Source organism: Cherax quadricarinatus, unplaced genomic scaffold, assembly GCF_038502225.1.
Source record: "Cherax quadricarinatus isolate ZL_2023a unplaced genomic scaffold, ASM3850222v1 Contig40, whole genome shotgun sequence".
NCBI classification, from domain to species: Eukaryota; Metazoa; Arthropoda; class Malacostraca; order Decapoda; family Parastacidae; genus Cherax; species Cherax quadricarinatus.
Genome location: NW_027195066.1, coordinates 24,374 through 96,462, shown reverse-complemented (window position 1 = coordinate 96,462; position 72,089 = coordinate 24,374). Strand labels below are relative to the sequence as shown.

General features: G+C 43.1%; 1 protein-coding gene across 1 annotated transcript; it reads right to left on the bottom strand.

Moving 5' to 3' along the window:
- Nucleotides 1–13,180: 13,180 nt before the first annotated feature.
- Nucleotides 13,181–42,230, bottom strand: LOC128700663 (uncharacterized). Its single transcript, XM_053793946.2, has 3 exons — nt 42,055–42,230; nt 31,168–31,255; nt 13,181–20,292 (listed from the first exon to the last, which is right to left on the bottom strand). Exons 1-3 carry the CDS (start codon nt 42,228–42,230, stop codon nt 19,156–19,158), a joined length of 1,401 nt encoding a protein of 466 aa, XP_053649921.2. The 3' UTR covers nt 13,181–19,155.
- Nucleotides 42,231–72,089: the final 29,859 nt, after the last annotated feature.

Sequence of the window (72,089 nt, the reverse complement as noted above, 5' to 3'; positions counted from 1 at the left end):
ATATATATATATATATATATATATATATATATATATATATATATATATATATATATAGTGTCACGCTTCAAGAGGCCAAACAATGTACATGTCACCTTATCCACTCTGCCATCGATCCTAAAAACAACATGATCCTAGCGAACTAGGCTTGTTTCGTGTTGCGAGGACACTTGTTCAAGGATTAATTTCAGCCTCTTCCTGTTTGAATACCCGCCTCCACAAGCAGCTTTGTCAAGCTCCTGCAGAGCGAAACATTGCCACAATAAAATGTCACATTAGTTGCACCTGTGTCATTTTACTTAACATTTTGTCGGTAATTCTACCAATATTAATACATTCTCATTTTTGCGTGGTACCCATATGCTGCAGCAGTTATTTGCTTGATTCGCCTCAGGTGATGTGTTCGGTGATACTCACCCCAGGATCCTTTTACATGAGTGTGTGTGTATGTACTCACCTAACTGTACGCACCTAGTTGTGGTTGCAGGGGCCGAGACATAGCTCCTGGCCTTTCCTCTTCGCTGGCAGCTACTAGATCAACTCCGTCTGTTTTCCATGAGCTTTGTCGAGCCTCTTCTAAAAGCTATGTATGCGTCCAACTCTATGACTGAGGGAATACTGCTTGAAACCCTATGACTCATTTGAGGTGTCACCTTCCATCTGTGACCCCTTGTTGCTGTGTCCCATCTCTGAAACATTCCGTCTCTTGACGATTCCTCTCAGTATTTTATATGTAGTTATCATATCCCCCTTCTCTTTCATGTCTTCCAGTGTCTTCAGGTTGATTTCCCTTAGCCCTTTGCCCCTTAGCTCCTCGACTAGTCTTGTTGTAAACTTTTGCTTGGCTAGGTGTGGGTTTCAAACTGGTGCCGCATACTCCAATATGGGCTTAACGTACAGTGTACAGGGTCCTGAACGATTCCTTATTAAGATGTCGGAACGCTGTTCTTAGGTTTGCTAGGCGCCCATATGTTGCAGCAGTTATTTGGTTGATGTGCGCCTCGGGATATGTGCCTGGTGTTACACTCACACCAAGATTCTTTTCTTTGAGTGATGTTTGTAGTCTCTGGCCCCTTAGATTGTACTCCGTCTGCGGTGTTCCACCACTCTTCTTATAATCTTCTCTATGACTCTGCATACTATACATGTTAGTGACACTGGTTTGTAGTTTAATGCTTCATGTCTGTCTGATTTTTAGAAAATTGGGACTACATTTGTCTTCAATCCCTCAGGTAGTCGCCCTATTTTGATAGATGTGTCGAAGATTGTTGTTAGTGGTAAACATAGCTCCTCTGCTCCCTCTCTCAGGACCCATGGAGAGATGTTATCTAGCCCCATTGCCTTTGAGGTATCTAGCTCACTCAGAAGCCTCTCTTCACTTCTTCCTCGCTTGTGTGTACTGTGTCCAGCACTTGATGGTGCACCCCACCTCTCCATCTTTCTGGAGCCCCTTCTGTCTCCTCTGTGAACACTTCTTTGAATCTCTTCTTGAGTTCCTCAGATACTTCATGGTCGTTTCTTGTTGTCTCTCCTCCTTCCTTCCTTAGCCTGATTACCTGGTCCTTGACTGTTGTTTTCCTCCTGATGTGGCTGTATAACAGTTTCGGGTCAGATTTGGCTGCGACTCAGGAGGACACTTCTCGACTGGTACTGTCGCTGGGCTGTCACTGCCGGCGAGCGTGGAGTGAGTTGTGGAGCGAGTCGTGGCAGAGACGACTGGGCGAAACATCTGGGAGTCGTAACATCATACACCAGACTGCAGTGAGAGAGCTATCAGTCAAAGTGACATCATCTTTGTGCAGGCTGCTCACTGAAGCTTGTGACACGAGGCTGACACAGCGCTTGCCGACAGGGCTAACTGCGGCTTGGCGAGTATCATTCTCTCGGCAGTTGGAGTTATAGCAGAGGTTAGTTTAAGCTTCCCCAGACTTGTTTCTCTACATATAACTGCACTCTGAAGGTTTGGAGGTGAAGTGAAACAAATCTCGATGGGAATCATAGCAGGTATGATTCTGCAGAACATCACGAGTGATGAGCATAAAAGCTTTCTGTACAAGAGGGCTCGGTCACTCGGAGGCTGAGTAAATCAGCTGTCAAACGCACTGGTCACACGGGTGACTTTGCACAGTGGTGCTACTCAGGTCTGGCTCAGACCTCACTGGACACACGGAAACTTTACACACACCCGCGGTACATGCTGTACACTAACATGTGAGAACACTGACTGAGAGGAATTAATTAACACACGACATATATCTTCTCTCAATCTTCTCGACAATACTGAAATAATTACTAGAAACACTCGACAGACATCTCGAGGTGACGTCAGGCAGACATCGTGAGGTCATGAAGTCAGGCAGCATCGTGGGTGAGGTCAATATGATGCGGGCAGCAGACCACAGCATGTGGCCTGGGACATATGGCTCGGTAACTCACGTGGTTTGTAGATCCACGTGACATCCCCCACACCCACGTGGCGTCGTGATCCACGTGGCATGCTGATCCATGTAGCTTCGAGTGGCTTCGGGCACTCGGATACACAGTTCTGGCAATGAATTCACACGAAAAACAGCAGAAAACGCAGCAGAGGGAGTGAGCAGTGGTGAGTGGTGTATGGTAGGCTGGTGAGGTGAGAGTACAGCAGGGCGAGGCAAGGAGTGGCCACTTCCTCCTCCCACAAACACGTGGAGAACTCACACTGGACGCAGAAATCGCCACAAAACTCTGGCTTGCTGAAACAGCTGTGCTGAGCTGAACAACAACAGCAGCAACATACGAGTGATGCTGTACACATGACTTGGGAAACAGTGTGGGATGCTTTAGCGTCACTGGGACACCACTTACAACTCTCGGAGAAATTCAGCAAATTTCGGCTGGATCCTGTTTGTACCTGTGTTTGGATGCTCAAACATGCAGACACGACGTCAGGATAACTCGCTGAGAGACGGATGCTTGTTGTGTAGGGTGATGAAGTGAAGATGACTTCATACCTCTTCCTTCCTCTCTCAGGGCAAACCACTGCTGCGACCACTGCTGCCACCATTTATAACGAGATTATTTGGTGTTCTGGTAGCGGGGAGTAAATGATACGTCTTCGGAGGCTTCTTACTTCATTGTTAAGTCGTGGTGGGTACACAGGCTTGTGTGTTGTGCCCATGGCCCGGGAGGGCCATCCCACGAGAGAGAGCTAGGAGTAGGCCTTGTGTCTTCCTGCTAGGCTGCTGTGTGAGTGAGAGCGGGGCAAGGGCAGGCAGGCTGAAGTGGCAACGCCTATAGGTGGCAGCACCAGCATGGCACAAAATATGAACTAAGCTGGCAGACAGCATGGGCTGTCTGTGCAGACAGTACAGGCTGTTGAAGATTGAGACACTTATGTAGCATATGGGAATCTTTATTCAGGAAACGTTTCGCCACACAGTGGCTTCATCAGTCCAATACAAAGAGGAAGGCGTAAGGAGAGGAGGAGTATGAGGTAATCAGTCCCTCAGCCTGGAGTCGATGTATTCAGTCCATCAGTCTTGTAGAATGTACAGTATAGGGCCGTAGACGTGGCTTATATACTGTAGTGAGGTGAAGTGAAGCAGGCGGAGGCGGGGTCACAGTGATATCATCCACTAGTCGAAGTAGGTCTTCGTCCAAAGGTTGAACAAGTGTGGATGGATGGTACCACTATGACCCCGCCTCTGCCTGCTTCACCTCACCTCACTACAGTATATAAGCCACGTCTACAGCCCTATGCTGTACATTCTACAAGATTGATGGACTGAACACATCGACTCCAGGCTGAGGGACTGATTACCTCATACTCCTCTCCTTACGCCTTCCTCTTTGTTGAAGATTGAGACACTTATGCAGCATATGGGAATCTTTATTCAGGAAACGTTTCGCCACACAGTGGCTTCATCAGTCCAATACAAAGAGGAAGGCGTAAGGAGAGGAGGAGAATGAGGTAATCAGTCCCTCAACCTGGAGTCGATGTGTTCAGTCCATCAACCTTGTAGAATGTGATGGACTGAACACATGGACTGAACACATCGACTCCAGGTTGAAGGACTGATTACCTCATTCTCCTCCTCTCCTTACGCCTTCCTCTTTGTATTGGACTGATGAAGCCACTGTGTGGCGAAACGTTTCCTGAATAAAGATTCCCATATGCTGCATAAGTGTCTCAATCTTCAACTTGTCGGTTTTTCAAACCATTCATCAGTACAGGCTGTCTACAGTGTGTGTGTGTGTGTGTGTGTACTCACCTAGTTGTACTCACCTAGTTGAGGTTGCGGGGGTCGAGTCCGAGCTCCTGGCCCCGCCTCTTCACTGATCGCTACTAGGTCACTCTCCCTGAGCCGTGAGCTTTGTCATACCTCTGCTTAAAGCTATGTATGGATCCTGCCTCCTCTACATCGCTTCCCAAACTATTCCACTTACTGACTACTCTGTGGCTGAAGAAATACTTCCTAACATCCCTGTGATTCATCTGTGTCTTCAGCTTCCAACTGTGTCCCCTTGTTACTGTGTCCAATCTCTGGAACATCCTGTCTTTGTCCACCTTGTCAATTCCTCTCAGTATTTTGTATGTCGTTATCATGTCCCCCCTATCTCTCCTGTCCTCCAGTGTCGTCAGGTTGATTTCCCTTAACCTCTCCTCGTAGGACATACCTCTTAGCTCTGGGACTAGTCTTGTTGCAAACCTTTGCACTTTCTCTAGTTTCTTCACGTGCTTGGCTAGGTGTGGGTTCCAAACTGGTGCCGCATACTCCAATATGGGCCTAACATACACGGTGTACAGGGTCCTGAATGATTCCTTATTAAGATGTCGGAATGCTGTTCTGAGGTTTGCTAGGCGCCCATATGCTGCAGCAGTTATTTGGTTGATGTGCGCTTCAGGAGATGTGCCTGGTGTTATACTCACCCCAAGATCTTTTTCCTTGAGTGAGGTTTGTAGTCTCTGACCCCCTAGACTGTACTCCGTCTGCGGCCTTCTTTGCCCTTCCCCAATCTTCATGACTTTGCACTTGGTGGGATTGAATTCCAGGAGCCAATTGCTGGACCAGGTCTGCAGCCTGTCCAGATCCCTTTGTAGTTCTGCCTGGTCTTCGATCGAGTGAATTCTCATCAACTTCACGTCATCTGCAAACAGGGACACCTCAGAGTCTATTCCTTCCGTCATGTCGTTCACAAATACCAGAAACAGCACTGGTCCTAGGACTGACCCCTGCGGGACCCCGCTGGTCACAGGTGCCCACTCTGACACCTCGCCACGTACCATGACTCGCTGCTGTCTTCCTGACAAGTATTCCCTGATCCATTGTAGTGCCTTCCCTGTTATCCCTGCTTGGTCCTCCAGTTTTTGCACCAATCTCTTGTGTGGAACTGTGTCAAACGCCTTCTTGCAGTCCTTGTGTGTGTGTGTGTGTGTGTGTGTGTGTGTGTGTACTCACCTAATTGTGGTTGCAGGGGTCGAGATTCAGCTCCTGGCCCCTCCTCTTCACTGATCGCTACTAGGTCCTCTCCCTCTGTGCTTCCTGAGCTTTGTCGTACCTCTTCTTAAAACTATGTATGGTTCCTGTCTCCACTACTTCACTTGCTAGGCTATTCCACTTCCTGACGACTCTATGACTGAAGAAATACTTCCTAAGGTCCCTGTGACTCGTCTGAGTCTTCAACTTCCAATTGTGACCCCTTGTTTCTGTCCCCTCTCTGGAACATCCTGTCTCTGTCCACTTTGTCTATTCCCTGCAGTATCTTGTATGTCGTTATCATGTCTCCCCTGACCATTCTGTCCTCCAGTGTCGTCAGTCCGATTTCCCTCAACCTTTCCTCGTACGACATTCCCCTGAGCTCTGGAACTAGCCTTGTTGCAAACCTTTGTACTTTCTCTAACTTCTTGACGTGCTTGAACAGGTGTGGGATCCAGACTGGTGCTGCATGCTCCAGTATGGGCCTAACATACACAGTGTACAGCGTCTTGAACGATTTCTTTTAAGGTGTCGAAACGCTATTCTTAGGTTTGTCAGGCGCCCATATGCTGCAGCAGCTATTTGGTTGATGTGTGCCTCTGGTGACGTGCTCGATGTTATGGCGACCCCAAGATCTTTCTCCCTGAGTGAGGTCTGTAGTCTTTGTCCACCTAGCCTATACTCTGTCTCCGGTCTTCTTTGCCCCTCCCCAATCTTCATGACTTTGCATTTGGCAGGGTTGAATTCGAGAAGCCAGTTTCTGGGCCACGTGTCCAGCCTGTCCAGGTCTCTTTGCAGTCCTGCCTCATCCTTATCCGATTTAATTCTTCTCATCAACTTCACATCATCTGTGAATAGGGACACTTCGGAGTCTATTCCTTCCATCATGTCGTTCGCATATTTCAAAAATAGCACTTTTCCTAGAACTGACCCCTGTGGGACCCCACTCGTCACAGTCGCCCAATGTGATACCTCTTCACGTACCATGACTCGTTGCTGCCTCCCTGTCATGTATTCCCTGATCCGTTGCAGTGCCCTCCATGTTATATGCGCCAGATCCTCCAGCTTCTGCACTAATCTCTTGTGTCAAAGGCCTTCCTACAGTCTAGGAAAATGCAATCAACCCACCCCTCTCTCTCGTGTCTTATTTCTGTTACCTTGTCATAAAACTCCAGGAGGTTTGTGACAAAGGATTTGCCTTCCATGTGTGTGTGTGTGTGTGTGTGTGTGTGTGTGTGTGTGTGTGTGTGTGTGTGTGTGTGGTTCTGCATGGCATCGTAATGTACATATAGAACATAAGAACATAAGAAAGAAGGAACACTGCAACAGGCCTACTGACCCATGCAGAGCAGGTCAATGTCCCCCCCGGATTAGACCAATGACCCCCCCCCCAGGATTAGCCCAATGACCCACCCAGTCTGATCATCTCCGCTCAAAGATGGAGCACTGCACCAGACCCAGCAGCACAAGCTAGTCAGGTCCAACTCACACCCACCCACACCCACTCATAAGAACATAGGAACATAAGAACTAAGGAACACTGCAGCAGACCTACTGGCCCATGCGAGGCAGGTCCAAGTCTCCTACCGGCTTAAGCTAATGCACCCAACCTAGTCAGGTCAGGTCACATTGGCTTAAGGGAGGAACACGGCAACCGACCTGGTAGCACAAGCTAGTCAGGTCCAACTCACACCCACCCACATCCACTCATGTATTTATCTAACTTATTTTTAAAACTACACAACGTTTTAGCCTCAATAACTGTACTCGGGAGTTTGTTCCACTCATCCACAACTCTATTACCAAACCAGTGCTTTCCTATATCCTTCCTGAATCTGAATTTTTCCAACTTGAAACCATTGCTGCGAGTCCTGTCTTGGCTGGAAATTTTCAGCACGCTATTTACATACCCTTTATTTATTCCTGTTTTCCATCTATACACCTAGAAGATATCTGCCGTAATTCTACGCCTCTCGAGAGAGTGCAGATTCAGGGCCTTCAGCTTTCCTCATAGGGAAGATTTCTGATACATGGGATCATCTTTGTCATCCTCCTTTGTACGTTTTCCAGAGCATTCACATCCATTCTGTAATACGGTGACCAGAACTGAGCAGCATAGTCTAAATGAGGCCTAACCAAGGATATATAGAGTTGAAGAACAACCTGAGGACTTCTATTATTTATACTTCTAGATATGAAGCCAAGAATTCTGTTAGCTTTATTGCGAACACTAATGCACTGTTGTCTTGGTTTTAAATTACTGCTAACCAGAACTCCTAAATCCTTTTTGCAATCAGTAGTATTAAGATCTACATTATTTAGTTTATATGTGGCATGGTTATTTAACTGTCCAACATTTAGAACTTTGCATTTATCAATATTAAACTGCATCTGCCACTTCTCCAACCATTGCATCAGTCTACTCAAATCATCCTGGAGTGCTCTAGTGTCCTCATTAGAATGAATTGGACGGCCTATTTTGGTGTCATCAACAAATTTGCTTATGTCGCTATTTATTCCCTCATCTATGTCGTTTAAGTAAATTGTGAACAACAACGGGCCCAACACTGACCCCTGAGGAACACCGCTTGTGACGTGCACCCATTCTGATTTCTCCCCATTTATGCAAACTCTCTGCTGTCTATTTGTCAGCCATGCCTCTGCCCAGGAAAAAATTTCTCCTCCTATTCCGTGTGCCTTAAGTTTCCTCAATAGCCTCTGGTGTGAAACTCTATCGAAAGCCTTACTGAAGTCCATATACACAATATCATATTCATTACCATGATCTACCTCCTCAAACACCTTAGTGAAAAAAGTTAGTAAATTCGTAAGACAGGAACGCCCCTTTGTAAAACCGTGTTGAGATTCATTAATCAATCTGTGCCTATCAAGATGGCTACGAATTGCTTCGGCAATTATTGATTCAATAAATTTTCCCACTATGGAGGTAAGGCTTATTGGTCTATAGTTCGAAGTCAAGGACCTGTCACCTGCCTTGTAAATAGGTATTACATTTGCCATTTTCCACTTATCAGGCACTATGCCAGTTTGTAGTGATATGTTAAAAAGATTAGCCAAAGGTATGCTAAGTTCCTCTTTACATTCCTTTAACACCCTTGCAAACAGTTCATCAGGACCTGGGGATTTGTTAGGTTTTAGTTTCTCTATTTGTCTGAGGACCATGTCACTAGTTACCACAATCGTGCATAGTTTATTATCATCCTGTTCTACATAATCTATTATTTCAGGAATAGTGGAGAAGTGTGCCGTAATAGTATGAATGTTATAATTGTAAAGAATAATTTTATAATTCATAATGTGCTTTTGGGGGCAGTGTAAAGTACTCTAACTGTAATTATAAAGAAATCCTTCTAGGTAGTTATTTTCCAACTGTTTGGGTACGCTGGGTAAACGTGGCTGGGAGGGAGTCACGTGGGGTGAGCATGGTGTGGAGGCTGGCGTCGGAGATGCTGTGTATTTAAGCTAAGTTTGTAGTTGTGTACTCCTTTTGTTTAGCTAACTCAAGCCATAGGCCCTTCTTTGGCTTACCTGTATGTTCACCTAGGCTCTGACATGGTCAGAGGGCTGTGGGATGAGTGAGAAAAAAAGAAATGGGGTTGGTATTGGAGTAGAGACGACCTGGCGCTGACTAGGCCTAGTGGTTATTTATGGTGGCTGGACCTCCAGCCAGCTGTTTCTTGTGTACCCTAATTTGGGCATCTGGGATTAAAGTGTTTCAAGAGTGTGTATATAGTGTTATGTTTAATAGATATATTTTCCTAACTGGGATTTTTGCCTAACCCTAAGTTAACCAACCCACTTAAGTAACACATTCTGGTTTAGCGCTTTCTGTTTTGACTGGGATAGGCCTGGGTTGCCAGTTTATGCTTGAGATGTGTGTAACTTTTACCTTGGCCCACACTGCGTAGCAGTGTGTGTGTGTGTGTGTGTGGGTGTGTGTGTGTGTGTGTGTACTCACCTATTTGTGGTTGCAGGGGTCGAGTCCTAGCTCCTGTGTGTGTGTGTGTGTGTGTGTGTGTGTGTGTGTGTGTATGTGTGTGTGTGTGTGTGTGTGTGTGTGTGTGTGTGTGTGTGTGTGTGTGTGTGTGTGAGTGTATGTGTGTGTGTATGTGTGTGTGTGTGTGTGTGTGTGTGTGTGTGTGTGTGTGAGTTTGTGTTTGTGTGTGTGTGTGTATGTGTGTGTGTGTGTGTGTGTGTACTCACCTAGTTGAGGTTGCGGGGGTCGAGTCCAAGCTCCTGGCCCCTGTGTGTGTGTGTTTGTGTGTATGTGTTTGTGTGTGTTTGTGTGTGTGTTTGTGTGTGTGTTGTGTGTGTGTGTGTGTGTGTGTTGTGTGAGTGAGTGTGTGATGTGTGTGTTTGTGTGTGTTTGTGTTTGTGTGTGTGTGTGTGTGTGTGCGTGTGTGTGTGTGTTTGTGTGTGCGTGTGTTTGTGTGTGTGTGTGTGTGTGTGTGTGTGTGTGTGTGTGTGTGTGTGTGTGCTTGTGTGTGTATGTGTGTGTTTGTGTGTGTGTTTGTGTGTGTGTTGTGTGTGTGTGTGTGTGTTTGTGTGTGGGAGTGCGTGTGTGTGTGTGTCTTGTACTCACCTAGTTGTACTCACCTAGTTCAGGTTGCAGGGGTCGAGTCCAAGCTCCTGGCCCCGCCTATTCACTGATCGCTACTAGGTCACTCTCCCTGAACCATGAGCTTCATCGTACCTCTGCTTAAAACTATGTATGTATCCTGCCTCCACTACATCTCTTCCCAAACTATTCCACTTACTGACTACTCTGTGGCTAAAGAAATACTTCCTAACATCCCTGTGATTCATCTGTGTCTTCAACTTCCAACTGTATCGCCTTGTTACTGTGTCCAGTCTCTGGAGTTAGTGTTCACAGCATCACGATGCTGTGAACACTAACTCCAAGGCCGAGGGACTGATTACCTCATCTTTTGTATATAGTTCTACTGTCTTCCTATTATGTCCTAGAATCTGTATTGATAAAGCCACTGGATGGCGAAACGTCTACTACAATAAAGATATCCAGATGTTGCACATGTGTCTTAACTTTCATATTGTCGGTATTTTATACCTTTCTTGCACAACTAGCCTCTCCTCGTAGGACATACCTCCTAGCTCTGGGACTAGTCTTGTTGCAAACCTTTGCACTTTCTCTAGTTTCTTTAAGTGCCTGGCTAGGTGTGGGTTCCAAACTGGTGCCGCATACTCCAATATGGGCCTAACGTTCACGGTGTACAGGGTCCTGAACGACTCCTTATTAAGATGTCGGAATGCTGTTCTGAGGTTTGCTAGGCGCCCATATGCTGCAGCAGTTATTTGGTTGATGTGCTCTTCAGGAGATGTGGCTGGTGTTATACTCACCCCAAGATCTTTTTCCTTGAGTGAGGTTTGTAGTCTCTGGCCCCCTAGACTGTATTCCGTCTGCGGTCTTCTTTGCCCTTCCCCAATCCTCATGACTTTGCACTTGGTGGGATTGAACTCCAGGAGCCAATTGCTGGACCAGGTCTGCAGCCTGTCCAGATCCCTTTGTAGTTCTGCCTGGTCTTCGATCGAATGAATTCTTTTCATCAACTTCACGTCATCTGCAAACAGGGACACCTCAGAGTTTATTCCTTCTGTCATGTCATTCACAAATACCAGAAACAGCACTGGTCCTAGGACTGACCCCTGTGGGACCCCGCTGGTCACAGGTGCCCACTCTGACACCTCGCCACGTACCATTACTCGCTGCTGCCTTCCTGAAAAATATTCCCTAATCCATTGTAGTGCCTTCCCTGTTATCCCTGCTTGGTACTCCAGTTTTTGCACTAATCTCTTGTGTGGAACTGTGTCAAACGCCTTCTTGCAGTCCAAGAAAATGCAATCCACCCACCCCTCTCTCTCTTGTTTTACTGTTGTCACCTTGTCATAGAACTCCAGTAGGTTTGTGACACAGGATTTCCCGTCCCTGAAACCATGTTGGGTGCTGTTGATGAGATCATTCCTTTCTAGGTGTTCCACCACTCTTCTCATGACAATCTTCTCCATGACTTTGCATACTATACATGTCAGTGACACTGTTCTGTAGTTTAGTGCTTCATGTCTGTCTCCTTTTTTAAAGATTGGGACTACATTTGCTGTCTTCCATGCCTCAGGCAATCTCCCTGTTTCGATAGATGTGTTGAATATTGTTGTTAGGGGTACACATAGCGCCTCTGCTTCCTCTCTCAGGACCCATGGAGAGATGTTATCTGGCCCCATTGCCTTTGATGTGTCTAGCTCACTCAGAAGCCTCTTCACTTCTTCCTCGGTTGTGTGTACCGTGTCCAGCACCTGGTGATGTGACACCTCTCCGTCCGTCTGGAGCCCTTTCTGTCTCCTCTGTGAACACTTCTTTGGATCTCTTGTTGAGTTCCTCACATACTTCCCGATCATTTCTTGTTGTCTCTCCTCCTTCCTTCCTTAGCCTGATTACCTGGTCCTTAACTGTTGTTTTCCTCCTGATGTGGCTGTATAACAGCTTCGGGCCAGATTTGGCTTTCGCTGCTATGTCGTTTTCATATTGTCGTTGGGCCTCTCTTCTTATCTGTGCATATTCGTTTCTGGCTCTACGACTGCTCTCCTTATTCTCCTGGGTCCTTTGCCTTCTATATTTCTTCCATTCCCTAGCACACTTGGGTTTTGCCTCCTTGCACCTTTGGGTGAACCATGGGCTCATCCTGGCTTTTTCATTATTCCTGTTTCCCATGTGTGTGTGTGCGTGTGTGTGTGTGTGTGTGTGTGTGTGTGTGTGTGTGTGTGTGTGTGTGTGTGTGTGTGTGTTAGAAAATTGTAAATCAAGGTAATAAGACAGTTTTTTCTGAAGTATTTTATTAAAGTCAATTCTTGGGTCACCCATCACCATCTTGGGTCACCCATCACCATCTTGGGTCACCCATCACCATCTTGGGTCACCCATCACCATCTTGGGTCACCCATCACCATCTTGGGTCACCCATCACCATCTTGGGTCACTCATCACCATCTTGGGTCACCCATCACCATCTTGGGTTACCCATCACCATCTTGGGTTACCCATCACCATCTTGGGTTACCCATCACCATCTTGGGTTACCATCTCCATCTTGGGTTACCCATCACCATCTTGGGTCACCCATCATCATCTTGAGTCACCCATCACCATCTTGGGTCACCCATCTCCATCTTGGGTTACCCATCACCATCTTGGGTCACCCATCACCATCTTGGGTTACCCATCACCATCTTGGGTCACCCATCACCATCTTGGGTTACCCATCACCATCTTGGGTCCCCCATCACCATCTTGGGTCACCCATCACCATCTTGGGTTACCCATCACCATCTTGGGTTACCCATCACCATCTTGGGTCACCCATCACCATCTTGGGTTACCCTTCACCATCTTGGGTCACCCATCACCATCTTGGGTTACCCATCACCATCTTGGGTCACCCATCACCATCTTGGGTCAACTATCACCATCTTGGGTCACCCATCACCATCTTGGGTCACCCATCACCATCTTGGATTACCCATCAGCATCTTGGGCCACCCATCACCATCACTGCCCACAGGATGGGTATGGTGGGGTACATAATAAACTAACTAACCATCACCATCACCGCCCACAGGATGGGTATGGTGGGGTACATAATAAACTAACTAACCATCAGCATCACCGCCCACAGGATGGGTATGGTGGGGTACATAATAAACTAACTAACTAACCATCACCATCACCGCCCACAGGATGGGTATGGTGGGGTACATAATAAACTAACTAACTAACCATCACCATCACCGCCCACAGGATGAGTATGGTGGGGTACGTAATAAACTAACTAACTAACCATCACCATCACCGCCCACAGGATGGGTATGGTGGGGTACATAATAAACTAACTAACCATCACCATCACTGCCCACAGGATGGGTATGGTGGGGTACATAATAAACTAACTAACCATCACCATCACTGCCCACAGGATGGGTATGGTGGGGTACATAATAAACTAACTAACCATCACCATCACCGCCCACAGGATGGGTATGGTGGGGTACATAATAAACTAACTAACTAACCATCACCATCACCGCCCACAGGATGGGTATGGTGGGGTACATAATAAACTAACTAACTAACCATCACCATCACCGCCCACAGGATGGGTATGGTGGGGTACATAATAAACTAACTAACCATCACCATCACCGCCCACAGGATGGGTATGGTGGGGTACGTAATAAACTAACTAACTAACCATCACCATCACCGCCCACAGGATGGGTATGGTGGGGTACATAATAAACTAACCATCACCATCACTGCCCACAGGATGGGTATGGTGGGGTACATAATAAACTAACTAACCATCACCATCACTGCCCACAGGATGGGTATGGTGGGGTACATAATAAACTAACTAACCATCACCATCACCGCCCACAGGATGGGTATGGTGGGGTACATAATAAACTAACTAACTAACCATCACCATCACCGCCCACAGGATGGGTATGGTGGGGTACATAATAAACTAACTAACCATCACCATCACCGCCCACAGGATGGGTATGGTGGGGTACATAATAAACTAACTAACCATCACCATCACCGCCCACAGGATGGGTATGGTGGGGTACATAATAAACTAACTAACCATCACCATCACCACCCACAGGATGGGTATGGTGGGGTACATAATAAACTAACTAACTAACCATCACCATCACTGCCCACAGGATGGGCATGGTGGGGTACTAACTAACCATCACCATCACTGCCCACAGGATGGGCATGGTGGGGTACTAACTAACCATCACCATCACTGCCCACAGGAGGGGCATGGTGGGGTACTAAGTAACCATCACCATCACTGCCCACAGGGTGGGCATGGTGGGGTACTAACTAACCATCACCATCACTGCCCACCGGGTGGGCATGGTGGGGTACTAACTAACCATCACCATCACTGCCCACAGGATGGGCATGGTGGGGTACTAACTAACCATCACCATCACTGCCCACAGGATGGGCATGGTGGGGTACTAACTAACCATCACCATCACTGCCCACAGGATGGGCATGGTGGGGTACTAACTAACCATCACCATCACTGCCCACAGGATGGGCATGGTGGGGTACTAACTAACCATCACCATCACTGCCCACAGGATGGGCATGGTGGGGTACTAACTAACCATCACCATCACTGCCCACAGGGTGGGCATGGTGGGGTAGTAACTAACCATCACCATCACTGCCCACAGGATGGGCATGGTGGGGTACTAACTAACCATCACCATCACTGCCCACAGGATGGGCATGGTGGGGTACTAACTAACCATCACCATCACTGCCCACAGGGTGGGCATGGTGGGGTACTAACTAACCATCACCATCACTGCCCACAGGATGGGCATGGTGGGGTACTAACTAACCATCACCATCACTGCCCACAGGGTGGGCATGGTGGGGTACTAACTAACCATCACCATCACTGCCCACAGGATGGGCATGGTGGGGTACTAACTAACCATCACCATCACTGCCCACAGGATGGGCATGGTGGGGTACTAACTAACCATCACCATCACTGCCCACAGGATGGGCATGGTGGGGTACTAACTAACCATCACTATCACCGCCCACAGGATGGGCATGGTGGGGTACTAACTAACCATCACCATCACTGCCCACAGGATGGGCATGGTGGGGTACTAACTAACCATCACCATCACTGCCCACAGGGTGGGCATGGTGGGGTACTAACCATCACCATCACTAAGATTATCAAGTATGGTAAACTATACAAAATTCATCATATATAATAAAATTTGCTACTTTGTATAAAATTAAAATTAGAGACTAAAAACTTCTAAATCATAACAGTAGAAATAATATTTGCACGACCAAACCAGATTATTATATTCATGGGAGAGCGCTAAACCTGTAGGATTATACAGCGCACGTTGGGGGGGGAGAGTACTGAGGCACCGAGGACAGAGACTAACTAACCTCACACCACCAGTCAAGGTCACCTAATGATGGACTGATTACCTTATTGTTATTTCCCTGCATCTGCTTCTTCTGTAATTGACTGAAGAAGCCACTTGTGTAGGCGATACCTTATAAAGATCTCCAACTACTGCATATCTGTCTTAATCTTCAGTTTGTCGTTATTATGTTAGATTTTCAATATATTATTATTTGCGCTAAACCCTTAAGTGTACATCAGTAACTTGGGGAGCTAGAGACAATCATGTTGTTTCCAAGAAAGGAAGGAAGGAAGGAAGGAAGGAAGGAAGGAAGGAAGGAAGGAAGGAAAGAAGGAAGGAAGGAAGGAAGGAAGGAAGGAAGGAAGGAAGGAAAGAAGGAAGGAAGGAAGGAAGGTAGGAAGGAAGGAAGGTAGGAAGGAAGGAAGGTAGGAAGGAAGGTAGGAAGAGATAATATTCCAGCATCAGGACCCTGTCAGAGAGATTAACAAGGCTCCTTTGAAAACTCTCATCTAATGAGAAAAACTCTCAGTATGATAATAAAAATAACTATTTTAAAGTAACCCGTGTAACAATTATCATATATCCGGGTTTAATAAACTCTCTCATAAATCAGCTCTACGAGTCATCAAAATGACTTCATTTTCTTACTCGCGAATAACTGTCAAGTACTATAAATTAATATAGAATTATTTATCCTGGAAAACAGTCTAATTATTGAAAAGCAAAGTTTAGATAGTCCAGAATGGGTTTGTATGATGCTTAACTGTGCTCAAAAATTCGGAACAATGCAGAACCACCAATATGAAATAATAGTGAAATTCCCAGCGCTTTCGTGACTTTTCACATTATCAAGAAACTATAAAAATAAAAGGTTAACAGGAAGACATATAAGCACGAGACTACACCTCACTGCCACGAACACCTGACTTTATGATGATGTCACTGATCCGTGAAACACAGCTTATATTCTACTCAAAAATTTGTCTAATATTAATTAAATACTTCCAAAATTTTATTAATTATAAATTAATCCAATTTATATATACCAAAAGCAATATTCAAATTAATTTCAAAACTACTTTATATGAAACGTGATTCTATTATATTCCTGTCGACCATGGACTTGTAAGTCTATTACCTGGAGTTCATTACCTTTGTAACTAGTTCACCTGTCATACCTTTGGGATCCAGTCCCTGGACCCATTATGTACCTTTGTAATCTTTTGACTACCGCCCACAGGATGGGTATGGGTGTATATTAAACTAACTAACTAACCATGGACTTGATTAATACAACTTTCTCACCTTTTTGAAAATCAACGGGATAGTTAAAATCTCTCACATGAATAAATAGAGCATTAGAATCTTGTCCAGTTCTAATGTTATATTTATGTTGTCTTTATCTTACTTCGAGACTTTTACCAGTTTGATCGTAATAAACTTTATCACAAATTTGTCAAGAAATCTTACAGACACATCCTTCAGCATTTTGGGGAAAACTTTTTATGAAATGCTTTTTAACTGTATCAAGATTTTTAAATACAACTTTAATATTAAAAGTCTTAAGAAGAGAAGGCATATCAACCAAGTTTTCATGGTAAGGGAGAACCAACATATTTTTAGTTGAATAAGGTTGGTTGTCCTCTTTTGAATTGTAAATAGTATTTCTAGCAATTTTAAAAGATTTATCAATTAAGTCTCTTGGATATTTTAGATTATTAGCTATTTCATAAAATTTTTATATTTCTTCATCTATGAACTCTGGACTACAAATTCGTAAAGTTCTCAAAAACATTGATGAGAACACAGACAGTTTAACTTTATCTTGATGTCAAGAATAATAGTGTACATAGGAACAGTTATTTGTTGGTTCTCTGTAAATTTTAAATTTAAAATCAATGTTATCCTTAATAATTAAAACATCTAGGAAAGGCAATGTGTTATTTCTTCGAACTCAACAATAAAATTTATAGAATGAGCTAAACTATTTAATTTAACAAGGAAATGGTTTATATCTGTATTTTTAGGCATAAGAAACAAAATATCACCAATATATCTATACCACTTACCTCTATTAGCAGGATTGTCTCAAGCAACCTTGTTTCAAAAAAAATCCATGTATAAATTATTAAGAACAGGTGAGAGAGGATTTCCTATTGCCATACCAAACTTCTAAGTGTAAAACTCGTCATTAAACACAAATTTGGCATCAACTATTCGAAGTTTAATAAGTCTAATAATAGTAGGAACTGGTAATGGTAAATCATAATTAACAAATTCTTCAGATAATAAATCATCAACTGGAACTTTTGTAAACAAGGATGTAACATCAAAATTAACCATGTTGAAATCATTTAAGTCAGTCAAGGTGCTTAATTTACCAACTAAATCTATATTGTTTTAACATTAAAGTTAGAAATTTTTCCAACAATAGGGCTTAAAATATCTAAAAGCCATTTAGATAATTTATAGAAAGTTGAAACTATAGTGCTAATAATTGGTTGTTCTGCATATTGTGATATCATCTGTTTAACGATAGTAGGAACTGGCAATGGTAAATCATAATTAACGAGTTCTTCAGATAAGAAACTTAATAAATCATCAACAGGAACTATCGTAAACAAGGAAGGAACATTAAAACTAACCATGTTAAAATCATTTAAGACACTCAAGGAGCTTAATTTATCAACTAAATCTATGTTGTTTTTAACATTAAAGTTAGAAATTTTACTAACAATAGGGCTCAAAATGTCAACAAGCCATTTGGATAATTTATATGAAATATAATATCAAAGTTGTATTTAAAAATCTTAATACAGTAAAAAAAAACTTTTGATAAAGAATTACCCTCAAAATGCTGATGGATGTGTCTATGAGATTCCTTGTAAAATTTGCGATGAAGTTTATTACGGTAAAACTGGTAAAAGTCTCGAACTAAGATTAAAACAGCATAAATATAGCATTAGAACTGGACAAGATTCCAATGCTCTATTTATTCATGTGAGAGATTTTAACCATCCAAATGATTTTCAAAAAGTTGAGAAAGTTGTATCAAGCAAGTCCATGGATGACAGGAATATAATTGAATTTTGTTTCATAAAAGGGAGTTTTGACATTAACATGAATATTTCCTTTGGTTTATATAAATTAGATCATTTATAATTAATAGAATTTGAGAAGAATTGGACAAATAATAAATCTTAATTCTTGGGTTGAAGAGCTTGTTCGTGGGTTGCGTGAAGGACCTGTCTAGTTGGTCCAGTGGGTCTGCTGCAGTGTTCTCTTTCTTATGAGTCGCGCATCAGGTGTTGCTTTATTGTGGGATGTGATAGTGAGGTGTGGTCTAGACCCTTTATATGCCTTCCTTTGATGCATTACTTTTATTGATCCATGATAATGTGAGTACTCACGAAAACGCTTGGAATTTCATAATTCTTTCACAGTGGTTGTTTTGCATATATATATATATATATATATATATATATATATATATATATATATATATATATATATATATATATATATATATATATATATATATATATATATATATATATATATATATATTGATTGATTAGTCACCCTAAATTACCAGGTCATCCTGTTATAAACTCATCTTGACATGGTGGACCATCGTAAACTTACACTTCGTTGGTGGGTCAGCAGTATTTCAATCTCATTCCTATATAACCTTTAACAAATTACTGAAAACTTTATTACAGAAGTTGTCTGCAATCTCTGTGCTGACATTCCTGGTGTTATAATCTAGAACATACATAAATTTACCTCTAAAGGAATGGATGATGTGGGAACAGCTACTTGGCATCTTATGAATGGATATAGACCTGAGAAGGCGGGTCACCTTAACATGGTCTCCACCTTCAGTAACTAATGCTGTGACATCTCCCATGTTAGATATGTGGTAATCAGATCCATCTGCTGGAAGAGAGTCTAAATCTAGCTCTATTTTTACATTATTTATCATGCGAAATGCTTCTGCTTCAATAATTTTGCCATCTTTAATGTTTCTCTGAAGTTCTTGGTGAACTGAACGAGCAAAATCCCAAAATGTGTCACTTATGTTTCTCAAAGTATCCATGCGCAAAAGTACAGGATACAAAATGTGGCACCCAAGAGATCTAGATACATCTCCTTTCCAGTATCGTCGCATATTGACGAGATGGCCGTTACATATACTGTAAGTATCCTGGACAATACCATTCTCAACTAAGAGGTCAATGAACGCTTCATTAGTGAGAGCAGTGAAGGCGGAGTGAACTGTAACTCCCTCAGCCCGACATGTGTTGAAAAATCTCTTGGTGGTGGATTCATCCAGTTCTCGCTCCACGTGAAGACTTTTCTCCTCTATTTCCTTTGGCCTTTGATATATTTGATTAAAGAAAGACTTCTTCTCCTGCAGTATCTTAGTCTCATCAACCCATTTCTTTCTCAATTCTGGGTCAGCTTCAATAAGAGCTTTTCTTGCTAGCACCAGCTCCATGGTCTGCTTAGGAGAGACGTGCTCTCCTAGTTGTTCATTGTTTATTGGGTTTCCAGAAATGACATCATTTAGTAGTGTGACAGTTAAGCCACATATCTTCATAACTGTGAAACCATCTACAATACCATGATGAAATCCCAAAAACAGTTGATGTAAATGAGGGAAGGATACGGAGCTGTCATCAGGTAATATTGGTGAAGTCTTGTGGCTGCTTACATCAGACATCAGCCTGGCACACCAAAGAGGACCAGTTGTTGAATTATATCGATACGTTCGCAGGCAGTCAATTACAGAAGAAGCATCGTTTCCAGGCAGCACCTATGGAATAAAAGTATCTTAATTTTTAGATTAATTTATAAGCAAGATTATTAAGAACTAACTTAGACATGATAATTCTTGGAACAAGTAAATTAACTATCAATTGCCAATAACACAAATCTCCATTCAAGGTATTTGTTTCTCTTTTAATATTCTACTGCACTAATATTTATTTAAATCTTGCGAATGAGAATATAAAAATTGTAAAAAGTTATTTAGCCAACATTTGTAACCAGTTTCGATCCGAAGCAAACTGTCTTGTAATTTACTTAACAGTTAAGAAGTTCCTCCCACATAACCTATTAGCTGTTATCTATTTGTGGTTGCAGAAGTCGAGTCTCAGCTCCTGGCGCCACCTGTTTGCTAGCTGCCCTACCATACCTCTTCTTTACAATCTGTATGGATCCTGACTCTACCACTTTGCTGTCTAAGTCATTTCCACTTCACGACTGCTTTACAGAGATATTTCCCATCTTATTTTTTATCTTTCAGCTATATTATCATACACTTTAGAGTTGAACAGAAATTTCCTATCCACCCTATTAATTCTTTTCAGCATTTTGTACGTCGTAATCAAATCATCCCTTCTCCTTCTGTACACTGTTGTAATAACGTTTAGCAGTTTTTGCCCGGACTGGTCTCACAGCAAACCTTTCAATTGTTTTCCTGCTACTTAACATGGTTTACATGTTCCATGCTGGTGCTACATATTTTGGGGTAAATGTCGTGTACAGTTGATAATGACTTAGTTAGGGTCCTGAAGGCTCTTATTATATTTTGCCGATCTTGCACTTGCTGCAGTGGCTGTTTCGTTAATGTGTGCCCTTAGATCCTTCTCTTTCTGGGAGGTTTGCAGCCTTGTCTGCTTCAGGTCGACTTTGTCCTTCTCCAAATTTCATAACTTTGCTTCTAGTGGAGATAAAATCTAGTAGCCACTTGTCGAACTAATTCAACAAATCCGTCATGCTGTTTATTTACTAAAGAAAGAGTGCTGGTCCAGCATTTGACCGATGCAGAAGCCTACTCCTCACACTTCTCCATCCAATTACCTCTTCCCAGTTTGAATATAACTATGGTATATAATACTGAGAAGTTGATAAGTAACACAATGGAACAGTATTCTTCTCCAGGCTGAGAAACTGACCTCCTGTAAACTATTTCTTTGAAGGTGATGGACTAATTACATTGTCTTCGTATCTCCAGTGCTGCTGCTGCCTCCTCTTTATTCAAAACTTGTGCAACATTTTGGAATCATCATTATGGAAATCCGTCATCAGTCACCTGGAGTTTACCTGGAGAGAGTTCCGGGGGTCAACGCCCCCGCGGCCCGGTCTGTGACTAGGCCTCCTGGTGGATAAGAGCCTGATCAACCAGGCTGTTGCTGCTGGCTGCACGCAAACCAACGTACGAGCCACAGCCCGGCTGATCAGGAACTGACTTTAGGTGCTTGTCCAGTGCCAGCTTGAAGACTGCCAGGGGTCTGTTGGTAATCCCCCTTATGTGTGCTGGGAGGCAGTTGAACAGTCTCGGGCCCCTGACACTTATTGTATGGTCTCTTAACGTGCTTGTGACACCCCTGCTTTTCATTGGGGGGATGGTGCATCGTCTGCCAAGTCTTTTGCTTTCGTAGTGAGTGATTTTCGTGTGCAAGTTCGGTACTAGTCCCTCTAGGATTTTCCAGGTGTATATAATCATGTATCTCTCCCTCCTGCGTTCCAGGGAATACAGGTTCAGGAACCTCAAGCGCTCCCAGTAATTGAGGTGTTTTATCTCCGTTATGCGCGCCGTGAAAGTTCTCTGTACATTTTCTAGGTCAGCAATTTCACCTGCCTTGAAAGGTGCTGTTAGTGTGCAGCAATATTCCAGCCTAGATAGAACAAGTGACCTGAAGAGTGTCATCATGGGCTTGGCCTCCCTAGTTTTGAAGGTTCTCATTATCCATCCTGTCATTTTTCTAGCAGATGCGATTGATACAATGTTATGGTCCTTGAAGGTGAGATCCTCCGACATGATCACTCCCAGGTCTTTGACGTTGGTGTTTCGCTCTATTTTGTGGCCAGAATTTGTTTTGTACTCTGATGAAGATATAATTTCCTCATGTTTACCATATCTGAGTAATTGAAATTTCTCATCGTTGAACTTCATATTGTTTTCTGCAGCCCACTGAAAGATTTGGTTGATGTCCGCCTGGAGCCTTGCAGTGTCTGCAATGGAAGACACTGTCATGCAGATTCGGGTGTCATCTGCAAAGGAAGACACGGTGCTGTGGCTGACATCCTTGTCTATGTCGGATATGATGATGAGGAACAAGATGGGAGCGAGTACTGTGCCTTGTCAGAGGCACCTTCAATCCAATACAGAAGAAAATAAATGGAAGATAAGGAACAGTTTCGCGTAATTTGTCCCTCAGCATAGAGTTGATGTGTTCAATCCCTCAATCTTGATTTAATGGACTGAACACATCGACTCCAGGGATTCTGTCGAGAAGGCCCTAATTTTAGCTAGGATGACTTTCTACAGGACTGAACCTAAGGAAATGCTTTCCAGGAAAAATGTACTGATCATACCATACAATGAATATTTGTGTTTGCCTACGTGAGGCACTAAAAAAAGTTCAATATAAATCTTACTTTCAAAAACACTGGGACAGTGAAAGAGAAATTTATTAAAAACACATCTCCTAATACGTGGGTGGTGTTTACAAGGTCTAATGCACTCTGTGCCTGCTCTCATTTATTAGTCAGACAGATAAACCACTGGAAACCAGATTATCCTAACACCAGTACCCAGTCAGGACAGTGCAAGAGTTGAATCGTATCTCAGTTCTTGTAATCACTGACCGGGGTGAGCTGCTGCCCAGATCATTGTACCCAAGAAAGAAAGAAAGAAAGGGAAAGAAAGATAACTGAATCCTCGATCTTGAAACATGATAGGAACGCCGCATATTACTCAAATTATTGGCTGTACAAACTCGACAGTCATTTAGTAGAGTCTATTGTGCACAGCATTAAACAACCATGTTATACTAAAGCGCAGAATTACTCATTATGCCAGTATGTCTCATGATGTTCCGGTGATGTTAGACTAGAGTCTGCGCACTGAGCATCATGTTACATCCGTTGGAAACATCGATATAATATATAACGTCATGTTAAGTCTGTCGTGAACGTTAATATAATATATAACATCACATTAGGTCCATCGTGAATGTCTATATAATGTATAACCCGCCTAGCTACTACTTCATAAAGGAATCATGAGGCTACAAACATAAGGCCAAGTGATTGCAATCACTGCAACATGATCGATATAACATCAGTGGCAAGGTAGCAGGCATGGGGGTTCATTTAGGTATGTGTGGATATCCTAGGATAGCTCAACATGGTGATTGCAACTAGGTTAGTAGTTTTCAGAATTAGGCAGTTAGTGGTGTTAAAAGAAAAATTCAGGAACTGTCTTGTTATTATAGTAAAGAATAATCGGAATAGGAGAGAGATCCATAAAAAATACAGGTATATTAAATGACACATTGTAACATATGTTGAGTATTTCTTGAATATTCTAGAAGGACGGGGAGGTACTGTCCAATGAGCGCATTCTTTTCTTCTATTTTATTAATTGGAAGGTTACACGCAATATCTGCTCTTTTGTATGTGTATTATCCACTACAGTAACGTAGCCTCTTATGTCACATGACGATTTCTCAGTGGTTAGAACAAGCTAACTGTTAACTATTAAAGTCTCCTAGTTATACTACCTCCAGCTAGCTGCAAACTGTGAGGCCTAACACTCCCGACCATTCGCTGCCTGACCACGGTAGAGTGTGGTTGTGCTCTGCACCCCTCTGCTGTTTTCAGGCGAGCTACCTTGTACCAACATGGCGCTGAGTGTGAGGAGGCGCGTAAATACCATTGGTATTGAGCTGCTTCGTGGGGCGATTTCACCCTCTTCAGCGCAGGTATTACTCCCAACAATCATTAGGGAGACCTATGGAATCCAGGACGATGAGATGTATGGTGTAGCCCTGAATGGGGCTTACAGAATCTTCGTCAAACTGAATTCCACGTCCATGTACGAGTCTTTGGTGACGAGATTCCAAGACGTGAGTCTTGACGCTACTCCAGCTGTGAAGGTGCGTTTGATCGACGTATCTCGCCACTTTACGTGGGTTAAGATTCGTAATGTCCCATTTGAGGCAGATGAGGCTGACATCAGGAATGTTTTTGAGGCATATGGGACCATACATCTGGACGGCACCGTACAAGTGGACGGCAGGTGCTTACATGGGCCGTCTGGAGGGAACCTTTTCCCTGAAGATGACTCTGAGACATCCCATACCGTCTTACGTCGTGTTGGAGGACTTCAGGACGCAAGTTATGGTATCGTATGCCGGACAGAGAAGTACGTGCAGAATATGTGGGGCATACGACCATATGGCGGCAGCGTGTGTGAAGCTGAGGAGGGCGCCTGCACAAACTGGTGAAGCACCAGTTACCAGCGTGATAGCTGTTGTTGAGAGCCCCACGCGAAAGCAAGGGCTTTGGCTCTTGTTGAGTGAAGAGGTGGAGGATTCCAAAGAGGAGAATGGCGTGTGTGAGATAAGCTGTGACGTAAAAGGATCTGTTACTAAGCAAGGGAAAAGTACAGAAGTGCAATTGCAGGAGGAGGTGCAGGCTCTAGAGGAAGAGCTTCAGGAAGTGTTAAGGACATTGATGCCGCCTGCAGAGGATGTTGTTCCTGAGCTGGTGAGAGGCACGACGTTGCCTGTAGAGGAATGTAATGATAAAAACCATAGCAGGGTTGACGGGCCAACTAGTAAGCGTGAGTTGTCAACGTGTGCTGTGGAACGAGGCATGGTGGAGGTTGAGGTACATCGTGAGGTAACCTCATTAGATAACATGGATGTGGAGGGCATCACGAGGAAGAGAGCGGCGGCATCAGACTCAGATGATGTCCTAACGCCGGCGCAGAGGTCTGGGAGGAAGGAAGAGCACTGTCGAGGTAGTCACGATAAGAGGCATCGCAAAAAAAGGGGGGATGGTTGAAGGTGTGAAGTCTTATGCTGGCTCTGGGGCAGGAGGCCCTGGGATGAATGAAGAGAGGAGGAAGGGTTGGAAACTATAAAGAGGCCTTAGGTGTATGACTGTGAACGTAAATGGACTGTGTAATAGTGTGAAGAGGGAATGGTTTCGAATGTTTCTGTATAAATATAGGGTGGATGTAGTGTTCCTGCAAGAACACAATTTCAAGGAGGGAAGAATGCTCGAGGTGGAAGGGTTTCGGGTCATGACTGCCATCTGTACATCTGAAAGGTGGTGTGGGTATATTGATCAGGGAGGCGAGCCCGTTTGTGTTGCTAAGAAGTGAGGGGGGAGGGGGGGATGAGTATTGCGCGTGGATGGGTGGTGGACGGGGCAGAGGGTATCCTTTGTAAGTGTGTATGCACCAGCAGAAAATGATGTGAGGGTAAAAAGGGATTTTGTATGTGAAGAACTAGTTTTCTTCTTACGTGGTTTACCTGCGGTGGCCATCGTTGGTGGGGACTGGAACTGCGTTATTAGGAGGGCTGACGTGGAACCAAAAGGGGCGGGGCACGCGTCGGCGGCCTTGCGAGATCTTTTGAGGGATATTCAGTTGCGGGATGCGGTTGGAGGAGGGGTGTGGGAGGTAGAGCACACTTTTATAAGACGGGGTTACGCGGCTAGGTTGGATAGGCTGTATATATCTCAAGGGGTTTGGTTGACATTTTTCCGTACAATAGAAGTAGCTTATTCGGATCATCGGGCGGTAGTAGCAGAGGTGGGGTGGGAGTCACTAGCAGGTATATCTACGGGTTATTGGAAGTTAAATACAAGTGTGTTAGGCGATGAGGAGGGGATAGAGGGATTTGCAACGCTGTGGGAGGGGTTATGTGCAGAGGTAAATGGGGTAGAGGATGTGGTGATGTGGTGGGATGGTGTGGCTAAAGAACGGATTAAGCAATATTACGTAAAGGAAGGGAAACATATCAATTCTTTAAAATATGGGCTTGCCAACTATTTGGAGGATAGGTTACGGGGTTGTTATGCGAGGGGGACGGTGGCGGGCACTTATCCAATGGATGATATTATGGCAATTAAAGGGAGGCTGCGTGAGGTACAGGATGAAAGGTTCCAAGCGGTGCGGGTACAGGCGGGGGTGGAAGAGGTGTTATGGGGCGATAGACCTTCATCGTGCGTATTGCGTAGGCAGAAACAAAGACAGCAGGTTGGAGGTTCATGAGTCGATAGGAGGGTACAGGGAGGGGAAGGTCATACAAGCTACGGAAGGAATGGGGGCGTTTGCTGATAAGTGGTATGAGAAGTACTGGCAACGAGAAGGGGTAGAGGATGGGGTTTTAGAACAGGTGTGTGGGAGTGTGGTATGTCAGTTGCGTAACAGTGATAGGGAAGCACTGGGTGGGGAAATAACTGAGGGGGAAATATGGAGGGCTTTTAAGTGGAATGCGAAAGGGCAAAGCACCAGGAATTGATGGACTCCCGGCAGAGTTTTATCAGCAGCATTGGGAATTATTGAGGCATTTTCTGGTTAGGTTATTAAATTGCATGAAGGAGAGAGGTGAGCTGGGTGAGAAGCAGGCAACGGCTGTCGTTGTATTGGTACCGAAGGGTAAGGGGCAGCATACGCTTCGGGATTACCGGGCGATCTCGTTGTTATGCGCAGATTACAAATTGTTTGCTAAGATTTTGGGAGATCGGGTCAAGTGTGTGGTGGGGCGGGTAGTATCAAAAACTCAGTTTGGTTTGCCAGGGAGGTCTATGGTGGAGGGGCATGGGTTACTTAGGGATTTCGTGGAGGCAAAAGGGGGGGAGGGGGGGAGGTTTAGTGGCGATCGATTGGCAAGGGGCATACGATAGAGTGGATCGGAAAGCATTGAAAGCCATCCTCAGGGGTCAGGGGTTTGGAGAAGAAATAGTGGGTTGGGTTGAGGCTTTGTATGGAGGTGCAATGGCGAGGGTACAGATTAATGGTCGATTGGGTGGGAAGATTGTAATGGGTAGGGGACTTAGGCAGGGGTGTCCTATGTCACAATTATTGTTTGTGTGCATACAGGACCCGTTTTATAGATTGGTGAAGCAGCGTATGTGTCACGTAGAGGGACCAGGGTGTGAGGTTGCGAGGGTTTGGCCAGTTTTAATTGGGTATGTGGATGATACAACTGTTCTGATCAGGGAGGGGATGTCAATGGACACATTAGACGGGGTAGTACGAATGTTCGCAGGGGCAACTGGTATGAGGGTAAATTCAGATAAATCCATGGTCATGGGGTTAGGAGCTTGGGCGGGTAGGGTTGATTGGGGTAATGCAGTTGTGAGGAGGCAGGTGAATTCGTTAAAAATTTGCGGTCTTATTTATGCAGACGATCTAACTGTGGCACGCATGGAAAACTCGATTAGGATGGTAGACAGGATTCAGGGACGCTTGGGTGCATTGTGACCTTATCATTTGACCCTTGTGCAGCATGCCATTGTTATTAATATCTTACTGTATAGCAAAGTATGGCACGTGGCAGCCGTGTTCCCATTAACTGGGCCAGCAATAACGAACATACTTAGGAAGATTTTTAAATTCTTGTGGCGTTCGGGTTGTGATTGGATTAAAAGGGACGTGGTAATGTTACCTGTAAGTAAGGGGGGGCTGGGATTGCTGGACTTAAAGCGGAGGGTCAAATGTGTCTTCATTAAAAGGGAGGTGATGAGGGAAAGTGTGGGGGGGGGGGGTTTGGCCAGGATCCATAACAGATTGCAACGGATGTATACAGGAGGTGAGTTGCATGAGTGTGAAGCTGTGTTGAGGGCTCTGGCGTGGGATCGAGAGCCAGCAAAGGTTAAAATAGGTAGGTTGTGTAGATTGTTAGCCGGGAGGGTTGTAGCGCCTGTAGAGGGAATTTTCCCCATGTATGCATGGAGAAGTATATGGAATAGGTTGAGTAGGATGAGGTTGCAACCTCGTGTTCGGGATGTAATGTATCGTTTTCTGCACGGCATTTTACCGTCGGGTGTGGTTCTACAGGATAGACGGGTCGTTGACGGGGGGGAGTGTGGGATATGTGGTGGGGAGGAGTCGGCTTTTCATGTAGTATATTTTTGTGACGGACTGAGGAGTGTCAAGGGGTGGTTAAATAGGGTGATATATAGGATAGGAGGTCAAGGAATTTCTGTATTGAGAGCATTATGTCTCGACGTGGGGGGTTGGGAGGAAAGTGTAATCAGAGCTGTGGGGTACATTATGGAAGATTATATATATATAGTGTGGGGATTGCGGGGGAAACAGGTCAGTGAGGTGAAGAGGAGGGTGTTAGCAGTAACGTTCTATAAAACGGTATGTAGAAATAAAGAAATTTATGGGAGGAGGTGGGTGAGGGATTTTTCAGAAGGATATAGGCAGCTTACGATACAGGTTTTATTAGACTTGTAATATACGAGGGAGGGGAGGGTACGATTGGAAAGTGTTGCTGGGGTAGGGAAGTCATGGGTGAAAACAGGGTCGCCTCCCTGGTAATGGATGACAACAAATATTTGCGTGTGTGTTGGATGAGTGATGCGTGAGTGAATAATGTATGGACCATGGGTGCAAGCACCTGTGGAGCTGGCCAGTTTGTTGTGTGTCATGGACTATACACTATTCTATGTACATAGCAGTCTTAAGTCATATTATTATGTTGTTATCTATGTACATAGCAGTCTTAAGTCATATTATTATGTTGTTATCTATGTACATAGCAGTCTTAAGTCATATTATTATGTTGTTATCTATGTACATAGCAGTCTTAAGTCATATTATTATGTTGTTATCTATGTACATAGCAGTCTTAAGTCATATTATTATGTTGTTATCTATGTACATAACAGTCTTAAGTCATATTATTATGTTGTTATCTATGTACATATCAGTCTTAAGTCATATAATGTGAGTTGTGTTTAGGTGCAGTTGTCACAAAATTTTATTTTGTTTTATCTGTGTTAGGGAAGTATGTGGAATTTTTGCGTGTAGCCGCTACATGGCTGGGGTTTATACTTTATACCTTTGTATTCTCTGATGGTTTTCATGATATAAAGTTTTATGTAAATACTATGTGCAATGACTAGGGTTTACATGCTAAGATTGCACATAAGTTGCCTTTGAGAGTTGACATTCATTGTTGCAACCTTCTTAGAAAATTAAACTTCTGAGGTTTTTCTTTCACCAGGTTGAGGTGTCATTGTGTTAAGTAAAGACATGTATCCCATTTAATTGTTATTAATATTTTTGTGTCCAAGATGTTACTACATCACTCATGATAGTGTAATTCCTATGTATCCTTTAATGTTAAGTTAAGATGCAATCAGGTTGGTGATGGTTATATTTGGCGGGAGGGAGGGAGGTGAAATTGTGACAGAAGTTTAAGCCTTCACAGGTATATAACTCTGGTATAACTGCGTGTATATGGTGTGTGGTTAGGGTGTCAGAACACTTTTGTCTGTTGTAATCATTTTTGTAAGGGTGAATTGGGAATTTGTGATTTAACTCATTTTGTGTACCTTTTAATATAATTTCCACCTTGGATTGTAATGTTTTAAATAAAATATAAAAAAAAAAAACACTCCCGACCCCATATTGGGTGGGGCCTGAGGGGGCTTGTGGGTGGTTGGTATTCTGGTGTGCCAGTGGTACCCTGAGAGAGGTACTGGGGGGTGTCACTCGAATACAACTCCCCCTCAGAGAGAACCTTCTACCAACTAAACATTACACAAAAGTTACTGATTTCAAGTAATGAGATATCTTCAGCAGGGGAGATGTAAGGTAACAATTCCTTTGCAAATCATTGTTACGTTCTGGTTTGAGCTTAAAATATTCTTTCTCAGATCTTATATCTGCTATATTTTGCAAGTTTTCTACATTTATACAATTACCTATTTAAATGGAAGGTTTTTCATGTCAGAGAGCTCAGTGAGTGTTGAAAAAGGAGGTTCAGGTAGGTTAGTTAGTTAGTTAGTTAGTTAAAGATTAGCCGGTATTCTCCCGGCCCGGGCCTTGTCCAAGTGGTGGCCCGGCCTTGGCTCCCTCTTTAGGGAGTGTCTGAGACCTAAGTCTCCCATGGGAGGAGGCACAAGCACCTCCTCATCTTTGGGACCAACTGTCCCCAGGCCTAGCCACAAGCTAGGCCTCTCTGGTCTGCCATCCCCGCCCCAAGGGGGCAAATGGGAATGACAGTCGTATGAGCTAAAGGCTCGGGCTCAGGCACCTACCCAACCCTAGAAGGGTTAGGCATGATGTCGATCACGTAGGTTAGTAAGAGTCTTGTGTGAATAAGTGAACTGGAAAATAGTGTTCGAACGTAATGGAAGTATAACTGCAACGTTTTATCTAAAATTACTTCCAACAGTTAAAGGATTAGGAAATATTATTTGGATTTAAATTTGTGAATAAACAATTAATGATAATTTTAAAGATTTTTTCCTCCTAAATTGTCATACCTAAAATGCTTATAGAAAGGGAGTTCAGTGTAATGAACATTTTTAAGAACCATAAGATTAGCATTCATGAATTTTGAGAAAATTATATATTAGAGAATTCAAACCTGCAGTGGAATTATTTGCTTCATAAAGGGTGTCTATTTTGCTCAAGGTTTCATATTTATTTTTATTGGTCATGATTAGTGCTGGTTGAGTACTTCCCAGGTTGTGCCTCTAGTATCATGCACTCTTAGTTTGTTTTAGTAATATTTATGTATTTATTATGTAATAAATTTAGTTTTTGACTGGATAAATTCTGCAGATATCTGATGATCGTGAATGGCTCATCTGCTTAATATTAAAACTCATTATGGTAAACTAAAATTTAATAATTACCTACCTTAAAGTCAATGTTTGGATGAGTTGCCTCCCGGAACCAGTTGGTTCCATTTCGTTCGTCGTAATACACACGCAGGCAGGGAACTTTCCTGAAGTTTATGTATCATTTAGAGAGAATAAATAATATTAATACTGATCAATAATCAGTTAAATAGTTGTGATACTCAACATTTTGGATAGGTTGATTTAGCTATGAAATAAATAAATCGAAATTATTTTTAAAAACATAAAAAGCTCTGCAGTAGGCCTGTTTGCCCATGTTAGGCTGGTCCAGCTAACATACACCCACACCATTGTTACTGAAGGTTTTCATTTCAATTTTCATACCATTGCTTTCCTATAGCTTTACTAAATTTAATTTTTCCCCTTTATCGGGCAGCACCTCAAATTTGAGGCTAGAAAGCATGGTTCTCATGGTGCCATGAGCACAAAGTGTGACCTGAAAGAGACTTCTCATCTCAATCCAACCAATCATGATTCTTCTGAGTGGAGCTTGAATGTGGCATTGCTTGGGTGTTGTTGACTGCTATTGGCTGGGAGCTCCAGGAGTGTTCAGTACTGTCTCACTAGTTGAAGGAGCATTTTCAGCCTCACTCACTGGATGTTTCCACTGCATTACTGAATGTGTGAACATCATTTTGAGATGCAAATAAATTGCCTGAGGCATTGAGAAGTAAAAAATGAATGCACTAGAAGTCTTGTTTACCTTTTGTTACATCATTTTTGAGTCGTTGCCCAACAAATGTAGCACCACAGGTGCCGCTGAATGGTACTTATGTGATGCGTTGCCCGACAATGGTAATAACAAATGTGCCAATGAAGGTTTCATATATTATGGATTAGCCAATAACAACTAGACCATCTTTGTCATTCATAGCTAACAATTGCATGCTGAAACAAATACTCTGATATATGAGTAAATTCACCCTATAGATTTATAGAATCTGGTCAACTGGAATGCACATTTTGTGTTTTCTGTTCATTTCAGTTAAACACAAATGTGTTTTATGGGTAAAATGCTCAAAGAGGAATTAATTACATTGTGATGCAGTTATCTGATGACAGTGACACTAATGAGGAAGTGGATTCTGGGGATGACTATGAGCCACAGCCCAATGGTTCAGCTTCAAGTGAAGAGGAACATGAAGAATTGTTTATGAAAAGTCGTCAAGTTAGTGTGAAACAAAGAAATATACGACAACAAGTACTTGAAGATGATGAGGTTGATGAAAGAATTGTGAACAACACTAATGCCACCTAGAGAAAAGTTAACATAAGAAATACTCTATTACCTGACTACAAACACGAGGTACCAACACATGTCAAGAAACCATTTGAATATTTTTGTCAATTTTTTGGTGTGGAAATGTTAGAGAGCCTTGTAATTAACACAAACTTGTATGCAGGACAGAAAGATGTTAATACTAACTTCAACACTACTAGTGAAGAGCTCATGCAATTTATTGGAGTTCTGATATACATGAGTATGAAGACTATGCCCTCTTTAGAGGATTACTGGTCCCTTGAACATTGTAATCCTCAGATTACAACTGTTATGGCATCTAAAAGGTTTAGGTTACCGAGGACAACAATTCGTACAAATGATAATAACAAGCCAACAGGTTCCATACAATAAGATCACTGTTTGATGCTCTAACAAAAACATGCCTACAGGTTCCAGGTACACCAAAGCAATCAGTTGATGAGGTAATGGTGGTATATAAGGGAACAAGAGCAGGAAACCTCAGGCAATATATCAGGACCAAGCCTGATAAATGGGGCTTCAAACTTTTTTGCCGGGTCAGTGATGATGGGTTTATACATGACATAATGATGTTTCAAGGTAAAACAACCTTTGATTCACACAATGTTAGCCTAACAGAGGAGGAAAATGAAAGGCCTACAAGTTCCAAGGTAGTTATTTGCCCTGCGAAAACTATGTACAAAGACCAGTGCAATTTATGCAGATAACTTCTTTACCAGTTTGCCTTTAATGAAATATCTGCATAGTACATTCAGTTGCAGGTACACAGGTACTGCAAGAGAAAATAGGGCTGGAAATCCACCACTTATGTCTGTCAGTAACATGGGGAAAAAAATGTGAAAAGAGGTGCTCTGGATTGCTGCTCATTGGATGGTGTCCTTGCTGTACGTTGGAAAGACAGTAAGGCTGTTACTTTATTGACATATGATCAGGGCATCAACCTTGTGACAAAGATAAAGAGGTACAGCAAGGAGACCAAACAAAAGGTAGATATTGCCTGTCCTTCAGTCGTAAAGAATTATAATGCCCATATGGGGGGCATAGACAAGAATGATATGTTGGTCCTTCTCTACAAGTCTCCACATAAAGCAAAACGCTGGTACATGCAGCTCTTTGGATATGTCATTGAACTTTGTTGTGTCAATGGCTGGTTGTTGTACAGGCGTGACTGTTCTGCTTTGAAAGAGAAATACATCACCCTCAAGGAATTCATGTTTTCCATGTCCCATTGTGCAAGAAGGCCAACCAAGGAAATCTGAAGAAGCCTAAGATCCTCTCCAAGTTTGTCTTCTTCATGATCTTCTTAACTTGAAGAACTTTGCAGTCAGCATGCAAAAAGGCCTCATCAGGAAACAAGATATGATACAACAATACTTCACTGGCCACTCTCTACGAAAAGGCTTTCATGTGAACATTGCTGCACCAATGACAAGAGGACCTACTCATTCTTTGCTTGTTCCTCATGCAAGTTTGCTCTTTGTCTAAACTCAACCAGGAATTGTTTCGTGGAATTCCATAATGAAGATGCTTAATGCCTCTGCTAAAAATATTTAATGTCAAAATAAATACATAAAGGATACTCATTTTGTGTCATATCCATATTTTTGTAACATTTTTTGCAATTTTTGCATAATGTCTAATGCTACAAATGTATTAGTATTTTTGAACTTAAGTTACTGTGCCTTTTGTTTAACCCAGTTCTTAATTAATGAACTTTAAATGTATATATGTGCCTTTAATTATCATTTATTAGTAGCTGTTATTATTCATTTAGACACATACCATTGTCGGGCATCGCATCAGATCTGATGCGTGATCTGTCACCTATAGTTTAATCATTGTGCGGTGATGCATCATATTCCATTCTTCCAAAAAGTGTATTTTACGGCCTCCCAAAAAATCGAAAATGCACAAAAATAAATGTCTTAGAATTGATTAAATTATCACAATATAGGTTGCAAATGTTGTTGTTTCTCAAATATAATGTTGTTGTTTCTCAAATATAATGTTGTTTCTCAAATATAATGTTGTTGTTTCTCAAATATAATGTTGTTGTTTCTCAAATATAATGTTGTTGTTTCTCAAATATAATAATGCCTTGCCTAATAAAGGGTTTTAAACCAGTTTCTGTGAGTGAAGTCTTCGTTTGATATTTTTTATCACATTATTTATATCAGCAATTTCTCAGCAATACCTCTTCTGTTTCCACCTAATTACAACCATAAAGATTCATAAGGTGATTGTTCACAGTTATGTTCCAGCAACCAATGAAGAACTGCTACGACACACCTTGAAATAACCAGTGGAAGAATCAATAAATCTCTGTGCAAGGCGCACAATACAATTACTGCCTTCTGAATTTGTGTTTCAGTTGTTAATGTTTAGCAAAAATGCTTTTCGCATACATATAAGTTTTTCAAGTGGTAAACCTTTGACAGGTTTGACAGACTCAGACCCTTGCAGTTGTTTAATTCAGAAAAATTGAAAAAAAATGAAGAATAAAACTGGTGAAAACACACAAATATCATAATAAAAATTCCTCAGAGATAATACACCAAAGCAAAGGTGAAAAAGATTTCATTCAGATTATTAATATAGAGGGATATTAACAAAATATAATAAATAAGACTAGTTCGACTTTTTTCAATATAGTTGTTTGATGCTTAATTAACACCCATATATCTACTTACTGCTAAGTCACAAGCGAAAATATGTTTAAATGTTATACGTATATTTAATTGTGCTAGGATCGAACCCAGGACCTTTTTATGTGAACCGAACCTGGTACCGCTTGAGCAAGTGATAGTTATACGCGTATTACAAGAATTATAAATTAAACACTAACCATAATCTAAGATATGTGAGTTATAAAGGAAACACAAGGAACAAACCTACGTTTGTTGAATATTATTATGACAACATCTCCGTTAACATCACTGACAATGTAACTTGTTACATATTAACATCACTGACAATGTAACTTGTTAAATATTAACATCACTGACAATGTAATTTGTTACATATTAACATCAATAACAATGTAACTTGTTACATATTAACATCACTGACAATGTAACTTGTTACATTTTAACATCACTGACAATGAAACTTGTTACATATTAACATCACTGACAATGTAGCTTGTTACATATTAACATCAATAACAATGTAACTTGTTACATATTAACATCACTGACAATGTAACTTGTTACATATTAACATCACTGACAATGTAACTTGTTAAATATTAACATCACTGACAATGTAATTTGTTACATATTAACATCAATAACAATGTAACTTGTTACATATTAACATCACTGACAATGTAACTTGTTACATATTAACATCACTGACAATGTAACTTGTTACATATTAACATCACTGACAATGTAGCTTGTTACATATTAACATCAATAACAATGTAACTTGTTACATATTAACATCACTGACAATGTAACTTGTTACATATTAACATCAATAGCAATGTAACTTGTTACATATTAACATCACTGACAATGTAACTTGTTACATATTAACATCAATAACAATGTAACTTGTTACATATTAACATCACTGACAATGTAACTTGTTACATATTAACATCAATAACAATGTAACTTGTTACATATTAACATCAATAACAATGTAACTTGTTACTTATTAACATCAATAACAATGTAACTTGTTACATGTTAACATCACTAAAATGTAACTTGTAACATAATTAACATCACCGATAATGTAACATATTAACATAATTAGCATCACCGATAATGTAACTTGTAACATAATTAGCATCACCGATAATGTAACTTGTAACATATTAACATCACTAACAATGTAACTTGTAACATAATTAACATCACTGACAATATAACTTGTTCTCAGTAGTAGTAACCAGTTACCAGTAGCTCTCAGTAGTAGTAACCAGTTACCAGTAACCACTGTGCCAGTTGACTCACGACCAACCGTCTCTGCCTGAGTCACTGTCTATTCATATATTCATATTGTGCTGACCTGGCATAAGACCCTCTCACATATGTGTACTGGGCGGCCAGGCAGTCAGTCAGTTATACGAGAGTGAGCAAGGAGGCAGGTCACGGCTGTAAGGGCGTTATCCACCTTATCTGTAATTATACGTAATACCAGCCTACGTGAGTATTTCTTACCTAATCCACGTGTCGAACTCCCACATGATAAATCTGCATGAACATAATTAACATCACTGATAATGTAACTTGTAACATAATTAACATCATCGATAATGTAACATGTATCATATTAACATCACTAACAATGCAACTTGTATCATAATTAACATCACTAACAATGTAACTTGTAACATATTAACATCACCGATAATGTAACATGTAACATATTAACATCACTAACAATGTAACTTGTAACATATTAACACCATTAACAATGTAACTTGCAACATATTAACATCACTGACAATGTAACTTGTAACATATTAACATCACTAACAATGTAACTTGTAACATAATTAACATCACTGACAATGTAACTTGTAACATAATTAACATCACTGACAATGTAACTTGTAACATAATTAACATCACTGATAATATAACTTGTAACATAATTAACATCACCGATAATGTAACACGTAACATATTAACATCACTAACAATGTAACTTGTAACATAATTAACGTCACTGATAATGTAACTTGTAACATATTAACATCACTAACAATGTAACTTGTAACATAATTAACATCACTGACAATGTAACTTGTAACATATTAACATCACTGACAATGTAACTTGTAACATATTAACATCGCTAACAATGTAACTTGTAACATTATTAACATCACTGACAATGCAACTTGTAACATGTTAACATCACTAACAATGTAACTTGTAACATGTTAACATCACTGAGAATGTAAGTTGTAACATATTAACATCACTGACAATGTAACTTGTAACGTATTAACATCACTGACAATGTAACTTGCACCATAATTAACATCACTGACAATGTAACTTGTAACATATTAGCATCACTGACAATGTAACTTGTAACATAATTAACATCACTCATAATGTAACTTGTAACATATTAACATCACTGACAATGTAACCTGTAACATATTAACATCACTAACAATGTAACTTGTAACATAATTAACATCACTGATAATGTAACTTGTAACATAATTAACATCACCGATAATGTAACATGTAACATATTAACATCACTAACAATGCAACTTGTATCATAATTAACATCACTGACAATGTAACTTGTAACATATTAACTTCACTAAGAATGTAACTTGTAACATAATTAACATCACTGACAATGTAACTTGTAACATAATTAACATCGCTGACAATGTAACTTGTAACATATTAACATCACTAACAATGTAACTTGTAACATAATTAACATCACTGACAATATAACTTGTAACATAATTAACATCACTAACAATGTAACTTGTAACATAATTAACATCACTGATAATGTAACTTGTAACATATTAACATCACTGACAATGTAACCTGTACCATATTAACATCTCTGAGAATGTATCTTGTAACATATTAACATCACTAACAATGTAACTTGTAACATATTTACATCATTGACGATGTAACTTGTAACATAATTAACATCACTGATAATATAACTTGTAACATATTAACATCGCTGACAATGTAACTTGTAACATATTAACATCACTAACAATGTAACTTGTAACATAATTAACATCACTGATAATATAACTTGTAACATAATTAACATCACCGATAATGTAACATGTAACATATTAACATAACTAACAATGTAACTTGTAACATAATTAACGTCACTGATAATGTAACTTGTAACATATTAACATCACTAACAATGTAACTTGTAACATAATTAACATCACTGACAATGTAACTTGTAACATATTAACATCACTAACAATGTAACTTGTAACATTATTAAAATCACTGACAATGTAACTTGTAACATGTTAACATCACTAACAATGTAACTTGTAACATGTTAACATCACTGACAATGTAACTTGTAACATATTAACATCACTGACAATGTAACTTGTAACATAATTAACATCACTGACAATGTAACTTGTAACATATTAGCATCACTGATAATGTAACTTGTAACATAATTAACATCACTCATAATGTAACTTGTAACATAATTAACATCACTGATAATGTAACTTGTAACATATTAACATCACTGACAATGTAACTTGTAACATAATTAACATCACTAACAATGTAATTTGTAACATATTAACATCACTAAGAATGTAACTTGTAACATAATTAACATCACTGATAATGTAACTTGTAACATATTAACATCACTGACAATGTAACCTGTACCATATTAACATCTCTGAGAATGTATCTTGTAACATATTAACATCACTAACAATGTAACTTGTAACATATTTACATCATTGACGATGTAACTTGTAACATAATTAACATCACTGATAATATAACTTGTAACATAATTAACATCACTGACAATGTAACTTGTAACTTAATTAACATCACTGATGATGTAACTTGTAACATAATTAACATCACCGATAATGTAACTTGTAACATAATTAACATCACTGATAATGTAACTTGTAACATAATTAACATCACTAACAATGTAACTTGTAACATAAATAGCATCACTAACAATGTAACTTGTGACATATTAACATCACTAACAATGTAACTTGTAACATATTAACATAACTGAGAATGTAACTTTTAACATATTAACATCACTGACAATGTAACTTGTAACATATTAACATCACTAACAATGTAACTTGTAACATAATTAGCATCACTAACAATGTAACTTGTGACATATTAACATCACTAACAATGTAACTTGAAACATAATTAACATCACTGATAATGTAACTTGCAACATATTAACATAACTGAGAATGTAACTTTTAACATATTAACATCACTAACAATGTAACTTGTAACATATTATCATCACTAACAATGTAACTTTTAACATATTAACATCACTAACAATGTAACTTGTAACATATTATCATCACTAACAATGTAACTTTTAACATATTAACATCACTGACAATGTAACTTGCAACATATTAACATCACTGACAATGTAACTTGTAACATATTAACATCACTAACAATGTAACTTGTAACATAATTAACACCTCTGATAATGTAACTTGTAACATAATTAACATCACCGATAATGTAACTTGTAACATACTTAACATCACTGATAATGTAACTTGTAACATATTAACATCACTGACAATGTAACTTGTAACATAATTAACATCACTGATAATGTAAGTTGTAACATAATTAACATCACCGATAATGTAACTTGTAACATAATTAACATCACTGATAATGTAACTTGTAAGATAATTAACATCACCGATAATATAACTTGTAACATAATTAACATCACTGATAATGTAACTTGTAACATAATTAACCTCACTGATAATGTAACTTGTAACATAATTAACATCACTGACAATGTAACTTGTAACATATTAACATCACTAACACTGTAACTTGTAACATAATTAACATCACTAGCAATATAACTTGTAACATATTAACATCACTAACAATGTAACTTGTAACATAATTAACATCACTAGCAATGTAACTTGTAACATAATTAACGTCACTAGCAATGTAACGTGTAACATATTAACATCACTGACAATGTAACTTGTAACATAATTAACATCACCGATAATCTAACTTGTAATATAATTAACATCACTGACAATGTAACTAGTAACATATTAACATCACTAACAATGTAACTTGTAACATAATTAACATCACCGATAATCTAACTTGTAATATAATTAACATCACTGACAATGTAACTTGTAACATAATTAACATCACTGACAATGTAACTTGTATCATATTAACGTCACTGACAATGTAACTTGTAACATAATTAACATCACTGATAATGTAACTTGTAACGTAATTAACATCACTGATAATGTAACTTGTTACATATTGACATCACTGACAATGTAACTTGTAACATAATTAACATCACTGATAATATAACTTGTTACATACTAACATCACTGATAATGTAACTTGTTACATATTAATATCACTGATAATGTAACTTGTAACATAATTAACATCACTGATAATGTAACTTGTTACATATTAACATCACTGATAATGTAACTTGTTACATATTAACATCACTGACAATGTAACTTGTAACATAATTAACATCACTGATAATGTATCTTGTTACATATTAACATCACTGATAATGTAATTTGTTACATATTAACATCACTGAAAAAGTAACTTGTAACATAATTAACATCACTGATAATGTAATTTGTTACATATTAACTTCACTGATAAAGTAACTTGTTACATATTAACATCACTGATAATGTAACTTGTAACATAATTAACATCACTGATAATGTAACTTGTTACATATTAACATCAGTGATAATGTAACTTGTTACATATTAACGACACTGATAATGTAATTTGTTACATATTAACATCACTGACAATGTAACTTGTTACATATTAACATCACTGATAATGTAACTTGTTACATATTAACATCACTGATAATGTAACTTGTTACATATTAACATCACTGATAATGTAACTTGTTACATATTAATATCACTGATAATGTAACTTGTAACATAATTAACATCACTGATAATGTAACTTGTTACATATTAACATCAGTGATAATGTAACTTGTTACATATTAACATGAGTGATAATGTAACTTGTTACATATTAACATGAGTGATAATGTAACTTGTTACATATTAACATCACTGATAATGTAACTTGTTACATATTAACATCACTGATAATGTAACTTGTTACATATTAACATCACTGATAATGTAACTTGTAACATAATTAACATCACTGATAATGTAACTTGTTACATATTAACATCACTGATAATGTAACTTGTAACATAATTAACATCACTGATAATGTAACTTGTTACATATTAACATCACTGATAATGTAACTTGTAACATAATTAACATCACTGATAATGTAACTTGTTACATATTAACATCACTGATAATGTAACGTGTAACATAATTAACATCAGTGATAATGTAACTTGTTACATATTAACATCACTGACAATGTAACTTGTTACATATTAACATCACTGACAATGTAACTTGTTACATATTAACATCACTGACACTGTAACTTGTTACATATTAACATCACTGACAATGTAACTTGTTACATATTAACATCACTGACAATGTAACTTGTTACATATTAACATCACTGATAATGTAACTTGTTACATATTAACATGAGTGATAATGTAACTTGTTACATATTAACATCAGTGATAATGTAACTTGTTACATATTAACATCAGTGATAATGTAACTTGTTACATATTAACATCAGTGACAATGGAGAAGTCTTCCACTAGTGAACACTCTCTCATCACACTCGCAATCTTACATAAAAGCAAAAAAAATCTTCAATACAGTTTTTACATGCTTAACATTATATATTAAACATTTTGTAATAGGTTTACGTCACGCACCTGTACAGGTGTGTGAGGGCTTCTGTAACATGTGCCTCCTGGAGAGGTTCACGTGTGGTCAGGCTAAGTTGATAACAGATAAGAAAAGTTCCACGTTGATGTGCTAACTCGGCGAAGTATTCTCCAGGGTCAGCTTCCCTTGTCCAGGTCACGTTCAGGTCAACCATCTGCGTCATTTTCAAAGACCACGATTTTTAAAATATATTTGGAAAAAAATGAAAATACCTAGTAATATTAAAGTATCAATGTAATGACTAAAACTAAAACAAACTGACAAAATTACGAACAAAAATAACTCGTACACAAATGAAAAAAATACAACAATACTGTGATTATAATTAAGTAAATAAATAGAGAATAGTACACCAAATGGGGAGTGGAATGTAATTAGCTCAGAGGCACCCACACCACCGTATGTCTTCAGATCACGGTAAAACACCTAGCTCTGCTGGGTACTTGATTCTTGAAGGATTAAGTGGTCCTATGGGTTAGAGCTTCATGTGATTTTCGTTCACCATGAAGAAGACATAATGACATGGGTTCGAGTCCTTGGCCAATCGCAGTTTTGTTATATATATATATATATATATATATATATATATATATATATATATATATATATATATATATATATATATATATATATATATATATATATATATATATATATATATATATATATATATATATATATATATATATATATATATATATATATATATATATATATATATATATATATATATATATATATATATATGTATGTATGTATTAACAAGTCGGCCGTCTCCCACCGAGACAGGGTGACCCAAAAAAGAAAGAATTCCCCCAAAAGAAAATACTTTCATCATCCTTCAACACTTTCACCTCACTCACACATAATCAATGTTTTTGCAGAGGTGCTCAGAACACAACAGTTTAGAAGCATATCCCGAACCCCTCCTTTAGAGTGCAGGCATTGTACTTCCCATTTCCAGGATTCAAGCCCGGCTATACAAAATAACCGGTTTCCCTGAATCCCTTCACTAAATATTACCCTGCTCACACTCCAACATCTCGTCAGGTCCCAAATACCATTCGTCTCCATTCACTCCTATCTAACACGCTCACGCACGCTTGCTGGAAGTCCATGCCCCTCGCCCACAAAACCTCCTTTACCCCCTCCCTCCAACCTTTTTGAGGACGACCCCTACCCCGCCTTCCTTCCCCTATAGATTTATACGCTCTCCATGTCATTCTACTTTGATCCATTCTCTCTAAATGACCAAACCACCTCAACAACCCCTCTTCAGCCCTCTGACTAATACTTTTATTAACTCCACACCTTCTCCTAATTTCCACACTCCGAATTTTCTGCATAATATTTACACCACACATTGCCCTTAGACAGGACATCTCCACTGCCTCCAACCGCCTCCTCGCTGCTGCATTCACAACCCAAGCTTCACACCCATATAAGAGTGTTGGTACCACTATACTTTCATACATTCCCTTCTTTGCCTCCATAGATAACGTTTTTTGTCTCCACATACACCTCAATGCACCACTCACCTTTTTTCCCTCATCAATTCTTTGATTAACCTCATCCTTCATAAATCCATCCACTGACACGTCAACTCCCAAGTATCTGAAAACATTCACTTCTTCCATACTCCTCCTCCCCAATTTGATATCCAATTTCTCTTTATCTAAATCATTTGATACCCTCATCACCTTCCTCTTTTCTATGTTCACTTTCAACTTTCTACCTTTACACACGCTCCTAAACTCATCCACTAACCTTTGTAAATTTTCTTTAGAATCTCCCATAAGCACAGTATCATCAGCAAAAAGCAACTGTGTCAATTCCCATTTTGTATTTGATTCTCCATAATTTAATCCCACCCCTCTACCGAACACCCTAGCGTCTACTTCCTTTACAACCCCATCTATAAATATATTAAACAACCATGGTGACATTACACATCCCTGTCTAAGACCTACTTTTACCGGGAAGTAGTCTCCTTCTCTTCTACACACCCTAACTTGAGCCTCACTATCCTCATAAAAACTTTTTACAGCATTTAATAACTTACCACCTATTCCATATACTTGCAACATCTGCCACATTGCTCCTCTATCCACTCTATCATATGCCTTTTCTAAATCCATAAATGCAATGAAAACTTCCCTACCTTTATCTAAATACTGTTAACATATATGCTTCAATGTAAACACTTGATCTACACATCCCCTACCCACTCTGAAACCTCCTTGCTGATCCGCAATCCTACATTCTGTCTTACCTCTAATTCTTTCAATTATAACCCTACCGTACACTTTTCCTGGTATACTAAGTAGACTTATTCCTGTATAATTTTTACAATCTCTTTTGTCCCCCTTCCCTTTATATAAAAGAACTATACGAGCTCTCTGCCAATCCCTAGGTACCTTCCCCTCTTTCATACATTTATTAAACAAAAATACCAACCACTGCAACACTATATCCCCCCCTGCTTTTAACATTTCTGTCATGATCCCATCAGTTCCAGCTGCTTTACCCCCTTTCATTCTAGGTAATGCTTCACGCACCTCCCCCACACTCACATCCTAAAAGATGGTATACCTCCCTGGCCAGTGCATGAAATTACCGCTTCCCTTTCTTCGTCGACATTTAAAAGTTCCTCATAATATTCTCGTCATCTACCCAAAACTTCCATCTCCCAATCTACTAACTCCCCTACTCTGTTTTTAACTGACAAATCCATTCTTTCTCTAGGCTTTCTTAACTTGTTTAACTCACTCCAAAATATTTTCTTTTCATTAAAATTTCTTGACAGTGCCTCTCCCACTCTATCATCTGCTCTCCTTTTGCACTCTCTCACCACTCTCTTCACCTTTCTTTTACTCTCCATATACTCTACTCTTCTTATAACACTTCTGCTTTGTAAAAACCTCTCATAAGCTAACTTTTTCTCTTTTATTACACCCTTTACATCATCATTCCACCAATCACTCCTCATTCCTCCTGCACCCACTCTCCTATAACCACAAACTTCTGCCCCACATTCTAATACTGTATTTTTAATACTATTCCAACCCTCTTCAACCCACCCAATACTCATACTTGCACCAGCCCACCTTTCTGCCAATAGTTGCTTATATCTCACTCGAACTTCCTCCTCCCTTAGTTTATACACTTTCACCTCCCTCTTGCTTGTTGTTGCCATTTTCCTCTTTTCCCATCTACCTCTTACTCTAACTGTAGCTACAACTAAATAATGATCCGATATATCAGTTGCCCCTCTATAAATGTGTATATCCTGGAGCCCATGCATCAACCTTTTGTCCACCAATACATAATCTAACAAACTACTTTCATTACGTGCTTTATCATACCTTGTATATTTATTTATCCTCTTCTTCATAAAATATGTATTACTTATTACCAAACCTCTTTCTACACATAGCTCAATTAAAGGCTCCCCATTTACATTTACCCCTGGCACCCCAAAATTACCTACTACTCCCTCCACAACATTTTTGCCCACTTTAGCATTGAAATCCCCAACCACCATTACTCTCACACTTGGTTCAAAACTCCCCACGCATTCACTCGACATTTCCCAAAATCTCTCTCTCTCTCCTCTACACTTCTCTCTTCTCCAGGTGCATACACGCTTACTATAACCCACTTTTCACATCCAACCTTTATTTTACTCCACATAATCCTTGAATTAATACATTTATATTCCCTCTTTTCCTGCCATAACTTATCTTTCAACATTATTGCTATTCCTTCTTTAGTTCTAACTCTATTTGAAACCACTGACCTAATCCCATTTATTCCTCTCCATTGAAACTCTCCCACCCCCTTCAGCTTTGTTTCACTTAAAGCCAGGACATCCAGTTTCTTCTCATCCATAACATCCACAATCATCTCTTTCTTATCATTTGCACAACATCCACGCACATTCTTCTTCTTATTCTTTATAGTAATTTTTACAGGAAAAGGGGTTACTAGCCCATTGTTCCCGGCATTTTAGTTGACTTATACAACACGCATGGCTTACGGAGGAAAGATTCTTATTCCACTTCCCAATGGATATAAAAGGAAAAATAATAAGACCAAGAACTATTAAGATAAAATCATAGAAAACTCAGATGAGTGTGTATAAATAGACGTGTACATGTATGTGTAGTGTGACCTAAGTGTAAGTAAAAGTAGCAAGACGTACCTGTAATCTTGCATATTTATGAGACAGAAAAAAGACACCAGCAATCCTACCATCATGTAAAACAATTACAGGCTTTCGTTTTACACTCACTTGGCAGGACGGTAGTACCTCCCTGGGTGGTTGCTGTCTACCAACCTACTACCACAGGACGGTAGTACCTCCCTGTGTGGTTGTTGTCTACCAACCTACTACCACAGGACGGTAGTACCTCCCTGGGTGGTTGTTGTCTACCAACCTACTACCACAGGACGGTAGTACCTCCCTGGGTGGTTGCTGTCTACCAACCTACTACCACAGGACGGTAGTACCTCCCTGGGTGGTTGCTGTCTACCAACCTACTACCACAGGACGGTAGTACCTCCCTGGGTGGTTGCTGTCTACCAACCTACTACCACAGGACGGTAGTACCTCCCTGGGTGGTTGTTGTCTACCAACCTACTACCACAGGACGGTAGTACCTCCCTGGGTGGTTGCTGTCTACCAAGCTACTACCACAGGACGGTAGTACCTACCTGGGTGGTTGTTGTCTACCAACCTACTACCACAGGACGGTAGTACCTCCCTGGGTGGTTGCTGTCTACCAACCTACTACCACAGGACGGTAGTACCTCCCTGGGTGGTTGCTGTCTACCAACCTACTACCACAGGACGGTAGTACCTCCCTGGGTGGTTGCTGTCTACCAACCTACTACCACAGGACGGTAGTACCTCCCTGGGCGGTTGCTGTCTACCAACCTACTACCACAGGACGGTAGTACCTCCCTGGGTGGTTGCTGTCTACCAACCTACTACCACAGGACGTTAGTACCTCCCTGGGTGGTTGCTGTCTACCAACCTACTACAACAGGACGGTAGTACCTCCCTGGGTGGTTGCTGTCTACCAACCTACTACCACAGGACGGTAGTACCTCCCTGGGCGGTTGCTGTCTACCAACCTACTACCACAGGACGGTAGTACCTCCCAGGGTGGTTGCTGTCTACCAACCTACTACCACAGGACGGTAGTACCTCCCTGGGTGGTTGCTGTCTGCCAACCTACTACCACAGGACGGTAGTACCTCCATGGGTGGTTGCTGTCTACCAACCTACTACCACAGGAAGGTAGTACCTCCCAGGGTGGTTGCTGTCTACCAACCTACTACCACAGAACGGTAATACCTCCCTGGGGGGTTGCTGTCTACCAACCTACTACCACAGGACGGTAGTACCTCCCTGGGTGGTTGCTGTCTACCAACCTCCTACCACAGGATGGTAGTACCTCCCTGGGTGGTTGCTGTCTACCAACCTACTACCACAGGACGGTAGTACCTCCCTGGGTGGTTGCTGTCTACCAACCTACTACCACAGGACGGTAGTACCTCCCTGGGCGGTTGCTGTCTACCAACCTACTACCACAGGACGGTAGTACCTCCCAGGGTGGTTGCTGTCTACCAACCTACTACCACAGGACGGTAGTACCTCCCTGGGTGGTTGCTGTCTGCCAACCTACTACCACAGGACGGTAGTACCTCCCTGGGTGGTTGCTGTCTACCAACCTACTACCACAGGACGGTAGTACCTCCCAGGGTGGTTGCTGTCTACCAACCTACTACCACAGGACGGTAGTACCTCCCTGGGTGGTTGTTGTCTACCAACCTACTACCACAGGACGGTAGTACCTCCCTGGGTGGTTGCTGTCTACAAACCTACTACCACAGGACGGTAGTACCTCCCTGGGTGGTTGCTGTCTACCAACCTACTACAACAGGACGGTAGTACCTCCCAGGGTGGTTGCTGTCTACCAACCTACTACCACAGGACGGTAGTACCTCCCTGGGTGGTTGCTGTCTACCAACCTACTACCACAGGACGGTAGTACCTCCCTGGGTGGTTGCTGTCTACCAACCTACTACCACAGGACGGTAGTACCTCCCAGGGTGGTTGCTGTCTACCAACCTACTACCACAGGACGGTAGTACCTCCCTGGGTGGTTGCTGTCTGCCAACCTACTACCACAGGACGGTAGTACCTCCCTGGGTGGTTGCTGTCTACCAACCTACTACCACAGGACGGTAGTACCTACCAGGGTGGTTGCTGTCTACCAACCTACTACCACAGGACGGTAGTACCTCCCTGGGTGGTTGCTGTCTGCCAACCTACTACCACAGGACGGTAGTACCTCCCTGGGTGGTTGTTGTCTACCAACCTACTACCACAGGACGGTAGTACCTCCCTGGGTGGTTGCTGTCTACCAACCTACTACCACAGGACGGTAGTACCTCCCCGGGTGGTTGCTGTCTACCAACCTACTACCACAGGACGGCAGTACCTCCCCGGGACGTTGCTGTCTACCAACCTACTACCACAGGACGGTAGTACCTCCCTGGGTGGTTGCTGTCTGCCAACCTACTACCACAGGACGGTAGTACCTCCCCGGGTGGTTGCTGTCTACCAACCTACTACCACAGGACGGCAGTACCTCCCCGGGACGTTGCTGTCTACCAACCTACTACCACAGGACGGTAGTACCTCCCTGGGTGGTTGCTGTCTACCAACCTACTACCACAGGACGGTAGTACCTCCCTGGGTGGTTGCTGTCTACCAACCTACTACCACAGGACGGTAGTACATCCCTGGGTGGTTGCTGTCTACCAACCTACTACCACAGGACGGTAGTACCTCCCCGGGTGGTTGCTGTCTACCAACCTACTACCACAGGACGGTAGTACCTCCCTGGGTGGTTGCTGTCTGCCAACCTACTACCACAGGACGGTAGAACCTCCCCGGGTGGTTGCTGTCTACCAACCTACTACCACAGGACGGCAGTACCTCCCCGGGACGTTGCTGTCTACCAACCTACTACCACAGGACGGTAGTACCTCCCTGGGTGGTTGCTGTCTACCAACCTACTACCACAGGACGGTAGTACCTCCCTGGGTGGTTGCTGTCTGCCAACCTACTACCACAGGACGGTAGTACCTCCCTGGGTGGTTGCTGTCTACCAACCTACTACCACAGGACGGTAGTACCTCCCTGGGTGGTTGCTGTCTACCAACCTACTACCACAGGACGGTAGTACCTCCCCGGGTGGTTGCTGTCTACCAACCTACTACCACAGGACGGCAGTACCTCCCCGGGACGTTGCTGTCTACCAACCTACTACCACAGGACGGTAGTACCTCCCTGGGTGGTTGCTGTCTGCCAACCTACTACCACAGGACGGTAGTACCTCCCCGGGTGGTTGCTGTCTACCAACCTACTACCACAGGACGGCAGTACCTCCCCGGGACGTTGCTGTCTACCAACCTACTACCACAGGACGGTAGTACCTCCCTGGGTGGTTGCTGTCTACCAACCTACTACCACAGGACGGTAGTACCTCCCTGGGTGGTTGCTGTCTACCAACCTACTACCACAGGACGGTAGTACATCCCTGGGTGGTTGCTGTCTACCAACCTACTACCACAGGACGGTAGTACCTCCCCGGGTGGTTGCTGTCTACCAACCTACTACCACAGGACGGTAGTACATCCCTGGGTGGTTGCTGTCTACCAACCTACTACCACAGGACGGTAGTACCTCCCTGGGTGGTTGCTGTCTGCCAACCTACTACCACAGGACGGTAGTACCTCCCTGGGTGGTTGCTGTCTGCCAACCTACTACCACAGGACGGTAGTACCTCCCTGGGTGGTTGCTGTCTACCAACCTACTACATATATATATATATATATATATGTCGTTCCGAATAGGCAGAACTTGCGATCTTGGCTTAAATAGCAACGTTCATCTTGCCATATAGGGCAAGTGAAAATTTGTGTATGCAATAATTTCGCCAAATCATTCTGAACCTAACGAAAAAAATATATTTCACTGTGTTTGTTTATTATTAAATTATTGTAAACAAATCTAAAATATATTTAGTTGGGTTAGGCTAAAACAAATTGTTCTTGTTATAATAAGGTTAGGTAAGTTTTCTAAGATTCTTTTGGTGCAAAATTAAATTTTTTTTACATTAACATTTATGAAAAAATATATCTTTAATCGTGTAAAAGAAAATTTCAGAAAGGACTTAATTTTAAATGAGTTCTTGCTAATTGACCAGTTTTACATATTCGGCACGACATATATATATATATATATATATATATATATATATATATATATATATATTTATATATATATATATATATATATATATATATATATATATATATATATATATATATATATATATATATGCAATAAAACCACAGTAAACAGGTGATATCATAATATGCAAAACAACCTCTGTGAAAGAATAGCGAAATTCTAACCTGGCCCAGCCTCTTCACTGATCGCTACTAGGTCCTCTCCATCTCTGCTTCCTGAGCTTTGTCATACCTCTTCTTAAAACTATGTATGGTTCCTGCCTCCACTACTTCACTTGCTAGGCTATTCCACTTGCTGACAACTCTATGACTGAAGAAATACTTCCTAACGTCCCTGTGACTCGTCTGAGTCTTCAGCTTCCAGTTGTGACCCCTTGTCCCTGTGTCCCCTCTCTGGAACATCCTATCTCTGTTCACCTTGTCTATTCCCTGCAGTATCTTGTATGTCGTTATCATGTCTTCACTGACCCTTCTGTACTCCAGTGTCGTCAGTCCGATTTCCCTTAACCTTTCCTCGTACGACATTCGCTTGAGCTTTGGGACTAGCCTTGTTGCAAACCTTTGTACTTTCTCTAACTTCTTGACGTGCTTGACCAGGTGTGGGTTCCAGACTGGTGCTGCATACTCCAGTATGGGCCTAACATACACAGTGTACAGTGTCTTGAACGATTCCTTATTAAGGTATCGGAACGCTTTTCTCAGGTTTGCCAGGCGCCTGTATGCTGTGTGCGTGTGTACTCACCTATTTGTACTCACCTATTTGTGGTTGCAGGGGTCGAGTCATAGCTCCTGGCCCCGCCTCTTCACTGATTGCTACTAGGTCCTCTCTTTCCCTGCTCCATGAGCTTTATCATACCTCGCCTTAAAACTATGTATGGTTCCCGTTTCCACTACTTCACTTTCTAGGCTATTCCACGGCTTGACTACTCTATGACTGAAGAAATACTTCCTAACATCCCTTTGATTCATCTGAGTCTTCAACTTCCAATTGTGACCTCTTGTGTCTGTGTCCCATCTCTGGAACATCCCGTCTTTGTCCACCTCGTCTATTCCGCGCAGTATTTTATATGTCGTTATCATGTCTCCCCTGACCCTCCTGGCCTCCAGTGTCATCAGGCCGATTTCCCTCAACCTTTCTTCGTAGGACAATCCCCGTAGCTCTGGGACTAGTCTTGTTGCAAACCTTTGCACTTTCTCTAATTTCTTGACGTGCTTGACTAGGTGTGGATTCCAAACTGGTGCTGCATACACCAGTATGGGCCTCACGTAGATGGTATACAGAGTCTTAAACGAGTCCTTACTGAGGTATCGGAACGCTATCCGTAGGTTTGCCAGGCGCCCGTATGCTGCAGCAGTTATCTGATTGATGTGTGCCTCAGGAGATATGCTCGGTGTTATACTCACCCCCAGATCTTTTTCCTTTAGTGAGGTTTGAAGTCTTTGGCCATCTAAACTATATTGTCTCTGCGGTCTTCTTTGCCCTTCCCCAATCTTCATGACTTTGCATTTGGCAGGGTTAAATTCAAGGAGCCAGTTGCTGGACCAGGCTTGTAGCCTGTCCAGGTCTCTTTGTAGTCCTGCCTGATCCTCGTCCGATTTGATTCTTCTCATTAACTTTGCATCATCTGCAAACAAGGACACTTCTGAGTCTATCCCTTCCGTTATGTCGTTCACATATACCAAAAACAGAACAGGTCCTAGGACTGACCCCTGTGGAAACCCGCTTGTCACAGGCGCCCACTCTGACACCTCGTCGCGTACCATGACTCGTTGTTGCCTCCCTGTCAGATATTCTCTGATCCATTGCAGTGCCTTTCCTGTTATGTGTGCCTGATCCTCTAGCTTTTGCAGTAACCTCTTGTGAGGAACTGTGTCGAAGGCCTTCTTGCAGTCCAAAAATATGCAGTCGATCCACCCCTCTCTCTCTTGTCTTACTGCTGTCACCATGTCATAGAACTCCAGTAGGTTTGTGACACAGGATTTCCCGTCCCTGAAACCATGTTGGCTGCTGTTGATGAGATCATTCCTTTCTAGGTGTTCCACCACTCTTCTCCTGATAATCTTCTCCATGATTTTGCATACTATACATGTCAGTGACACTGGTCTGTAGTTTAATGCTTCATGTCTGTCTCCTTTTTTAAAGATTGGGACTACATTTGCTGTCTTCCATGCCTCAGGCAATCTCCCTGTTTCGATAGATGTATTGAATATTGTTGTTAGGGGTACACATAGCGCCTCTGCTCCCTCTCTCAGTACCCATGGGGAGATGTTATCTGGCCCCATTGCCTTTGAGGTATCTAGCTCACTCAGAAGCCTCTTCACTTCTTCCTCGGTTGTGTGCACTGTGTCCAGCACATGGTGGTGTGCCCCACCTCTCCGTCTTTCTGGAGCCCCTTCTGTCTCCTCTGTGAACACTTCTTTGAATCTCTTGTTGAGTTCCTCACATACTTCACGGTCATTTCTTGTTGTCTCTCCTCCTTCCTTCCTTAGCCTGATTACCTGGTCCTTGACTGTTGTTTTCCTCCTGATGTGGCTGTACAACAGTTTCGGGTCAGATTTGGCTTTCGCTGCTATGTCATTTTCATATTGTCTTTGGGCCTCCCTTCTTATCTGTGCATATTCGTTTCTGGCTCTACGACTGCTCTCCTTATTCTCCTGGGTCCTTTGCCTTCTATATTTCTTCCATTCCCTAGCACACTTGGTTTTTGCCTCCCTGCACCTTTGGGTAAACCATGGGCTCATCCTGGCTTTTTCATTATTCCTGTTACCCTTGGGTACAAACCTCTCCTCAGCCTCCTTGCATTTTGTTGCTACATATTCCATCATCTCATTAACTGGCTTCCCTGCCAGTTCTCTGTCCCACTGAACCCCGTTCAGGAAGTTCCTCATTCCTGTGTAGTCCCCTTTCTTGTAGTTTGGCTTCATTCGTCCTGGCCTTCCTGCTTCTCCCTCCACTTGTAGCTCTACTGTGTATTCGAAGCTTAAAACCACATGGTCACTGGCCCCAAGGGGTCTTTCATATGTGATGTCCTCGATATCTGCACTACTCAAGGTGAATACTAAGTCCAGCCTTGCTGGTTCATCCTCTCCTCTCTCTCTTGTAGTGTCCCTTACGTGTTGGTACATGAAGTTTTCCAGTACCACCTCCATCATCTTAGCCCTCCATGTATCTTGGCCCCCATGTGGGTCCAAGTTCTCCCAATCGATCTCCTTGTGGTTAAAGTCACCCATGATCAGGAGCTTTGCCCTGCATGCATGAGCTCTTCTGGCCACTCTAGCCAGTGTGTCAACCATCGCTCTATTGCTCTCGTCGTACTCTTGCCTTGGCCTCCTGCTGTTCTGTGGTGGGTTATACATCACTGCTATTACCACCTTGGGACCTCCAGAGTGAAGCGTTCCCGCTATGTAATCACTTTCTTCTCCGCTGTCTCCTCTCTCCAGCTCATCAAAATTCCAGCGATTTTTGATCAGCAATGCCACTCCTCCACCCCCCCTGTTCCCTCTGTCTTTCCTCAGGATTTGGTATCCCGTTGGAAAGATGGCATCTGTTATCATACCTGTAAGCTTGGTTTCTGTGAGAGCTATGATGTCCGGTGATGCCTCTTTGACTCTTTCATGCCACTCCTCCCACTTATTTGTTATTCCATCAGCGTTTGTGTACCATACCTTCAGTTTCCTTTCCAACACTGTGGTTTGGGGGGCCTGTGAGGGTGGGAGACCTGGTAGCATACTGTGGGATTCTATAGCTCGGTGTTGGGTGGAGGCTGTGGGTATGGATTGTAGTGTGTGTTGGGATGGTGTGATAGGTTGTATGGTTCTGAGAATAGTTGTGTGTGTGCTTGCCCTTGCTGTTCTGTTCTGCTCTGACTGACCTCTGCTGGTTCCATCCTTGTCTCTTTTCCTAGCTCCTTTCGCTTTTTTGTCCTCTCCCTCAGCTGCTGTCATTCTGATTTTGTTCTGTCTCTGTCTAGGAACACCCTCTTGTACTCTTCCGAGTATTTCAATCGTGGTTTCTCTTGGAGGATCCTGTTCCGCACTGTTTCCGTCCTGAGAATCAGCTTGATTGGTCGGTTTCTCCCCTTCGAGTACCCCCCTATTCTCTGAAAATTTACAATCTCGTCCATCTCTTCACCTATTTCCGTGATGATTTTCTCAATCTCCTTTCTTTCTTCCTGCTGCCTTTCAGTGTGTGTCCTTTCCTCTCTCTCCTGAAGCCCATGGATAAACACTGATTTTGCCCTTTCTTCCTCCCATTGCCTCACCCTCTGTGACTCTGGATCCTGCCTGTATGTGGTCAGTTTCTCCCTTGATTTTTCCAGTGGCTCTTGATAGCATGGTTGTGCCTCAGCATTCGACCTATCACCCTCTCCATCTGCAACCAGCTGTTCTTCCCTTTCACTCCTTGGTCCTCCTTGGCAGGCTGATATGACCTTAGCATAATTCATAATTCCTTCCTTCCTGTTCGGCCTCGCAGCTTCATATGCTGTGTCTTCTCTGGTCACTGCCCCTGTAACTTGCTTCAGCCTATTTATCTCAACTTCTAGGACCCTTATCTTGGCTACTGCAGTTTCGACTTGTGCCTCCCAATTCTTTGTCTCCTTCTCCAACCTCTTTTCCAATTTCACAGAGAGCTCTTTCTCCATTTTTTCAGAAAGCTCTCCTAATTTTCTCTCCCACTCTTGTTCCATCCTTTTCCACTGCTCCTCCATCCACTCCTCCCTACCAGAACCATTCTCATCTGATCCTTGGTTCCTGCGAGTCCCCACCATTTTTTTTTTTTTTTTGTGAGAAGAGAGAAGGGAAAGGTAGAAGGAGAGAGAGAGGGGAAGAATGAGAAGGGAAAGGGGGAGAGAGAGTGTGAGAGGGGGAAAGAGAGAGAAGGTAAGGGAAGGAGAGGGGAGAGTGAGAAGGGAAAAATGGAGAAGAGATGGAGAGAGAGAGAGAGAGAGAGAGAGAGAGAGAGAGAGAGAGAGAGAGAGAGAGGGAAGAGAGAGAGAGAGAGAGAAGAAGGTAGAGAGAATAGTGAGAAGAAAAAGAAGAGAGTGAGAGAGAGAGAGAGAGGGAGAGAGAGAGAGAGGGAGAGAGAGAGAGAGGGGAGAGTGAGAAGGAAGAGAGGGGAAGAGAGAGTGAGAGAGTGAGAGAGAGAGGGGGAGAGAGAGTGAAGGGAGGGGTAGGAGAGGGGGAGAGTTAGAAGGGAAAATGGGGAAGAGAGAGAGCAGAGAGAGAGAGAGAGAGAGAGAGAGAGAGAGAGAGTGATATTAAGTGTTGTATGGCGAAGGCATGGTGTGAGGGGACTGGCAGGCCTTAGGAGTGTCTTCACTATTGCCTTCAGAGTGAGCGTCTAATATTATATGTGTTTTGTGCTATGTACTAGCATCTGGTGCTTTATAACAACGTGGCTGGTACAATGCAACACAGTGATTTGTGTAACATCTTCCTTTAGTGGAAAAGTGGACAGCATAAACAGTGTTTATTAAGTGATAGTGAGAAGGCAACACTTCCAGCTAGTGGCCCACTGCCGCCCGCCCTCACTACCCACCGGCTATAAACACCCCCACCCACCCACACTCCACCCCACCCACGACATCACCACCCACCCTCTCTCTCTCCTGTGAACTTCAAACCTACAAGCCTCCTCTGGGATGACTTCACACCGCAAAATAGCAAGATTATCTACGCTATCTGGCTATTGTCCCAGTAGATACTGCAGTGTTTGTGGGTATACCACAAGGGACAAAGATCTTCTTGGATGTAAGGAGCCTACTTGTTCCAACTACTGCCACACAGATTGCACTCCAGAAGAAGAATTTTGTTGCAGCCAGGTTGAAAATTTCAGAAAATTTAAGGATATCCATAATCCTGTGGTATATGTGGATACAAGCCTGGAGCTACAGGAGGAAGGTTCAGAAGTCCTACCTCAGGGACTCCTGTCCAAAGATCAAGACTGCCCTCTTGGGCTGTGTTGTAAAGTTGCAGCTAAGATAATCCATCACAGGGAAGCACTTCATGAGCTCCTCAAATCATTAGATAACCTACAAGCTATTGTAGAAGGCCAGTGCAAGCCTACATCAAGTGACGTAAGCTGCTCAGCTGATGGTGACACTATTGACAAAGACTGGAAGTCCCACACTGAGCTTAACTCAGGGGTAAACATCTGGTGGAATTCTGTCATCGCTAAGGTCCCACAGACTGACAGAGTTCAAAACACTACCTTTGGGAATTCTAACACAATTCCTCTGACCACCACAGAGGGAACAAATCCTCTTCCCAGCAACGTGGGAAGCCTTGGATCTGTTAATTCTCCTACACCTGACATCTCTGCTTCAGCCACTGCCAGTCTACTTGACAGTGCACATACCATCTCTGATCCTACACCTGTCAGCACACCTGCCGATACTATTCTAGAATCTGGTAGTAGTGCTTCGACAGCAAGCTCTGAGCCAGGAGTTTCTCCACCAGAGAACGGTGCAGTTAGTGATCAGGGAACTATCACTGCACCTGATCACCTGCTGCGCCGAAGTACGAACAGCAGGGACACATCTGTCAGAACTGGTAGAGGGCGGGGTAGAGGACGTGGAGGAGGACGTGGTGGAGGAAGACATCTACAGCCGTCTCACCCTCCACTAACACAGTTCCAGCGGCAGAATCCGAGGACAAATCTGCGAAACACAGGAGGTACAACAAATCCTAGTCCACCCTCCCAGGCACCTAGGCTGTGCTCTCGCTGTCACCGGAAGGGGCACTCTGCCAACAACTGCCTGCGAGATACCAGGTGTAACTACTGCTACAAGAAAGGACATAAGGAGGACCAGTGTCGGAAGAAAAAGGAACTTGACAGACAGGGCCACCTGTTTAGAGACCTGTTCTCAGAACAAACCAGCAGGATCTCTGAATTGGTAAACACTCTCACACGTCACCCACTTAGCTACTCCTATCCCAGCCCAGCAGGTGGGATTGGGCCTTATACAAGACCACAGACCTACATCCCTGCAGCTGCCTCAGTACCCTACCTCTCTCAAGGGCAGGCACCTTACATTCCCTACACACCCACCACCTCAAGCTGACCACTTCATCATGAGGAGCCAGTCTATCAGCATCCTGTCGGCCAACATTAGAGGTTTCATTACTAATGTTGGAGAGCTCACACATAGCTTTGTGAACACTCGACGTCCCGACATGATAGCTGTTGTTGAAACATTTTTGGATGACAGGACTCCAGAAAATTTTGCAAGAATTGCTGGCTACACCTCATGGATGAGAAGAGACAGGCAAGGGCAAGGAGGTGGTGTTGCTGTGTGCTTCTCTAAAAGTGTTCATGCCCAGCACATAGATGTTGCCACCCCTACACATCTTGAAATGATGTTCTTCAAGCTCTGTATAAACACTAGTACCTCTGTACTAGCATGTGCAATGTACAGACCTCAGTGGCAACATGCAGACCCTATCAACTTCCTAATGGAAAATATTGACTCCCTTCTGCTACAACACAACTGTCAACATATTATAATTGTTGGTGACCTCAACCAGCACCTTATACAGAGGGACTTTGATGACCTTCTTGCAGTGTTTGACATGAGAAACTTTGTTGATTTCCCTACTCATATCTCTGGCTCCTCCCTTGACCCAGTAGTGAGTGATCTGGCAGAAGGCATAGTCACTTGTCAACCCCTCGGCTACGTTGGATCGTCTGACCACAAGGCTGTTTTTACCACACTTAAGATCCCAACAGAACGAGGTGAGGAGTCCACACGCACAACCTGGCTATGGGAAAGAGGTAATTGGCCAGCCCTTTGCTCTGAGCTCGCCACCACCGACTGGAATGCTCTTCTCCAGGGGGATGTTGACAACCAAGTGAAAGCCTTCACTGGACACATCCTTAATCTGCAACAAGAACACATTCCTCACCGGCAATATGTGACAAAGCCTACAGATCAGCCTTGGTTTGGCTTTCGTTGTAGAGAGGCTGCTACTGCTAAGTACAAAGCATGGCGAAGGTATAAGAGACATCCTACCACCTATAACAGGAACTTGCACATGCAAGCCTGTAGGCATATGGGTGATGTTCAAAAGTGGGCCATTGCTAAATGGGAGGTGGACACTAAAAGAAAGTTAGCATCAGGTAGGGTAGGCTCCAAAACCTGGTGGTCCCTGGTCAAGGACAGACAAGGTTATCTGCCTGATGAACTTATTCCACCTCTAAATCGACAGGATGGGACCACCTCTACTAGTAGTCAAGAGAAGGCGGACCTCTTTGCTGAACACTTTGCTACCAAAATGCAAGTTCCTGATCCAGCAAGGGACCCTCCTTGGCTAGCTGCAAGAACTGTGTCAAAACTGTCAGTGGTGACAATAAGGCAGGAGGAGGTGCATTTCCTTCTTAAATCACTTGACCAAGAAAAGGCTGTGGGCCCAGACAAGTTGAGCCCAAGATTGTTGAGAAGATGTGCAGACCAGCTAGCAGCACCTCTAACTCGCATCTTTCAGCACTGCCTAGTACAGTGTAAATGGCCCTCTCCATGGAAAGAGGCAAATGTAGTCCCTGTTCACAAAAAGAAGAGCAGAGCAGAAATCAGCAACTACAGACCAGTGTCACTCCTGTCAATCACTGGTAAGATCCTTGAGACAATAATCTCAAGACAAATGACAGATTTTTTTGACTACCACTCACTACTTTGTGATCGTCAATATGGCTTCAGGAAAGGTTACTCTGCTGCTGATCTGTTGTTAAACCTCTCCACTAAGTGGCACCAGTCACTGGATGAATCCAAAGTCAGCTGTGTGGTAGCACTGGACATTGCTGGCGCTTTCGACCGGGTGTGGCACCAGGGCCTCTTAGCAAAACTTCAAGCACTGGGAATTGCAGGCTCTACGCTATGTCTCCTCAGTGATTACCTTCATGGTAGATCTCTAAGTGTAGTCCTCAATGGAACGGAATCAGCAAGGCATCCTATTGGGGCAAGCGTTCCACAAGGAAGTGTGCTGGGTCCACTGTTATGGAATGTCTACTTCAACGACCTTCTTCATCTCATCCCAGAATCACATGCATATGCAGACGACTGTACACTGACATTCACTTATCCAAGAGAAGAAATGCCAGCTGCTCTAAGCTACATCAATCACCAGCTGAGAGCTATATCAGCTTGGGGAAATAGATGGCAAGTAACATTTGCACCTGAGAAAACGCAAATGATGATCGTCTCTAGGCACCATGATGGTAATGCTGGTGCAGTAGTAAGGATGAATGGGACGATGTTGGCACCTGGAGAAGAAGTTGATATCCTTGGGGTGAAATTTGACTCCAAACTAACCATGAAGAACCATGTTGTAAATCTTGCAAACAAGGCAGCCAGGAAGCTTACAGCACTTCGCCGTATCTCGCATCTGCTTGACAGTAGGGGTTGCAAGATCCTGTACGAGGCACAAGTACGCTCACACCTTGAGTATGCTCCACTTTCTTGGTTTGCCTGCCCCCCCTCTCATCTGCGACTGCTTGACAGAGTAGAGAACAGAGCAAGACGTCTCATCTCTCGCCTGGACCCATCCTGGATAGATCTGTCATTTCAGCAGAGCCTTCAACATAGGAGGGATGTGGGTGGCCTTACTGTTATGTACAAGGCCAATATTGTCAAAATACCACACTTGGATCCACTTCGAGGACAGCGTGAAACAAGCTTTTATGCCACAAGACGGGCAGAAAGCAGCAACTTCACTCTGGCTGTACCCTTCTCCAGAACATCACTCCATCTGAGATCATACATACCCAGGATGACTCGAGTATGGAACACATTCGTACAGCATAATGATGTCAACGAGATAACGTCAGTTGATCAAATGAAAATGCTGGCCCACAGATGGCTCCAACTTCATCCTGTTCCCTACTTGTATGTCTCATAACAATAAAAATGCTTTCAAATGAGCTGATGTAGGTAACAGCTCTTAGCTTGCCAATAAAGTTAGGAATCCTTAACCTGTAAATAGCTGTCAATAAAGCTAGGGATCCTTAACCTTGTCAAACCCTGTGTAAAAAAAAAAAAAAAAAAAAAAAAAAAAAAAAAAAAGAGAAAAAAAAAAAGAGAGAGAGAGAAAGAGAGAGAGAGAGAAAGAGGGGGAGAGAGAGGGGGCAGAGAGGGGGAGAAGGGGTAAAGAGGGGGGAGATGGAAGAGCGAGAGGGGAGAGAGGCTAGGGGGAGAGGGAGGGGAGGAGGGGAGAGAGATGGGGAAAGGGAGAGGGGAGAGATAATGGGAGGGGAGAGATGTTAGAGGGGGAGAGATGTTAGAGGGGGGGAGGTGTTAGAGGTAAGAGATGTTAGAGGGGAGAGATGGGAGAGGGAAGAGAGAGAGAGAGATAGGTAGAGAGTGATAGGTAGAGAGAGAGATATAGGTAAAGAGTGAGAAAGGTAGAGATAGGTCTCTACTTAGGATAGGAAGGGGGGGAGAGGAGAGGAGCAAGGTTCAGATGGTCAGTTCACAGGACGGTGTGAAATCCTGTGTATGTGTGTGTTTGCGTGTGTACTACAGCTTACAAGTGCTTGTTCCTGTGTGTGTGTGTGTGTGTGTGTGTGTGTGTGTGTGTGTGTGTGTGTATGTATGTGTATGTGTGTGTGTGTGTGTGTGTACTCACCTATTTACTCACCTATTTGGTTGCAGGGGTCGAGTCTTAGCTCCTGGCCCCGCCTCTTCACTGATCGCTACTAGGTCACTCTCCCTGAGCCGTGAGCTTTATCATACCTCTGCTTAAAACTGTGTATGGTTCCTGCCTCCACTACGTCATTTTCTAGGCTATTCCACTGCCTTACAACTCTATGACTGAAGAAATACTTCCTAACATCCCTGTGATTCATCTGTGTCTTCAACTTCCAACTGTGTCCCCTTGTTACTGTGTCCAATCTCTGGAACATCCTGTCTTTGTCCACCTTGTCAATTCCTCTCAGTATTTTGTATGTCGTTATCATGTCTCCCCTGACCCTCCTGTCCTCCAGTGTCGTCAGGTTGATTTCCCTTAACCTTTCTTCGTAGGACAATCCCCGTAGCTCTGGGACTAGTCTTGTTGCAAACCTTTGTACTTTCTCTAGTTTCTTGACGTGCTTGGCTAGTGTGGGTTCCAAACTGGTGCTGCATACTCCAGTATGGGCCTAACATACACGGTGTACAGTGTCCTGAATGATTCCTTATTAAGGTATCGGAATGCTGTTCTCAGGTTTGCTAGGCGCCCATATGCTGCAGCAGTTATTTGGTTGATGTGTGCTTCCGGAGATGTGCTCGGTGTTATACTCACCCCAAGATCTTTTTCCTTGAGTGAGGTTTGTAGTCTTTGACCACCTAGCCTATACTCTGTCTGCGGTCTTCTTTGCCCTTCCCCAATCTTCATGACTTTGCATTTGGCAGGATTGAATTCGAGAAGCCAATTGCTGGACCAGGTGTCCAGCCTGTCCAGGTCTCTTTGTAGTCCTGCCTGGTCCTCGATCGATTTAATTCTTCTCATCAAGTTCACATCATCTGCAAACAGGGACACTTCCGAGTCTTTTCCTTCCATCATGTTGTTCACATATACTAAAAACAGCACTGGTCCTAGGACTGACCCCTGTGGGACCCCGCTCGTCACAGGTGCCCACTGTGATACCTCGCCACGTACCATGACTCGTTGCTGCCTCCCTGTCAGGTATTCCCTGATCCATTGCAGTGCCTTCCTGTTATATGCTGCTTGATCCTCCAGCTTCTGCACTAATCTCTTGTGTGGAACTGTGTCAAAGGCCTTCTTGCAGTCCACGACAATGCAATCTACCCACCCCTCTCTCTCGTGTCTTACTTCTGTTACCATGTCATAAAACTTGAGTAGGTTTGTGACACAGGATTTCTCTTCCCTGAAACCATGTTGGCTGCTGTTGATGAGATCTTTCCTTTCTAGGTGTTCCACCACTCTCCTCCTGATAATCTTCTCCATGATTTTGCATACTATACATGTCAGTGACACTGGTCTGTAGTTTAATGCTTCATGTCTGTCTCCTTTTTTAAAGATTGGGACTACATTTGCTGTCTTCCATGCCTCAGGCAATCTCCCTGTTTCGATAGATGTATTGAATATTGTTGTTAGGGGTACACATAGCGCCTCTGCTCCCTCTCTCAATACCCATGGGGAGATGTTATCTGGCCCCATTGCCTTTGAAGTATCTAGCTCACTCAGAAGCCTCTTCACTTCTTCCTCGGTTGTGTGCACTGTGTCCAGCACTTGGTGGTGTGCCCCACCTCTCCGTCTTTCTGGAGTCCCTTCTGTCTCCTCTGTGAACACTTCTTTGAATCTCTTGTTGAGTTCTTCACATACTTCACGGTCATTTCTTGTTGTCTCTCCTCCTTCCTTCCTTAGCCTGATTACCTGGTCCTTGACTGTTGTTTTCCTCCTGATGTGGCTGTACAACAGTTTCGGGTCAGATTTGGCTTTCGCTGCTATGTCATTTTCATATTGTCTTTGGGCCTCCCTTCTTATCTGTGCATATTCGTTTCTGGCTCTACGACTATTCTCCTTATTCTCCTGGGTCCTTTGCCTTCTATATTTCTTCCATTCCCTAGCACACTTGGTTTTTGCCTCCCTGCACCTTTGGGTAAACCATGGGCTCATCCTGGCTTTTTCATTAATCCTGTTACCCTTGGGTACAAACCTCTCCTCAGCCTCCTTGCATTTTGTTGCTACATATTCCATCATCTCATTAACTGGCTTCCCTGCCAGTTCTCTGTCCCACTGAACCCCGTTCAGGTAGTTCCTCATTCCTGTGTAGTCCCCTTTCTTGTAGTTTGGCTTCATTCGTCCTGGCCTTCCTGCTTCTCCCTCCACTTGTAGCTCTACTGTTTATTCGAAGCTTAAAACCACATGGTCACTGGCCCCAAGGGGTCTTTCATATGTGATGTCCTCGATATCTGCACTACTCAAGGTGAATACTAAGTCCAGCCTTGCTGGTTCATCCTCTCCTCTCTCTCTTGTAGTGTCCCTTACGTGTTGGCACATGAAGTTTTCCAGTACCACCTCCATCATCTTAGCCCTCCATGTATCTTGGCCCCCATGTGGGTCCAAGTTCTCCCAATCGATCTCCTTGTGGTTAAAGTCACCCATGATCAGGAGCTTTGCCCTGCATGCATGAGCTCTTCTGGCCACTCTAGCCAGTGTGTCAACCATCGCTCTATTGCTCTCGTCGTACTCTTGCCTTGTCCTCCTGCTGTTCTGTGGTGGGTTATACATCACTGCTATTACCACCTTGGGACCTCCAGAGTGAAGTGTTCCCGCTATGTAATCACTTTCTTCTCCGCTGTCTCCTTTCTCCAGCTCATCAAAATTCCAGCGATTTTTGATCAGCAACGCCACTCCTCCACCCCCCCTGTTCCCTCTGTCTTTCCTCAGGATTTGGTATCCCGTTGGAAAGATGGCATCTGTTATCATACCTGTAAGCTTGGTTTCTGTGAGAGCTATGATGTCCGGTTATGCTTCTTTGACTCTTTCATGCCACTCCTCCCACTTATTTGTTATTCCATCAGCGTTTGTGTACCATACCTTCAGTTTCCTTTCCAACACTGTGGTTTGGGGGGCCTGTGAGGGTGGGAGACCTGGTGGCATACTGTGGGATTCTATAGCTCGGTGTTGGGTGGAGGCTGTGGGTATGGATTGTAGTGTGTGTTGGGATGGTGTGATAGGTTGTATGGTTCTGAGAATAGTTGTGTGTGTGCTTGCCCTTGCTGTTCTGTTCTGCTCTGACTGACCTCTGCTGGTTCCATCCTTGTCTCTTTTCCTAGCTCCTTTCGCTTTTTTGTTCTCTCCCTCAGCTGCTGTCGTTCTGATTTTGTTCTGTCTCTGCCTAGGAACACCCTCTTGTACTCTTCCGAGTATTTCAATCGTGGTTTCTCTTGGAGGATCCTGTTCTGCACTGTTTCTGTCCTGAGAATCAGCTTGATTGGTCGGTTTCTCCCCTTCGAGTACCCCCCTATTCTCTGAAAATTTACAATCTCGTCCATCTCTTCACCTATTTCCGTGATGATTTTCTCAATCTCCTTTCTTTCTTCCTGCTGCCTTTCAGTGTGTGTCCTTTCCTCTCTCTCCTGAAGCCCATGGATAAACACTGATTTTGCCCTTTCTTCCTCCCATTGCCTCACCCTCTGTGACTCTGGATCCTGCCTGTATGTGGTCAGTTTCTCCCTTGATTTTTCCAGTGCCTCTTGATAGCCTGGTTGTGCCTCAGCATTCGACCTATCACCCTCTCCATCTGCAACCAGCTGTTCTTCCCTTTCACTCCTTGGTCCTCCTTGGCAGGCTGATATGACCTTAGCATAATTCATAATTCCTTCCTTCCTTCCTGTTCGGCCTCGCAGCTTCATATGCTGTGTCTTCTCTGGTCACTGCCCCTGTAACTCGCTTCAGCCTATTTATCTCAACTTCTAGGACCCTTATCTTGGCTACTGCAGTTTCGACTTGTGCCTCCCAATTCTTTGTCTCCTTCTCCAACCTCTTTTCCAATTTCACAGAGAGCTCTTTCTCTATTTTTTCAGAAAGCTCTCCTAATTTTCTCTCCCACTCTTGTTCCATCCTTTTCCACTGCTCCTCCATCCACTCCTCCCTACCAGAACCATTCTCATCTGATCCATGGTTCCTGCGAGTCCCCACCATTTTTTTTTTTTTTTTTTTTTGAGAGAAGAGAGAAGGGGAAGCTAGAAGGGGAGAGAGAGGGGAAGAGTGAGAAGGGAAAGGGGGAGAGAGAGTGTGAGAGGGGGAAAGAGAGAGAAGGGAAGGGAAGGAGAGGGGGAGAGTGAGAAGGGAAAAATGGAGAAGAGATGGAGAGAGAGAGAGCGAGCGAGAGAGAGAGAGAGAGAGAGAGAGAGAGAGAGAGAGAGAGAGAGAGAGGGGAAGGTAGAGAGACGGGGAGAGGGAGACGGAAACAGGGGAAGAGAGTGAGAGTGAGAGAGAGAGTGGGGGAGAGAGAGTGTGGGGAAGGGTAGGAGAGGGGGAGAGTTAGAAGGGAAAATGGGGAAGAGAGAGAGCAAGAGAGAGAGAGGGAGAGAGGGAGAGAGAGGGAGAGATGGAGAGAGAGGGAGATGGAATGATGGAGAGAGGGAGGGAGAGTGAGGAAGGTAGAGAGGGAGGGAGAGAGAGTGACGGGAAGGGTAGGAGAGGGGGAGAGTTAGAAGGGAAAATGGGGAAGAGAGAGAGCAAGAGAGAGAGAGAGCAAGAGAGAGAGACAGAGAGAGAGAGAAAGAGAAGGCAAAGAGGGGGAGAGAGAGGGGGCAGAGTGGGGGAGAAGGGGGAAAGAGGGGGGAGATGGAAGAGCGAGAGGGGAGAGAGGCTAGGGGGAGAGGGAGGGGAGGAGGGGAGAGAGATGAGAGGAGGGAAGAGAGAGGGAAAATGGGAAAGGGAGAGAGGAGAGATAATGGGAGGGGAGAGATGTTAGAGGGGGAGAGATGTTAGAGGGGGGGAGGTGTTAGAGATAAGAGATGTTAGAGGGGAGAGATGGGAGAGGGAATAGAGAGAGAGAGATAGGTAGAGAGTGATAGGTAGAGAGAGAGATATAGGTAAAGAGTGAAAAAGGTAGAGATAGGTCTCTACTTAGGATAGGAAGGGGGGGAGGGAGAGGAGAGGAGCAAGGTTCAGATGGTCAGTTCACAGGACGGTGTGAAATCCTGTGTATGTGTGTGTTTGCGTGTGTACTACAGCTTACAAGTGCTTGTTCCTGTGTGTGTGTGTGTGTGTGTGTGTGTGTGTGTGTGTATGTATGTGTGTGTATGTGTATGTGTGTGTGTGTGTGTATTTGTGTGTACTCACCTAATTGTACTCACCTAATTGTGGTTGCAGGGGTCGAGACTCAGCTCCTGGCCCCGCCTCTTCACTGATCACTACTGGATCCTCTCTCTCTCTGCTTCCTGAGCTTTGTCATACCTCTTCTTAAAACTATGTATTGTTCCTGCCTCCACTACTTCACTTGCTGACAACTCTATGACTTAAAAAATACTTCCTAACGTCCCTGTGACTCGTCTGAGTCTTCAGCTTCCAGTTGTGGACACAGGGACAAGGGGTCACAACTGGAACATCCTATCTCTGTCCACCTTGTCTATTCCCCGCAGTATCTTGTATGTCGTTATCATGTCTCCCCTGACCCTTCTGTCCTCCAGTGTCGTCAGTCCGATTTCCCTTAACCTTTCCTCGTACGACATTCCCTTGAGCTCTGGGACTAGCCTTGTTGCAAACCTTTGTACTTTCTCTAACTTCTTGACGTGCTTGACCAGGTGTGGGTTCTAGACTGGTGCTGCATACTCCAGTATGGGCCTAACATACACAGTGTACAGTGTCTTGAACGATTCCTTATTAAGCTATCGGAACGCTATTCTCAGGTTTGCCAGGCGCCCGTATGCTGCAGCGGTTATTTGGTTGATGTGTGCCTCCGGTGATGTGCTCGGTGTTATGGTCACCCCAAGGTCTTTCTCCCTGAGTGAGGTCTGTAGTCTTTGTCCACCTAGCCTATACTCTGTCTGCGGTCTTCTTTGCCCCTCCCCAATCTTCATGACTTTGCATTTGGCTGGATTGAATTCGAGAAGCCAGTTACTGGACCACATGTCCAGCCTCTCCAGGTCTCTTTGCAGTCCTGCCTCATCCTCGTCCGATTTAATTCTTCTCATCAACTTCACGTCATCTGCGAACAGGGACACTTCAGAGTCTATTCCTTCCATCATGTCGTTCACATATACCAAAAACAGAACAGGTCCTAGGACTGACCCCTGTGGAAACCCGCTTGTCACAGGCGCCCACTCTGACACCTCGTCGCGTACCATGACTCGTTGTTGCCTCCCTGTCAGATATTCTCTGATCCATTGCAGTGCCTTTCCTGTTATGTGTGCCTGATCCTCTAGCTTTTGCAGTAACCTCTTGTGAGGAACTGTGTCGAAGGCCTTCTTGCAGTCCAAAAATATGCAGTCGATCCACCCCTCTCTCTCTTGTCTTACTGCTGTCACCACGTCATAGAACTCCAGTAGGTTTGTGACACAGGATTTCCCATCCCTGAAACAATGTTGGCTGATGTTGATGAGATCATTCCTTTCTAGGTGTTCCACCACTCTTCTCCTGATAATCTTCTCCATGATTTTGCATACTATACATGTCAGTGACACTGGTCTGTAGTTTAATGCTTCCTGTCTGTCTCCTTTTTTAAAAATTGGGACTACATTTGCTGTCTTCCATGCATCAGGCAATCTCCCTGTTTCGATAGATGTATTGAATATTGTTGTTAGGGGTACACATAGCGCCTCTGCTCCCTCTCTCAATACCCACGGGGAGATGTTATCTGGCCCCATTTCCTTTGAGGTATCTAGCTCACTCAGAAGCCTCTTCACTTCTTCCTCGGTTGTGTGCACTGTGTCCAGCACATGGTGGTGTGCCCCACCTCTCCGTCTTTCTGGAGCCCCTTCTGTCTCCTCTGTGAACACTTCTTCGAATCTCTTGTTGAGTTCCTCACATGCTTCACGGTCATTTCTTGTTGTCTCTCCTCCTTCCTTCCTTAGCCTGATTACCTGGTCCTTGACTGTTGTTTTCCTCCTGATGTGGCTGTACAACAGTTTCGGGTCAGATTTGGCTTTCGCTGCTATGTCATTTTCATATTGTCTTTGGGCCTCCCTTCTTATCTGTGCATATTCGTTTCTGGCTCTACGACTGCTCTCCTTATTCTCCTGGGTCCTTTGCCTTCTATATTTCTTCCATTCCCTAGCACACTTGGTTTTTGCCTCCCTGCACCTTTGGGTAAACCATGGGCTCATCCTGGCTTTTTCATTATTCCTGTTACCCTTGGGTACAAACCTCTCCTCAGCCTCCTTGCATTTTGTTACTACATATTCCATCATCTCATTAACTGGCTTCCCTGCCAGTTCTCTGTCCCACTGAACCCCGTTCAGGAAGTTCCTCATTCCTGTGTAGTCCCCTTTCTTGTAGTTTGGCTACATTCGTCCTGGCCTTCCTGCGTCTCCCTCCACTTGTAGCTCTACTGTGTATTCGAAGCTTAAAACCACATGGTCACTGGCCTCAAGGGGTCTTTCATATGTGATATCCTCGATATCTGCACTACTCAAGGTGAATACTAAGTCCAGCCTTGCTGGTTCATCCTCTCCTCTCTCTCTTGTAGTGTCCCTTACGTGTTGGTACATGAAGTTTTCCAGTACCACCTCCATCATCTTAGCCCTCCATGTATCTTGGCCCCCATGTGGGTCCAAGTTCTCCCAATCGATCTCCTTGTGGTTAAAGTCACCCATGATCAGGAGCTTTGCCCTGCATGCATGAGCTCTTCTGGCCACTCCAGCCAGTGTGTCAACCATCACTCTATTGCTCTCGTCGTACTCTTGCCTTGGCCTCCTGCTGTTCTGTGGTGGGTTATACATCACTGCTATTACCACCTTGGGACCTCCAGAGTGAAGCGTTCCCGCTATGTAATCACTTTCTTCTCCTCTTTCTCCTCTCTCCAGCTCATCAAAATTCCAGCGATTTTTGATCAGCAATGCCACTCCTCCACCCCTTCTGTTCCCTCTGTCTTTCCTCAGGATTTTGTATCATGTTGGAAAGATGGCATCTGTTATCATACCTGTAAGCTTGGTTTCTGTGAGAGCTATGATGTCCGGTGATGCCTCTTTGACTCTTTCATGCCACTCCTCCCACTTATTTGTTATTCCATCAGCGTTTGTGTACCATACCTTCAGTTTCCTTTCCAACACTGTGGTTTGGGGGGCCTGTGAGGGTGGGAGACCTGGTAGCATACTGTGGGATTCTATAGCTCGTTGTTGGGTGGAGGCTGTGGGTATGGATTGTAGTGTGTGTTGGGATGGTGTGATAGGTTGTATGGTTCTGAGAATAGTTGTGTGTGTGCTTGCCCTTGCTGTTCTGTTCTGCTCTGACTGACCTCTGCTGGTTCCATCCTTGTCTCTTTTCCTAGCTCCTTTCGCTTTTTTGTCCTCTCCCTCAGCTGCTGTCATTCTGATTGTGTTCTGTCTCTGTCTAGGAACACCCTCTTGTACTCTTCTGAGTATTTCAATCGCGGTTTCTCTTGGAGGATCCTGTTCCGCACTGTTTCCGTCCTGAGAATCAGCTTGATTGGTCGGTTTCTTCCCTTCGAGTACCCCCCTATTCTCTGAAAATTTACAATCTCGTCCATCTCTTCACCTATTTCCGTGATGATTTTCTCAATCTCCTTTCTTTCTTCCTGCTGCCTTTCAGTGTGTGTCCTTTCCTCTCTCTCCTGAAGCCCATGGATAAACACTGATTTTGCCCTTTCCTCCTCCCATTGCCTCACCCTCTGTGACTCTGGTTCCTGCTTGTATGTGGTCAGTTTCTCCCTTGATTTTTCCAGTGGCTCTTGATATCATGGTTGTGCCTCAGCATTCGACCTATCACCCTCTCCATCTGCAACTAGCTGTTCTTCCCTTTCACTCCTTGGCTCTTTTTGGCAGGTTGATATGACCTTAGCATAATTTATAATTCCTTCCTTCCTTCCTGTTCGGCCTCGCAGCTTCATATGCTGTGCCTTCTCTGGTCACTGCCCCTGTAACTCGCTTCAGCCTATTTATCTCAACTTCTAGGGCCCTTATCTTGGCTACTGCAGTTTCGACTTGTGCCTCCCAATTCTTTGTCTCCTTCTCCAACCTCTTTTCCAATTTCACAGAGAGCTCTTTCTCCATTTTTTTTCAGAAAGCTCTCCTAATTTTCTCTCCCACTATTGTTCCATCCTTTTCCACTGCTCTTCCATCCACTCCTTCCTACCAGAACCATTCTCATCTGATCCTTGGTTCCTGCGAGTCCCCACTATTTTTTTTTATTTTTGTTTTTGTATTTTTTTTTTGTGAGAGAAGAGAGAAGGGAAAGGTATAAGGAGAGAGAGAGGGGAAGAGTGAGAAGGGAAAGGGGAGAGTGTGAGAGGGGGAAAGAGAGACGGGAAGGGAAGGAGGGGGGAGAGTGAGAAGGGAAAAATGTGGAAGAGATGGAGAGAGAGAGAGAGAGAGAGGGAGAGAGAGAGAGGGGAAGGTAGAAAGAGAGAGGGGGATAGTGAGACGGAAAAAGGGGAAGAGAGAGTGACAGTGAGAGTGAGAGAGGGTGAAGGGAAGGGTAGGAGAGGGGGAGAGTGAGAAGGGAAAATGGGGAAGAGAGAGAGAGAGAGAGAGAGAGAGAGAGAGAGAGAGAGAGAGAGAGAGAGAGAGAGAGAGAGACAGACAGACAGACAGACAGACAGACAGACAGACAGACAGACAGAGAGAGAGAGAGAGAGAGAGAGAGAGAGAGAGAGAGGGAGAGAGAGAGAGAGAAGGCAAAGAGAGGGGGAGAGAGAGGGGGGAGAGAGGGGGAGAAGGGGGAAAGAGGAGGGAGATGGAAGGGCGAGTGGGGAGAGAAAGGCTAGGGGGAGAGAGAGGCTAGGGGAGAGAGACGGGATGAGGGAAGAGAGATGGGAAAAGGGAGAGGAGAGATATAATGGGAGGGGAGAGATGTTAGAGGGGGAGAGATGTAAGATGGGGGGGAGGTGTTAGAGGGAAGAGATGTTAGAGGGGAGAGATGGGAGAGGGAAGAGAGAGAGATAGGTAGAGAGAGATATATAGGTAAAGAGTGAGATAGGTAGAGAGAGATAGGTCTCTACCTAGGATAGGAAGAGAGGGAGAAAGAGAGAAGGAGCGAGGTTCAGATGGTCAGTTCACAGGACTGTGTGAAATCCTATGTATGTGTGTGTTTGTGTGTTTACTACAGCTTACAAGCGCTTGTTCCTGTGTGTGTGTGTGTGTGTGTGTGTGTGTGTGTGTGTGTGTGTGTGTGTGTGTGTGTGTGTGTGTGTGTATGTGTGTGTGTGTGTATGTGTGTGTGTGTGTATGTGTGTATGTGTGTACTCACCTATTTGTACTCACCTATTTGTGGTTGCATGGGTCGAGTCACAGCTCCTGGCCCCGCCTCTTCGCTGATTGCTACTAGGTCCTCTCTCTCCCTGCCCCATGAGCTCTATCATACCTCGCCTTAAAACTATGTGTGGTTCCTGCCTCCACTACATCCCTTTCTAGGCTATTCCATGGCCTGACTACTCTATGACTGAAGAAATACTTCCTAACATCCCTTTGATTCATCTGAGTCTTCAAATTCCAATTGTGACCTCTTGTGTCTGTGTCCCATCTCTGGAACATCCCGTCTTTGTCCACCTTGTCTATTCCGTGCAGTATTTGATATGTTGTTATCATGTCTCCCCTGACCCTCCTGTCCTCCAGTGTCGTCAGGCCGATTTCCCTCAACCTTTCTTCGTAGGACAATCCCCGTAGCTCTGGGACTGGTCTTGTTGCAAACCTTTGCACTTTCTCTAATTTCTTCACGTGCTTGACTAGGTGTGGATTCCAAACTGGTGCTGCATACACCAGTATGGGCCTCACGTAGATGGTATACAGAGTCTTAAACGAGTCCTTACTGAGGTATCGGAACGCTATCCGTAGGTTTGCCAGGCGCCCGTATGCTGCAGCAGTTATCTGATTGATGTGTGCCTCAGGAGATATGCTCGGTGTTATACTCACCCCCAGATCTTTTTCCTTGAGTGAGGTTTGCAGTCTTTGGCCATCTAAACTATATTGTGTCTGCGGTCTTCTTTGCCCTTCCCCAATTTTCATGACTTTGCATTTGGCAGGGTTAAATTCAAGGAGCCAGTTGCTGGACCAGGCTTGTAGCCTGT

What these genes read in the sequence shown, in the direction of transcription:
- LOC128700663 (XM_053793946.2), bottom strand. Translation starts at nt 42,230, where the DNA reads ATGACGCAGATGGTTGACCTGAACGTGACCTGGACAAGGGAAGCTGAC. An exon ending in GCCCTCACACACCTGTACAG is followed by an intron (nt 31,256 to 42,054) that starts GTGCGTGACGTA and finishes CATAAACTTCAG; the next exon opens with GAAAGTTCCCTGCCTGCGTG. An exon ending in ATCCAAACATTGACTTTAAG is followed by an intron (nt 20,293 to 31,167) that starts GTAGGTAATTAT and finishes TTTATTCCATAG; the next exon opens with GTGCTGCCTGGAAACGATGC.